Genomic DNA, 72,089 nt, shown 5'->3' with positions numbered 1-72,089 from the left:
TTTTTGAATTTTTAGGGTTATAAATGGACTTGGACTAATAAGACTATCCAAAATAAAATTATGAAAACCGTTATTTTGGGTGAAATAGTAAATGCTTTAATTTCATTGGGAATTTTTTTTTTGAAACTAGCTATTATTTTAACGACATCAAAAAAATTAGTCCTAGAATTACCCTTGATTCAATGAGATATATCTTATAGAAATCATGGCTCATCATCTAAAATATCTAAAACAACTTGGATCTATTCTATTCTACTAGGTCTATCTTGGGTCATTACAAATAGCAATGATAATTTTAGTAAGAATATAAAATAATAACAATAATATGAAACTATAAATATAATTTATCGTTTCTCTCAAAAAATATAATTTATCGTTAGTCCGATTAAAGTATATTTTGAAGGTGAGAAAAACACAAGAAGGGGGGGTTGAATTGTGTTTTGGAAAATTCTTCGTTTCTCCTAAAAACTGAACACACTGATCAGAAGCTAAGTGAGACAGCTTCTGAAGTGATTATCAGAATCTATATGCAGCGGAAAAAACAGAGAGAGAGAAGAAGAAAGACACAAAGCAATTATACAGGTTCCTTCCACAAACCGGAAGTAGTCCTGTCCCCCTTGCACTTCCAAGGAGAGTTCACTATGAGTAATATCTGATTACAAATGCTCAAGCACACAAGCAATAGACTTCCAATGCTCAAGCACACAAGCAAGAGACTTCCTTTGCTCAAGAACACAATCAAGAGACTTCCTGCTCAAGCACAACTGCAAGAGACTTCCTAACTAAACAAAATTACACAGAAAATTGTTTAAGGTTGAACACTTGATATACAATCAGAGGTGCTCACAATACAAATCAGATACAGACTCAATGGACTTAAGAATTTCTAAGATAAGACTTTGAGACACAGAAATTCTAAGTGAATGCAGAACAATTTCAGCAGAGGTTTGGTACTTGTGAAAATCTTGTGAGTCTTTCGTTCAGCGTTCTTGCATTACAAAATCTCTAGGTCTTCACTCCTTTATATAGAGGTGTGAAAGAGACGTTGTGAAATTGCCAGCACACCAAAGAGTCGTTGTTGAAGCTTGATCTTTCACCAATGATATATTGCCTGATTTGGTTGTTGTCCTATGAAGAACAAATTTGAAATCCATTCCTTATCCAAAGGAACATCTATGCAGGCGAAACCGTATTCTGGAGCTGTTTTCTTGTCTTGTAGCGTGGACACAAAACAGAGTAGTGGAGAACGTGGTTGTACAATTCGTACAAAGTACAATGTCAACGCTTTCGTCCAAATTGCAAGCACAAGCCTTCAAACACCTTTGAAATGACCGTTGCAAAATTCCACTAATCCTTTGTTTGTGTTTTCGAATCCAATAGACAGCTTTTGCATTGATAATTCTTCAATTCTTGATTCTTTGCAAATCCAGTTGATATTCAGCTTCTGGTGAAATAGCTTCTGATGAGGCAGCTTCTGATGATGCAGCTTCTGATGATATGACTTCTGCAGCTTCTGATGATGCAGCTTCTGATGATATGACTTCTGGACTTCTTGTCTTCAGGAGCACTATTCTTACTTCAGAAGCGTCTTAACTTCAGGAGCACTATCCTTACTTCAGAAGCGACTAAACTTCAGGAGCGCTTTTTCTCTTTAGTAACAAGTTGCCTTCAGGAGCGTCCAAGCTTCAAATTTTTGTTGTTTCCTTTGCTCTTTATTTGCTCATTCAGAACCAATGATGATGTAACTTTATAATTATGGTCCTGTACACTTGAACAAATATTAGCTAGTCCAATTTACAATTTTTAATACCTTGTTATCATCAAAACTCTTTAAGGTTCATTGTTAAACACATTTTGTTCCAACAATCTCCCCCTTTTTGATGATGACAAACAAAAGTATTTAAAATTGATCAATTGTTGTTAATCTAATTAACAAGTTGACTTTGGGGTTCTGAGGTTTGTAAGCTCAGAGTCTGAGGTTTGTAAGCTCAAACTCCCCCTGAGTCTGATAGTCTTTAAGGTGAGGTTTGTAAGCTCCCCCTAAGTTCTATCCAGGTTAATTAAATTCATTTTTCGCACAATAAAATTATCAGAGCTTTAAAACAAATTGAATCAATGAATTAACTTATAGATAAGAAGAATGGTTCAATTAATTTTACTTGAATTTTGATACTCCTTCGTTCGTTCATAGCTTATACCAATAAGGTAAAAAATGATAGAAGTTTTTCAAAAAATTCAAATGCCATTAATGGGGCTCAGAGCCTTTAAATACTTGTCACATATACTACCCCTTTTGTCATTATCAAAAAAATGAGATAAAAATAAGCATAAAAGACAAAAAGATTTGAGAAAAACTCAAACAAGAGAGAGTATACTAAGAAATTAACTAAATAAATCAGAGCAAAATATATGAACATGAGTATCCAATTATCAGAAGCAGCTAAGCAGTCAGAATCATTTAAGCATTCAGAGGCAAGAAAAATAAAACAAGATGGTTTCAGATGCAAGGACTAAGAATTTAAAACAAACAACAAACAAAAATAACACATAGGTGTGCATCTAAGGGTTGGTTTGATGTTGTTTCTTCATCTTCTCCATTTCTTCAATTTTCTTCTGCAACAGTTCTTCAAGCTGTTGTTGCCTCTGGAGAAGAGCATGTTCCCTTTCATTAGCTTCTTGCTGCTGCTGTGCCATCTGTTTCTTCAGAAGCTTACACAACCTTGCTTCTCTGGTCAAGTAGTCCTTTTCTGAGAAGAAAGGCTGGTTTGCCAGGAGCAGTGTAGAACTTCTTACTCTGAGATTCTGCTTCAGATGCTCCATTAATTTCCTGACAGAAGCTTCCTTGCTTCTGATGCACTTAGCCTTTACATTTTCAATAAGCTCAGCTGCCCGGTTCTGAAGAGATGCCCAGGAGTCTTCATATGCACTTGTGAGATCAATTGTCCTTCTTTGATCCACCAGATTATGCATTTGACTCAGGATTGTGAGAAGCTCAGCATTAATATATCCAGATTCCAGGATGTTTGTGGGTGGTTGTTCAAGGGTTTCAAGATCAGAATCACTGATTTCCAGGTCTTGAACAGGGTTAGGAACTGGAATGGTAAAGTGTGTTTGTGTGTTTGAAGATGAAGGCAGGTCAGAAGCAGTGTGTGCGGTAGAGGTTGAGGCTTGGACATTGACTTGAGAGTTGTCAACATCCATGGGAGTTGGTTCTGGGGAGTGTTCAATTTCAGTTGGTGGTTGTTGTGGTGAAGTTGATGTTTGAGTGTTGAGTTGGGGGTCAATGGTAGCTATTGGTGATTGTGGGGGTGTTGTGGTTTTATGTGGTTCAGGTGTTTGTTGATGGGGGTTTTCTGAAACAACATTTTCAGAAGCAGCTGCTTCTGGAGTTGTTTCAGAGGCTTTTTCTGAGGTAAATTTGTCTAAAGGTAACTCACCTGAGTAGTGGAGAGCAAGACTGTCTAAGACAGAAGTGTCTTCTTCTTGCTCAGTTGCTTGTGGTGATGGGGGTGAAATGGGGGTAGAGGTGACTGGAATCTGACATACCTTGACTGAAGAGCCAGCTACTGAAGTGGTAGCACTAGGTGCTTTTAGAACCGCTTCTGAAGCTTTAACATCCACTTCCTTGACTTCTTCAGACTTCTTGAAAAATTCATCACAATTCTCCAGTCCTGAAGCCTTGAGCCTTTGATCCCTCTCCAGATTGTATTGAGCTTCTTTCCTTTTTATCTCAGCTAGCATCTGAACAGCTTGCCCATCAGCTTCTTTCTCCATATCAGGAGTTACTTCAACCATTGGAGTGAAGGTTAGTTCAGATGCCTTCTTCTTGTGCTCATTTGCCTTTATCCCATCAAGAACATTATTTAGATGCTCTTCTGTGATGATGGACTCTGATCTGCCCTTTCTTCTTTTCATGGGAATAGAAGCAGCCCCAATTTTCTTCTTCTCCATTCTATCTGCTAACTTATCAGCAGCGTATTCCTTAGCCATCCTTTTCATGGCTGGAGTCACTTCAAACATGGAATTTTTCATCTCAAGTGGAGCTTTCTTCTTCTTCAGCTTGGGCTCAGCTTCTTCTTTCTCTAACTCGTCCAGAGCTTCATCCAACTTCTCTTTATGGTAGACAGTTTCGGTTTTTCCTCTCTTTCTCTTAGCAACCTTCTGTTGCTTGCCCTTATCAGCAGCAGCTCCAGATGCAGTAGCACTCTTAACTTTCTTAACTTTAACAGGAGCAGCTTCATCCTGAGTGCTTGCATCTTCCTCCAGGACGTACTCAGCTACTGATTTAGCCAAGATTCCAGGATTGCTTTCCTTAAAAATTGAAGGAAAGTCCCTGATAATCTCAGATTCTTCTGTGGTCATCTCCAACCACTTCTCATCTTTAGGGGCTGTCTTGAATATGTGCATAGAATGCAATGTCTTACTACTGATAGTCTTCTCTGCAGTAGAAACTTCGAAGCATTTATCAGAAGCATCCCTTGTCCTTCTCAATAAATCCAGCACTCTCCCTTGATAAAAGATTTCAGAGAGCAATCTTCCATAGGGCACTTGTTTCCTTCCTTTGACTGTGCCTTCATTAATAGCCCAGCAGAGATGATCCAATACATATCTTGGGAAGTTTATCTTTTCCAGATTGGTCATGAAGTAAATTGCTAGCTTCTGTTGGTTGTTGGGTTGATCAGACCCACCTGCTCTTTGAAAGAAGCAATCGTTACTGAATTTCACCAACATTCTGTTGTGAATCTCCATTTCAGAAGGCTTAGCATCTTTGTTACCACCCAGAAGAGTGTTGTAGTAGTTTTGCAGCAGGACATCATCCTTCTTAACTATTTCTTGAAACCTTCCTTCTGCATTCATTCTACAAGCTTTAGCAATTATCTCCTCTGTGATGATTACGGGAATACCCATCACTTCAGACCTTATCTCAAGGCTACTGAAGGAAGTGGGATTCAACTCAATCTCCTTCTTTCCTTTCTTCGACCCAGCTTGTTTACCTGCTACCTTCACAGGCTTTCCATTGACGATTTCAGCCCTTAACCAGAAATCTTTGACCAAGTTCGCATATGTTGGCCCATTTAGCATCTTGAAGTATCCGGACAGTTTCTGAGTTTCTACATAACCTTCCATGTCCACTTCGTACTTCTTGAGTGAAGTGAAGTCCACTGGCGATTCTACTTGAACTATTAAGGATTCCCATGGAATATCCATAGTTTTCTCTTTGTAGACGGACCCAGATTCTGGTACGCTTTGCATGTTTGATGTAGATTCTGAAACTTTTGAGCTTGATGATGCCATTTGATGATTGACGAAGATTTGAAGAAGATGAAGATTTTAGGGTTCTAAGGTTGAGAGAATGCGCTTACTTCGCAAGAGGTTTGAGAGCAAATGTGTTTGTTGTGAGTGAGTAGTGTGTGAATTGACAAAGTGTTAAAAGTAAAACGATTGCAATTCAAAAGAGACAAACAAACATAACATTAATGACAAAATTGGGGGCGCGTGAAAAGTACTTTCAAAGCTATTAAATCATCATTGCCCTTTTTAGTTATACACCAACACATACAGGCCACGTAAGAAGTTCACAGAGTAACTACCAAGTTAGTGGGCCAGAAGTTACTTTTTAAAAGGTAACTTCCAACGTTTCCACTAATTCAACTATTCAGAAGCAACAAATCCAGCTTCTGGACTTCAGATGCTGACGTCATCATCAGAAGCGAGTTTTCCTCAGAACCTCAATAAAGAGCTTCTGATGGACTACCACTTCTGAACTAACTTTAGAACCTAAAATCCTATTCAGGAGCAAGCAAACATTTAATCAGACACGTAGTGCATGTTCAAATTTTTCTTTATAAAATCAAATCTTTCAACAGTTAAAGGCTTAGTAAATATATCAGCCCATTGATTCTCAGTATCAATGAATTGTATATCTAAAATTCCTTTTTGAACATAATCTCTGATAAAATGGTGTTTGATTTCAATGTACTTGGCTCTTGAATGCAAAATTGGATTTTTAGACAAACAAATAGCAGCAGTATTATCACAATAAATGGGAATACTGTTAGCGGTTATCTGATAATCTTCCAACTGATGTTTCATCCAAAGTAGTTGTGTACAACAACTTGCAGCTGAAATGTATTCTGCTTCTGCTGTAGACATAGCAATAGTTGTTTGTCTTTTGCTAGCCCAGGATATAAGATTATCACCCAGAAATTGACAATTGCCACTGGTTGACTTTCTTTCAATCCTATCACCAGCATAATCAGCGTCACAGAATCCAAGATTAGTTGTTCCTTTCAAATACCTGAAGATTCTCTTGACAGCAGTCATATGAGATTCTCTAGGATCTGATTGGAATCTTGCACACAAGCATACACTGAATAAAATATCTGGCCTAGATGCAGTGAGGTATAACAAAGAACCAATCATACCTCTATACAGCTTCTGATCTACTTTAGCTCCTTCATCTTCTTTGCTTAAGTTGCACGTAGGGTGCATTGGAGTGTTCATCACTTTACAATCTTCAAGTTTGAACTTCTTCAGAAGCTCCTTTGTGTACTTTGATTGATGAACATAGACTCCATCTTTGCATTGATTGATTTGAATGCTAAGGAAGAACTTCAGCTCTCCCATCATGCTCATTTCAAATTCATCCTGCATTAACTCAGAAAATTCCTTGCAAAGAGATGCATTAGTAGAACCAAATATTATATCATCAACATATATTTGCACAACAAAAATATCTTTCCCAAGGGTCCTTCTGAAGAGTGTAGTATCAACCTGTCCTCTTTTAAAATCATTTTTGATTAAGAAATTACTTAGTCTATCATACCAAGCTCTGGGAGCTTGTTTCAAGCCATATAGTGATTTCTTCAGTTTAAAAACATGGTCAGGATATTTAATATCCTCAAATCCAGGAGGTTGCTTGACATACACTTCTTCTTCTATGACACCATTTAGAAATGCACTCTTGACATCCATCTGATATAATATTATGCCATGATTAACTGCATAGGAAAGAAGTAACCTGATTGCTTCCAATCTTGCAACTGGAGCAAACATTTTAGTGTAATCAACGCCTTCTTGTTGACTATACCCTTGTGCAACAAGTCTGGCTTTGTTTCTTGTTACTTCACCTTGCTCATTCAGCTTGTTTCTGAATACCCATTTTGTTCCAATAATGTTCTTGTGCTGAGGTTTGGGTACCAGATCCCACACATCATTTCTTTGAAATTGATTCAACTCTTCTTGCATAGCTAGGATCCATCCATCATCTGACAGTGCTTCATCAACTGTTGTAGGTTCAATCATTGAGATTAGTCCAATCATTGACTCTTCTTGTCTGAAATGTGATCTTGTTCTTCTTGGACTATCTTTGTTTCCAATGATTAGCTCCTCAGGATGTGAAGACTTGTGTTTGAATGTGTTTCTGGGAGGATCTTCTTGATGTGAGCCATCTTGTGCTTCATCAGAAGCAGCTTCATCTTGCGCTTCTGATGTGGGTTCAGCTTCTGGACTATCTTCAGACTCAGCTATCTGATCAGGTTCTGGAGTAACTTCAGGAACCTGTATCTCTGCAAAACTTTCATCTTGCTTTGAAGTTTTATCTTCAAGCTCCTTGTCATCAAATTTAACGTGCATAGATTCTTCAACACAGAGTGTTTCTGAATTATACACTCTGTATGCCTTTGACCTTTCAGAGTAACCTAAAAAGATTCCTCTTTGGGCCTTGGCATTAAATTTCTTTAGGTAGAGCTTGTTGTTCAGAATGTAACATGTACATCCAAATTGATGAGAGTAAGAGATATTGGGTTTTCTTCCTTTAAAGAGTTCATATGCTGTCTTCTCCAAAATAGGTCTAATATAGATCATGTTTTGAACATAGCATGTTGTATTCACTGCTTCTGCCCAAAAATGTTTTGGTAAATTGTTTTCATGAATCATGGTTCTGGCCATTTCTTGTAAAGTTCTATTCTTTCTCTCTACAACCCCATTTTGTTGTGGTGTTCTAGGAGAAGAGAATTCATGGAAAATTCCATGTTTTTCACAAAAAGCTTCAAATGGCTCATTTTCAAATTCTCCACCATGATCACTTCTGATTTTCAAAATTTTTGATTCTTTTTCAGATTGAATTTGAGTGCAGAAGCTACTGAATACATCACACGCAACATCTTTACTCTTTATGAATTTCACCCAAGTCCATCTGCTGTAATCATCAACAATGACTAATCCATATCTACTTCCATATAAGGATGCAGTACTCACTGGTCCAAATAAATCAATATGGAGTAATTCTAAAGGTCTTGAGGTTGAAACAATGTCTTTGGTTTTAAAAGATGATTTCACAATTTTCCCTCTCTGACATGCACCACAGAGTGGATCTGAATGATAGTCAATGTCTGGTAGCCCTTTCACAAGTTGTAACTTACTAAGCTTAGAGATTAACCTCCAGTTAGCATGTCCCAACCTTCTGTGCCACATCCATTTCTTATCATTCACTGATAGAAGGCAGATCACCTTCTGATCAGCCAGTTCTGAAAAATTGATTTTATAGACATTGTCAACCCTCTTTCCCTTGAATACAATGGATTTGTCTTCCTTGTTGATTACTGTACAGTTGGTTTTCTCAAAAAGCACATCATAACCATTATCACAAAATTGACTAATGCTCAAAAGGTTATGTTCAAGACCATCTACCAACCATACATTTTTAATTGAGGTAGAGGAATTACCAATAGTTCCTGTACCTATGATCTTGCCTGACTGGTTGCCTCCAAATTTCACATTTCCTCCCTCTTTCATTATTAGGCTGAGGAACATGGACTTGTCTCCTGTCATGTGTCTTGAGCAACCGCTGTCTAGGTACCATGATCTTTGCTTTGGCACTGCTTTTAGACATACCTGCATCATTGACATTTTTAGATTTAGGTACCCATTGTTCTATGGGTCCTGGAAGGTTAGTACTTAAGGCTTTACTCTTCACTTCTTGTACCTTGTGATGTGAGTTGGGTTGCTTCTGATTAACCATCACCTTAGGTTTTGGTACTTCAGAAGCAGTAACTGTCTTCTTCTGAAACTTAGACTTCAGAACCCCAGATTTTGGTTTCACCAGACTCTGAGGAATAGGTTCTGATCTTTTCAGGATCCTAACCTTTGAAGTCTTGGAATCAGATTTGATCATAGCCTTTGACTTAGAGTTCTTTGGCTTTGAAGTAATCTTAGCCTTAGAACTAGAAGCTTCAGGTTCTGATTGAACAACAGTTTCCAACTCAGCCCCTTCTGGTACAAAGAATGTTTTCAGACCTTCCTTGATGCATTCACAACAAGACTTTAGATTGGTTTTCTCAAGTTTCACCTCTGGAAAACCAATTCCTCTGCCATTGTTCTTGTAAATGCTATAAATCATAGAAGCTACTCTGCTTCTGTCAATGCCAGATATAATGAAATCTTCAAGAGCAATTTCATGATTACTTAAAGGTTTTGCATTACACTTTTCTTGTAGCTTCTGACATAAGAACCTGAGCTGATCTTCATATGTTTTACACATGAAGTCAAAGCCCCTAAGTCCCTGTTCAGAAGCTTTCAGATCCAATAGAGTTGATTTTTGCTGTTGTACCAAATCAGCATATTTTTCTTTTAAATCCTTCAACTCATTGGTTCTTACTTCAAAATGTGTAAGAAGTTCTTTAAGTGACTCAACAAGTTCATCTCTGGGAATTTTGGAATATACCTCATTTTCATCTTCTGAATCTGAATCTAATCCAGCTTCTGAAGTTGCTGTTGCTACCAACCCAACAGCTACCTTTGCATCTTCATCAGCTTCCTCTTTATCAGATCCAGATTCACTACCCAAATCATCCCAGGTTGCCATTAAACTCTGCTTAATCTGCTTCTTGTATTTGCTTGGTTTGAACGTTGATTTCTTTGACTTGTCCTTTGATTTCTCTTTCTGAAGATCAGGGCATTCAGCAATGAAGTGTCCAGGCTTCTTACAGTTGAAGCATCCCTTCTGATCTTCTTTCCTTGAGCTTCTGAAGTTACCCTTTCTGGCTTGAAACTTTCTGTTCTTCTTGGCCAGATACTGAAGTCTGCTTGAGAGCATAGCCATCTCAGCAGGATCTGGTTCAGAATCTGAACTTGATTGATCTTCCTCTTCAGATTCAACCACTTTGAGCGCCTTTGATGACTTGCCTTTAGATGGAAGAGCTATTGATTTGCTCTTCTTAGTAGACTCATGTTCATTAAGACTTAGCTCATGAACTTTGAGAGAACTAACAAGATCTTCGACACTTAAAGTGTTTAAATCTTTAGCTTCCTCAATGGCAGTTACCTTGGGTCTCCATCTGGCAGGTAAGCTTCTGAGAATCTTGCTTACATGATCAGAAGCAACATAGCTCTTCTTCAGAATTTGTAGCCCAGAGACTAAGGTTTGAAACCTTGAGTACATCTCCTCAATAGTTTCATCATCCTTCATCTTGAATAACTCGTACTGATGTACAAGCATAAGAGCTTTAGCTTCTTTGACCTTCTTGCTCCCTTCGTAGTTAGAACAGAGTGAAGCAAACATAGCTTTAGCAGTGGATTTGTCACTCATCTTCATGTACTCTGTTTTGGGTATAGCAGTGACAAGAGCTCCTCTGATAATATGATGCTTCTTGTAGAGTTTCCTCAGTTCTGGAGTATGTTTCTTTCTATCCACAGCAGCTCCTTCTTCATCAAGGACTAAATCACCAACACCATCTTCCAGAATATCCCATAATTCTTCATCTAGTCTCATGATGTAACTGTAAAAATTGGTCTTCCACCAAGAGAACTCTTCAGCATCTCCATTGAACTTTGGAACTTTTCCAACACTGGTTTTCTTACTATCACTATAATCATGTGAGACATTTTTATAGCTAGTATCACCAGAACCATTAGGAGGAGGAGTAGTCATGTTTTTCTCAGATCTTTGACTGTTGCACGGTTAAGTGTTACACAACAGACCAAGGCTCTAGATACCAATTGAAGGTGAGAAAAACACAAGAAGGGGGGGTTGAATTGTGTTTTGGAAAATTCTTCGTTTCTCCTAAAAACTGAACACACTGATCAGAAGCTAAGTGAGACAGCTTCTGAAGTGATTATCAGAATCTATATGCAGCGGAAAAAACAGAGAGAGAGAAGAAGAAAGACACAAAGCAATTATACAGGTTCCTTCCACAAACCGGAAGTAGTCCTGTCCCCCTTGCACTTCCAAGGAGAGTTCACTATGAGTAATATCTGATTACAAATGCTCAAGCACACAAGCAAGAGACTTCCAATGCTCAAGCACACAAGCAAGAGACTTCCTTTGCTCAAGAACACAATCAAGAGACTTCCTGCTCAAGCACAACTGCAAGAGACTTCCTAACTAAACAAAATTACACAGAAAATTGTTTAAGGTTGAACACTTGATATACAATCAGAGGTGCTCACAATACAAATCAGATACAGACTCAATGGACTTAAGAATTTCTAAGATAAGACTTTGAGACACAGAAATTCTAAGTGAATGCAGAACAATTTCAGCAGAGGTTTGGTACTTGTGAAAATCTTGTGAGTCTTTCGTTCAGCGTTCTTGCATTACCAAATCTCTAGGTCTTCACTCCTTTATATAGAGGTGTGAAAGAGACGTTGTGAAATTGCCAGCACACCAAAGAATCGTTGTTGAAGCTTGATCTTTCACCAATGATATATTGCCTGATTTGGTTGTTGTCCTATGAAGAACAAATTTGAAATCCATTCCTTATCCAAAGGAACATCTATGCAGGCGAAACCGTATTCTGGAGCTGTTTTCTTGTCTTGTAGCGTGGACACAAAACAGAGTAGTGGAGAACGTGGTTGTACAATTCGTACAAAGTACAATGTCAACGCTTTCGTCCAAATTGCAAGCACAAGCCTTCAAACACCTTTGAAATGACCGTTGCAAAATTCCACTAATCCTTTGTTTGTGTTTTCGAATCCAATAGACAGCTTTTGCATTGATAATTCTTCAATTCTTGATTCTTTGCAAATCCAGTTGATATTCAGCTTCTGGTGAAATAGCTTCTGATGAGGCAGCTTCTGATGATGCAGCTTCTGATGATATGACTTCTGCAGCTTCTGATGATGCAGCTTCTGATGATATGACTTCTGGACTTCTTGTCTTCAGGAGCACTATTCTTACTTCAGAAGCGTCTTAACTTCAGGAGCACTATCCTTACTTCAGAAGCGACTAAACTTCAGGAGCGCTTTTTCTCTTTAGTAACAAGTTGCCTTCAGGAGCGTCCAAGCTTCAAATTTTTGTTGTTTCCTTTGCTCTTTATTTGCTCATTCAGAACCAATGATGATGTAACTTTATAATTATGGTCCTGTACACTTGAACAAATATTAGCTAGTCCAATTTACAATTTTTAATACCTTGTTATCATCAAAACTCTTTAAGGTTCATTGTTAAACACATTTTGTTCCAACATATTTGACATTAGTTTTCTATATTAGTTTATCCAATTTAATCATAAAAATATATTTTTAGAAAAATTGTAAAAATAATTGTTAATAAAAAAATGTATCTCATAAGCATACCATAGTTGATAGCTAAAAAGACATTATTTATAAGGTCTAGGGTTGGAAATGAATGGAGTCAAATCAAATTCATTTGATATCGGCTCGACTAGATAAGCATTAGTTCGACTTGAAAGTCGACTTGAGTTTGAAACAAATCATTTTTTAAGCTCAAGTTCGTATCGATTAAAGTTCACTGGGAGCTCGATTTAGCTTGTTAGGTTCAATTTGTTTGCTCGAAACAATTCATAACCAAACGAGCCGAACTATGTATAATTCAAGTTCAACTCATTTAGTTAACAAACTTAATCTTTAGCTCAAATTGATCTCATTTGCTTCATGAACCAAGTTCAACGAATCAAATGTCGAATCAAGTATCAAATTTTGTTCGAGTTGACTCGGTTCATTGCTATCCTTGTACTCGGATGATTTTTTTTTTTAATAAAGAATGAATGTTGTTATGAAACATCTTTTTCGGTCGTAATAAACAAATATAAAGCACCTAGACTTTGTACAGTGTTGTGTTGACTTGACTCCACTTCACGTCTTTGCCTGCTAATAACAACACCCTTCCTTCTTTCTTTTTAATGCGTTCATTCTCATTGAGATTCATCTATCTTTGTATAATCAAAATTTCATCCATTCTCTTTAATTAATCATATCATCTCAATCATTTCATTTCGCAACAACTTCAATATGACACAATCTAAACTGTATGTGGTGATGATGACTAGAACCATGCATTACCTTCTTTCTATTTTATCTTTTTATTTATCTCATATATAAATGAAACTACCTTATGATTATTATTGCTGATAAGTGAATATTATTGATGATAACACTTTTTCTTGCAGATTTAGCAGTGGAATTGAGCTTGCATCTTTTGTAACAAGTTCCACCATCCTTTGCAAATCATGGAAGACTATTTCATCTGATAATTATGAAAATGGTGTTGGACTTTCTTGGAAACTTGATAAAGAACATGGTTCTGATTTTACCATTCTAGCTTTTAAGGCCACATCAGATGATTCTTCCAATGTTCAGGCTGATTTGATTTCTTCTTCTGAACTTAAGGAGGATAATTTTCTTGAGTTTGAGTTTCTGTGTTCGAAGAAAATTCCAATATTCTCTTTTAACAGGACTTCACTTTCACTCTTTCGCCAAAATTATCTGAAGCTTGATGGGTTGAAATCCGAGGTATATTTAATATCTTCTTTTTCTGATTGTAATTGAATTTTGAACTGAATTAGAAAATCTAGAGATTTATTTGAGTTTAGGGTCTGTTGGTATTGGCTTATTTGAGTTTATCTACTTACATATAAATCACCTGTGAGAATGTTTGGGGAAACTTTTGAAACCAGCTTATGAGCTATGACATGTTCTTAAGCTCTTTTCAACTTAATTTCATCAGCTCTCCGAGACAGCTTATGAAAACAACTTATAGCTTCATTTTATCTTTTGTTATAGAAATTGCTTATATGTAACCTGCAAAATAAGTTGTTTATCCAAACAGGGTATGGTATCAGACTCTGTCCACCAACTAAGGCCATGTTTGGATAAACAACGTATTTTGTGGTAAAAGAAGTGTTACTATAAACTCTTTATAGTAATTTTTTTTTAAGGTATCTAGACCGTACTTTACAATAATTCTTGCATCCCTGTATTGTACCGTACTCATATCATACTATGTATCTAGACTTTTGTTTCTAGCCATATTTCCTTTCGCCTGCAATCCCTTATGTAACAATCTTGATGCAGATTAATAGTTCCAATTCACAGTCTCCGTTGATCGTAACTGGACATGGTCTTGGAGGATCAATTGCTTCTCTCTTTGTTATATCACTATTACATAGCAATGGTTCAAAAAAGAATCGGCCACTATGCATCACATTTGGTTCACCCCTTGTTGGTGACACGAGCTTGCAACAGGCCATATCACGTAGCTCTGTTTGGAATTCTTGCTTCATACACGTTGTGTCACAGAAAGACCCAATTCCGAGGCTCTTCATTACAAATCCAACCAGTACCTACATGCCTTTTGGAACATTTATCATGTGTTCTTGGAAACTAGATATAAAGAACATGGTTCAGATTTTACCATTCTAGCTTTTAAGGCCACTTCAGATGATTCTTCCAATGTTCAGGCTGATTTGATTTCTTCTTCTGAACTTAAGGAGGATAATTTTCTTCACTTTGAGTTTCTGTGTTCAAAGAAAATTCCAATTTTCTCTTTTAACAGGACTGCACTTTCACTCTTTCGTGATAATCAACAGGAGCTTGATAGGTTGAAATCTGAGGTATATTTAATATCTTGTCCTTTTTGATTATTTTTCTGATTGTGATTGAATTTTAAACTGAATTAGAAAACCTTTCTATTTGGCTGGAGAAACTAGAGATTTATTTGAGTTTAGAGGCTGTTTGTATTGGCTTATTTCAGTTTATCTACTTACGTAAGCACTTATGAGAATGTTTGGGGAAAATTTGGAAGCCTGCTTATGAGTTATGACATGTTCTCAAGTTGTTTTCAACTTAGTTTCATCAGCTCTCCAAGATAAATTATGGAAACAACTTATAGCTTTATTTTATCTTTTGTTATAAAAATAACTTATTAAGTAACTTGAAAAATAAATTGTTTATCCAAACAGGGTATGGTTTCAGACTCTGTCCACCAACTAAAACCATTTTTGGACAAACAATGTATTTTGTGGTAAAAGGAATGTTACTCTTTATAAACTCTTTTTGGGCCTTATCTCTTTCTGATGCGAGCGAAACAACGACCTTGAAGGTTTGGGATGTAACATGGACTAGTTTCTGTTGTTTTGTTCACATGATTTGTAAACCAATGATTTGACGATCCACATAATAGATTATTAGAGGTTTATTTTTTTATTTTTTAAATCTCGCTTGTGAAAAATGGTTTGAAATATTTATATGCCTTATATTTTAAGAATGGTGTTTGATAAAGTGATGGAAAGGGGTTTTCCTGAATTAAACTTATGAGAATAGTGGACTAACTTTCATTTAAAAATATTGTAGAACATCTTATTGTTAGCTATGAATTCTGGATACATAGAAAATGGAAAGGGCTTGTAATCACTCACAATGCTGGGGCCATTTATACTTTAATTGCTTTGTGTGTCCTCCGTTGCTGAATTACTGTTGTATTTGAAACATTTGTTTCATTGTTCTGGTTGGCGCTTTTTATGCATTTCCGCGTTCATATCTAACTCTTTTGTCCATCTGCAGAGTTGCTCTGAATTGTGTGCATCTGCTTCATTGCTTTGGTTTCTGAGTTCACGTGTTTTTATTTTGCTTCCCTAACTTCCTTTCTTGCTCTAGTCTTCTGCACATCTCTTTATAAATATTTCGCAATATGTAATACATGTTTATATTTATTATAATTTTTTATAACGTATCTAGGCCTTACTTTACCATGATTATTTGAAAAATTCTTGCATCTCTGTATTGTACCCTACTCATATCGTACCATGTATCTACTTCTCTTTCTAGCCATATTTCCTTTTGCCTGCAATTCCTTATGTAACAATCTTCATGCAGGTTAATAGTTCCAATCCACAGACTCCGTTGATTGTTACTGGACATGGTCTCGGAGGATCAATTGCTTCTCTCTTTGTCATATCACTATTACATAACATTGGTTCAGGAAAGAATCGTGCACTCTGCATCACATTCGGTTCACCGCTTGTTGGTGACAAGAGATTGCAACAAGCCATATCACGTAGTTCTATTTGGAATTCTTGCTTCATACACATTGTGTCACACAAAGACCCGCTTCCAAGGCTCTTCATTACAGACCGATCCAGTAATTACATGCCTTTTGGAACATTTATCATGTGTTCTGATGCAAGTTCTTTTGAAAACCCGGATGCTATCTTGGAAATTCTCATGGTGTTGGCCTCAGTGCATGATAAAAATCAAGAACTCGAATCTGTTGATTATGGAAATATAGTAAAAAATCTTTATTATAAAGCAACATACATAGATTTTTCGGCTCAAGCTGAAAACTTGACTAATCCAGATTCACTAGCAACCGGTATTAGTTTGCAGTTGGTGGCACTAGGATTGAAACCACATATGCAGGTAGGTGAATATTTTCTATTTCTTCTTGACTAACTAGAATCATAATCATCTAACACTGAATAGGTGTGACTCTCAGTTGACAACACACAGAACAACCCTTTGGATAAGGGTGAGAAACTTTGAGGGTGTGTTTGGTTGCGAGAAGAAAGTGAGAAGAGAGAAATAGGTGAGAGAGAGTATGTGAAGAGAGAAATAGATGAGAAATAGAGTAGATTTGATGGGTTGTTTGATATAAGAGAAAGAAGAGAGAAATAGAAGAGAAAGAGATGGGCTTCAAAAACATTGCGATGAGAGAGAATCTAGAGAGAGAGAGTGTGGGGAAAAATGGGAAAAGTGGGGCAACAAGGGTGACACAACGAGTGAGCGGAGGGGATGGCAAGCCAAACGGCGGTCCGTCGAACTCTAAGAGGAGTGGGTATCAGAAGCATTTGGATGCAACATCTATCCCCTTCTTCTTTACCGATTTTCCAGACAAGATGCTGGTCTCTGAAATGCATACTCTGTTCGGAAATTATGGAAGAATAGGGGAGGTGTATGTGCCTTTGAAGCGTGACAGAAGGGGTCGTCGTTTTGGATTTGTGAAGTTCAAAGAAGTGTGGGATATGGAGCTGCTGGAGGCGAGTTTGGAGGAAGTTTGGTGGGGGGACTGTAAACTGACGGTGAACAGAGCTAAGTTTGGGAGGGAGGATAAACGGTCAGAGAGGAGGGACAAGGAAGAGGTGAAGGGTAGAGGAGAAGGTGGGAGAGGAGAAGTGTCGAAGGTTGTGAATGGTGTTTCCTTCAAGAATGTGGTGCAAGGGGATCAGCAAGTGAAGGTGAAGCGAGGCCCAGTTATGGTGGTGGAACCAAGTTCAGAGATGCTTGAGGCACTGGAAAGTTGTTACGTGGGTTATCTCAAGGTCCATAGGGAAGCTTCAACTTTGCAGCATTTTTTGAGGATGGAAGGGATGGAAGGCATTAGTGTGATGCAGATGGGTTGGAAGACGGTGCTCTTGGAATCAGTTGTTCCGGGTGAGATTGACAGAGCAAGAGGACAAAACTCCCAATGGTGGTCGGCAGTTTTTAAGGAGGTGAAAATTTGGAAACCCAACTTGGTGACTAAGAGCAGAAGTGTCTGGTTGAGTTTCTTTGGCCTCCCTCTACATGTTTGGGAGGAAGAGGTGTTCAAGAAGTTAGGTGATATTTTTGGTGACTTCATTGACTTTGATGAAGAAACTATTGGAAGAAGAAGGTTTGATAGAGCTAGGATTTTGGTGGCAACGGATAGAATGAGTTTAATCCATGAGACATGCTGGATTAAGGTAATGGGAGCAGAATTCGAATTAGCTGTCTTGGAGGAGAGAGGTACAGTATCGGAACAAATGCAAGAAGGTGGTAAAGAGTGGGAGGCGGTGTCCTCCGGCGGCGAAGATGACCATGAGGTGGTGGGTTCGGTTTTTGGGGATTCAACAGAAGCTGATGACGTAAGCATTAGGGGACAAGATGTGGGGCCTAATGTGAGTGTTAATTTTTTAAATAATCAAATAGTTAGTGCACAAGTGGGTGGCATGGGAAAGAAGCACGCGTTGGAGATGGGAGTTTCTTTTGAGAAACATTCGGTGGAAGAGAATGTGAAATTGGATGGTGGGACCCAGGGTAATAATTTGGAAAGTGGTGGGTCAGTAGACAAGGGCCTCCAAAGTGAACATGGGTCAAAATGTTTATTGGGTTCGCAGGAAAACCAGGAAACCGGTTCACGCTCTATTTTTTTGGACCGGTGCTCTAAAAACTCGGATTCGACATCTTTTGTTGCGGAGACGCAGGAAGCTCACCCCTTTTTTGCGATCAGCAGGGTTAATACACATACCAGATTCCATTATGATGATTCAGGAAGCTCAGAATGCAATGATTCCTTGGAGGAGGAGGGAGATAAACTGGAAACTTGTATTCGAGATAAACTGAAACGGAGGTCGGGCAGGAAACAAACAAGGTCTGATTCAGTTTTGTTGGGAGCTGATGTGAAGGTTAACAAGAATGGTTCTGTCAAAGTTATTAGAAGCAGAGAAAGAAGAATTAAAGAAGGAGCCAGAATGATGGTTTCTGAAGGTGATGGTAGAGAAGAAGTGGTGTGGGAGCAGACAGAGGTGAATTCAATGTATAGGCCAGAGTCGATGCAGAAGAAGACAGCGACGGTCTCTGGACTGAAACAGATTATGGAGGAACAGAGGTTAGAAAGGGAAGTGTTACAACAAATGTCAGCAGAGAGAGACCCGGTAAAAGAGTTTGAAGCTTCCAAACTCTTTAGTATTCAGGGAGAAGCAGGTTTTAATTTTAAAGTTGTAGACGGTGTGACTGGAAGGCTAGTTAGGTCTGAGGATAACGACTACAAGAATAAATTGAAACGGGTGATGGCAAATGGTGATCAATGATTGTTGCCACTTTTAATGTGCGTGGTCTAGGGGGTCGTATGAAAAAGAATAAAATTAAAGAATTATTACGGCAACATAAGATTGATTTTTTGGCGATACAAGAAACAAAAATGGAAGTTATTTCAAATTCTGTTTGTGCAAATTTGTCGGGTAGTGATGATTTTGATTGGGCTTTTCTCCCCTCGGAAGGTAATAGTGGTGGAATTCTTTCAATTTGGAAGAAATCTCTCTCTAAACTTTACTATACATTCACGGGGGAAGGTTTTGTTGGGGTGTGTTTAGAGTGGGGAGTTCTTAAGCATAAGTGTGTTGTGGTAAATGTGTATTCCAAGTGTGATTTGGCAGCAAAGAGGCGTTTATGGGATAGATTAGTGCTAGCGCGACAAAATTTGGGGAAAGGAGCTTGGTGTATCTTGGGAGATTTCAACGCGGTGGGTGATAGAAATGAAAGAAGGGGAGTGCGTTTAGAAGGTTCCTTTACCAACAATCTCGAAATCTCTTTATATAATGATTTTAAGAGGGAGGTGGATTTGATGGATCAAAATGTGTTGGGGAGACGCTTCACCTGGTACCATGCAAATGGGGTGGCGATGAGTAGAATTGATCGAGTTTTGATTTCAGACGAGTGGAACAGGTGGTGGGGGGATTCTGCTTTGTGGGTGCTCCCAAGGGATGTGTCTGATCATTGCCCTTTGGTGTTAAAGGTCGGTGGTTGGGATTGGGGGCCTAGACCGTTTCGTTTCAACAACTATTGGTTGGAAAATGGGAAGTTTAAGCCTTTGGTGGAGGAGGTGTGGAGGGATCAAAATTTAAATGGTTGGATGAGTTTCATTTTGAAAGAAAAATTGAAAATCCTTAAAGGTCGGTTGAAGGTGTGGAATAAGGAGGAGTATGGGGGTATGGATGAGAAAATTTCAAAGTTGGTGGAGGAGATTGCGGAGTTGGATGCTAGGGGAGAGGAGGGGGTGTTGAGTGATTTGGAGGTTATTCTTCGAAAAGAGAAGTTTGGTAATCTTTGGAGGTTATTAAGGGCAAAGGACTCGATGATGGTGCAAAGATCGAGATCAAGATGGCTTAAGGAAGGTGATACAAATTCTAAGTTCTTTCATAATTGTGTTAAAGGTAGAGTTAACCGGAATCATATTGCGGCACTTAAAGTGGAAGAAGGATGGGTCCAATCACCTAGTGAGGTTAGAAGGGTTGTGGTAGAGTATTTTACACATCAAGTGAAGAAAGAAAGGTGGGAGAGACCAAAGTTGGATGGGGTTCCGTTTGACCAAGTTTCCACGACTGAAAATGAGAATTTAATTGCTTTGTTTACAGGAGAAGAAATTGAAGGGGTTGTGAAGGCTAGTGATGGTAATAAAAGTCCGGGACCGGATGGTTTTAATTTTGCTTTTATTAAAGAGTTTTGGTACTTGATAAAGGATGAGGTGCGGATTATGTTTGATCAATTCCATGCGAACGAGGTGGTTCCTAGAGGTTTATTAGCTTACTTTGTCGCTTTGATCCCAAAAGTTTCTTCCCCGATGAGGCTGAAGGATTTCCGACCTATCTCTTTACTGGGTAGTCTTTATAAGTTATTAGCAAAGGTGTTGGCCAAAAGATTAGCAGGGGTAATGGATTCAATCATTTCTTCGTCTCAGACAGCATTTATTAAAGGAAGACATTTGGTTGATGGTGTGTTAGTCATTAATGAAGTGGTGGATTGGGCTAAAAAATCAAATCAAGATGCTCTAATTTTAAAGGTTGATTTTGAAAAGGCCTACGATTCGGTGGATTGGAGTTTTTTGGAGTATATGATGGAGAGAGTGGGTTTAGGGCGGAAGTGGATTGCTTGGATGAAAGGTTGTGTGTTTGGTGGTAGTATGTCGGTGCTTGTGAATGGTAGTCCAACGGTGGAAATTAATATTGAAAGAGGCTTAAAACAAGGGGATCCATTAGCCCCTTTTTTATTTTTGCTGGTGGCTGAAGGTTTTAGTGGTCTCATGAGGAATGTGGTTAGAAATAATATGTTTCAAGGTCTCCGTATTAGTGCGGATGGTTTAGTTTTATCGCACCTACAATATGCGGATGACACAATTTGTATGGGAAAGGCTACGGTGGATAATCTGTGGGTTTTAAAAGCGCTTTTGAGGGGCTTTGAAATGGCTTCCGGGCTTAAGGTAAATTTCACTAAAAGTTGTTTGATTGGTATTAATGTGGATCGTGACTTTATGGAAATGGCATGCAACTTCTTGAATTGTAGCGAAAGTAACCTTCCTTTCAAGTACTTGGGCCTTCCGGTGGGTGCAAATCCTTCGTCCCTTTCGACCTGGGAGCCTTTGTTGGATCATGTTACGGCAAGGTTGAATTCTTGGGAGAATAGATATATTAGTTTCGGAGGGAGGATCGTTCTCTTGAATGCGGTAATTAATGCTATTCCTATCTTTTATCTTTCTTTTATGAAATTGCCCGATAAGGTGTGGAGAAAATTGGTTAGAATACAAAGAGAATTCCTTTGGGGAGGAGTTGGTGGGGGGCGGAAAATTAATTGGGTGAAGTGGAGGACGGTGTGTCAACCAAAGAGATTGGGAGGGCTTGGTGTGAGAGACATTAGAGTGGTGAATTTAAGTTTGTTGGCAAAGTGGAGGTGGCGTTTGTTGATGGAGGAGAATGTTCTTTGGAAAGAGGTGTTAGGGGAGAAATATGGTGAGAACGTTAGGAATTTGGTTGGAAGGGGAATAGCTACTCCACATAGGTGTTCTTCGGCTTGGTGGAAGGATATTTTAAAGATTGAAGGAAGAGGAGGGATCAATTGGTTTAATGAGGAGGTGGTAAAAAAGGTGGGTAATGGGCGGAAAACAAGGTTTTGGCATGATAATTGGCGGGGTGGTGTTTGTTTTAAGGATAAATATCCTCGCCTTTTCGCAATGTCAAATCAAAAGGAGGATATGGTCGCGGAGGTTTATGTGAATGGTGAGACCGGTAGGGAGTGGAGGTTGGTGTGGCGGCGTAATTTCTTTGTTTGGGAAGAACAACTTTTGAATGACTTGTTGGCGGATTTGGAAGGGCACAATTGGGCTCAATTTGAGGATACTTGGTTTTGGAAGTTAGAAGAAAAAGGGAGTTTCTCGGTTAAGTCTATGTATGTGAAGCTGGAAGGTATTTTCATTTTGGAGAATATTTGGAGTATGGAAGAGAATTTGGTGTTTAATCAAGTTTGGAAGAGTGCTGCACCTTCCAAGGCAGTGGCGCTATCTTGGAAGACTTTGTTAGATCGCATTCCAACTAGGAGTAACCTAAGTAGAAGACATGCTATTCCTAGAGAGGTATCGGTGAGGTGTGCTTTATGTGATGGTGCGTTGGAAACTTCAAATCATCTCTTTTTACACTGTCCGTTAGTGAGAGCAATGTGGTTAAGTCTGTTTGGTTGGCTTGATATCTTATTTATAATGCCCCCGAATTTGTTTATTCATTGGTCTTGTTGGAATGAAGGAGCAAGTAATAAGAAGATTTTGAGGGGACTTAGAGTTATTTGGCAGGCTGCAATATGGTCGATTTGGAAAGCTAGAAATGATAAAATTTTCAATGACAAGGCTTGTGAGGTGATGAATTTGGTGGATGAGATCAAGGTGTTGTCTTGGCGTTGGAGTCTTACTAGATTAAAGCTACCTGTGTGTCTTTACTATGAGTGGTGTTGGAACCCAAGAGAATGCCTTCTTCGATAATAGGGTGGTGCTTGCGGTTTTTGGACTATTTTGTTGTTGTTTTTTTTTTTTTTTTTGGCTATGTATGTCTCAGCCAATCTGCTCGGTTTCCTCTTCAGGTTTACTGTTGCAGTTTTTTGTCAGCTAGGCTCCTAATTTTCTTTTCTGGATCCAGTCTGTAAATTGCACCTTTAGGTTGCGTGTGGGGTGCTGTTTGTGTGTGTATGCTGCGGCTGTGTGGTGTTTGGAGCAGCAGCAGGTTTTTGGAGCAGCAGAATTTTGGCCAGGATGTGGTTCGGCTGGGTTAGGAGTTTTTTTGTGTCTGCTGCTGGTCCAGTGTATGGGGGGCAGTTTCGGTTGGAACTGTATTTCAGTCCTGAAGTGTTTTATATGCAGATTTTTTGGGGGGTCCAACTGCTTAAGAGTTTAGGAGCAGTTTTATTTTCTATAGGGTGGTTTTTAAGGGGTTTTTGTTCGAGCCGGATTCGTTGAGGCAACCGATTTCCCCTTGTATGTTTTTTTCCCACCCAAGCTTATTAGTGCATCTTGCACGGGCTTGTTGGTTAATAATATTTGCCGATTCAAAAAAAAAAGAAGAGAAAGAGATGTTATTGTTTTTTGAAAAGACAAAAATATCCTTGAATAAAAAAACAACATATAATTTATGTTTAATAAATTTGTTTTTGTAAAAATTAACTTAGTTTATGTAACCAAAAAAATAATTAACTTAGTTTATTAGTTTGATATAATTAATTTGTTTTAATTGATTAATTTACTAATATATTTTAATTCAATTTTTAACAAACTAAGTTAATTCAATTAAAGTTAACTTTGTTAAATAATTTCGAAACCCAATTTTTGAGTTTTCACTCGTTGTCGGTTAGTAGCTACCGAACCAAATTTTTTTTAATTTTTTTTGAGGGAAAAATAATACATGCGGTATGATATGTCGCAAAGAGTACTGCTAAATAGTACGGATTCTTGCCGCACGAAATTTGACGAATGCACACAACTACAGTTTTTCTTAAATACTAATAATATTAATATAACAGTCCCACTTTCCACAATAAACGGCTGGTTGGTTCATATTAATTTTTAATAAAAAATAATAATATAATACTCTAATTTATTGGAATACATGAGTTGGTTGGAGTGAAAACCAATCCGTAAACTAATTCGTGGATTTCCGTTTTGTATATTTCCGTACCATTAAGCATTACTGATGTCGCAAATCAATATTATATATATATAAAGTAAGGTTTTTTATGCCACATGTCACTTCCACATTCATTCTCAATATTTTTATTATTTTTTCTATTTTATTTAACATAAATATCTCAACAAACTTTTGATCTTATGCATTCAATATTTTTTATCTCAACAAACTACACATCAATCAATCAATCAATAGTCTATTCTCTAATTATAAAACTTAATGTCTACCAAAAATACAATCTTACCCCTTCTTAATTTTTTGACACGTCATCAAAATTATATCATTTTGTGTCTTTTGCTTCAACTTCCCCCTATTTTTTCTCTTTTAAAAACAAATTAAACAAACTCATTCGATAAAACACTAATTAAATCTTTGTTAAGGAAAAAACAAACTTAATCTTAATCCCAATCAAAACAAATTTTCGTATAATTCAACTTTTAAATATCTAAAGAGTCAAAAAAATTACAATCTTCTATTCTTTATTTTCTAATCTCTCTAATCATGAAACTTAATGTCTACCAAAAATATAATCTTATCCCTTCTTAATCTTTTGACACATCATCAAAATTATATCCTTTTGTGTGTTTTGTTTCAACTTCCCCCTATTTTTTCTCTTTTAAAAACAAATTAAAACAAATTCATTTAATAAAACACATTAAGTTAATCTACAAACAAACTTAATCTTAATCCCAATCAAAACAAATTTTCTTATAATTCAACTTTTAAATATCTAAAGAGTAAAAAAAAAAAAAACAAATACAATCTATTATCTTTCTTTAATTATGGAAGTTAATGATCACTAAAAACACAACTTTGCCAAATCTTAATATTTTGACACCTCAACTTAATTTATCTTTTTATGTCTTTGGTAACAAAAGAACATATTTGGCTGAGAGAGAACATAAATTTCAAAAGATTGATGTGATTTTGCAACAAAAAGTTTCTTTTATAATGATGTATCTTTTTTTTTTGTAGTGGCCGAGGTTTGAACCCCAGACCTTGCATATATTATGCACTATCCCTACCAATTGAGTTAAAATGATTATTATTTTTTAAAATGATTTTACTACCATAAACAAACAAAATAGATTATGATATTTTTATAAAAATTTTAAAAAATCACTAAATTATTGAATGTCAATATTATTTTTATTTTAATTCGTAACAAATAAGCTCTACGGGGTTTGCTATAACTTCAAAAAAAACTTTAAACAAGAAGATAATTTTGTAACACAAAATCCATTTTATATAGTTGTATCCAAACCATTTTTTTCTTTTAAAGAAGTGATTGTTATTACAATAAACAAACACAAAACTAATTATGCTTTTTCAAAAATAATCTCTAAATGATTGAATATCAAAATATATATATTAATTTTATTCAATATCAAAATATATTTTTATTTTATTAAAAGTGAACCATATATTCAATTTACATTTATTAAAAATAAGTTTTGTGCTTGTACTTTAAAAATTTTATGATGTTCATGTGCTTTTATCTGATACTGAGTCTATTTCATGCAACATAACTAACTTCCTATGATTTTTTAGTTTTTAGGATGCAATAGAACTACCTTTCTATGAGTTTTTCTTTTGTAGGTAATCCAATAAAAAATAACAATTACTTACATATTCAGTCTAAGAAAAAAATTCATACATATATATTTTAATAAAAAACATTAATAAATACATTTCACTTATCAATAAAATAACAAAATATGATTAAGACAGTTATCTTCGATACTAACAAAACACTGAAAAATATTTTCATTAAGAAAATAAAAAAAAACATTCAATTATATCTGATTGATGATCACAAAATAACAAAACTTCATTCTAAAAAAAAAAAGTAACATAACTTCAAGAAAGTTACAGAATATTTATTACAAGGCATATATCTATTTTTCAAAATATTAGACATTTTCAAGATTTTTTTTTTCTAAAAATAATTTGCCTTTGTTTTTTATTTATTTTTTTCTTAGTCAAATGAAAAATTATATTAAATAAAAAGAAATAGATAAAGAGTCTGAGGGAATTAGACCTGACTCAGGTACAACCCAAAACGGGGATACAACATAATAAATCAGACCAAGTGGATCGACTCAAATCTAACCTAACAAAAATTCACTAATCACGTGTGCAACCTAGCAAACCCAAATACGGGCGCGAAACCAAGTTACAAAAAAATAAATGAAAAGTGAACCTCTGCGAAAAACAATTAATGGATTAACTGCCAACACAGTAAATAATACATTTGTACAATTTATACACGGGACTCATAATGACATCTTTATCAATAACAAAATATTTAATATTTTAAATATTTTTACATATAATTAAACTAACCTCCCTTAAGATATTCTTAAATAACATAAACACCAGCTCTATTTTTTAACTAAATACTAATCTCCCTTTTTTTTTTATTAAACTGACAAGCACTTCTCTTATAATATAACATGGTTTAAACTTTGTTAATTCCATTTATTTTGAGCGATTAACTTCTTCATACAAGTATGAAACTCATTTAATTTTTGACCATTTTTCTTTCCATTTTTAATGTAGGTAATTTTTCCCAACTTAATGTTCCTGGGTGAAGGTGATTTAATTTTTAAATTCTAATGTAATAAAAGAGATATATCGAAGATTATTTCCTTTTCATTGATCAACCACAATGTCCATCCACCAAAAAATTTCTCATTTCTATATTCTCTTTTAATCTCTTCTGTAATTGTCGAAGTTATATTCTATTTAGTGGTAAAAACAAATGTTATTGTTTCTCCATTGCGAGAAAAACACTTCATTTAACTTATTTGTGAAAAGAGAAAGCTGATACAAACAAACCAAAATGACAGATTAAATTGTATATTTACAAAGTTATTGAAATGGATAAAATGAAGGGAGATTCATGTGTTTGGAAAATAGAAGGGGTGTATGTGTTATTTAAGAAAATCTCAAAGGAAGTCAAAATAATTTTCCCTTTTATCACTAATGTTGGCTTTATCATTAGCGTTTTCATATCTTCTCAATTCATATAACATTGCAATGTGCTTTGATGCACAACCCCCGCTTCGAATTAGCCCGTGCTTAGCACGGGTTAGTTGCTAGTATATATATAAAGTAAGGTTTTTTATGCCACATGTCACTTCTACATTCATTCTCAATATTTTTTCTATTTTATTTAACATAAATATCTCAACAAACTTTTGATCTTATGCACTCAGTATTTTTTATCTCAACAAACTACACATCAATCAATCAATCAATCAATAGTATATATATAAAGTAAGGTTTTTTATGCCACATGTCACTTCCATATTCATTCTCAATATTTTTATTATTTTTTCTATTTTATTTAACATAAATATCTCAACAAACTTTTGATCTTATGCACTCAGTATTTTTTATCTCAACAAACTACACATCAATCAATCAATCAATAGTATATATATAAAGTAATGTTTTTTATGCCACATGTCACTTCCACATTCATTCTCAATATTTTTATTATTTTTTCTATTTTATTTAACATAAATATCTCAACAAACTTTTGATCTTATGCACTCAATATTTTTTATCTCTACAAACTACACATCAATCAATCAATTCAATAGTATATATATAAAATAAGATTTTTTATGCCACATGTCACTTCCACATTCATTCTCAATATTTTTATTATTTTTTCTATTTTATTTAACATAAATATCTCAACAAACTTTTGATCTTATGCACTCAATATTTTTTATCTCAACAAACTACACATCAATCAATCAATCAATAGTATATATATAAAGTAAGGTTTTTTATGCCACATGTCACTTCCACATTCATTCTCAATATTTTTATTATTTTTTTATTTTTAAAAACCAATATTTTATTTAACAAAAATCGGGTTTTTGGGCTACTTGATCGGATTGCTCCGAAACATCCCCAGAAAATCAGAAAAAATTCAAGGACCATGACTCCCTTAGAAGGGACTTCTTACGGGACTCCGCCCCTCAAAATCCAAAATTCCATCGTTTAGACCCATTTTTCATTTTTATTAATTTTTCATATTCTCAGAAAAATCTGAAAAAATTTCCATTAGTTTTATTTGATTTTTAGAATTTTTTGGTACTATTTTTATGATTTTATTTGACGGGTTTTTAGCATTTTTTACTTAGTTTTTTTTGTTGTTTTTAAAAGGAAAACTCAAAACTGTTGAAATGTGAGAGAGTCTGATGGCTGATTATACATAAGAATTGACCGGATTATAAAATCCAAAATAGTAAACATGAATCCGAATTTTAAAATCTGGAATGCACAAGGGCATTTTTAGAAATTTTACAGGGCGCGGGAGAAGGCAATAGGGTGGGAAAGTAATAGTCCATGTTTAAAGGACCCAAAACTATTACCACTTGGACTAATTCATTATTGATTTTGTTACACTTTTTATTCTTGCATTGAACATTCATCTCATCATTTATATTTATTTTTAATTTTTTTTGAAATATTTATATTTATTTTTATGATATTATTATAATTGTAAATTTAAATAAATTCAATCTAATATACTGACACGTGTATTCGTGCACACAAACTTATAAAACTTATTTAATATCTAACCCGGGCAACGCCGGGTCTCTAAACTAGTTTTTATATAAAAGAATAGTATTTTTGTTTTTTTGAAAGAGAAAGAATAGTATGTTGTGTAACGGCATTAGGACATCAATGTGAATCTCTTAAAAAATGTGAAAATTTGTGGTGGGTAAAAGTGTAAATGTGCTCTCTCCACTTCACCTCTCTCATGTTTCTTCTCACAATTGAGGAGAAGTAAAAAGGTGGTAGGGCCCACATGTTTTTATTCTCTCTTCACTAATTCTTTGCTATCCAAACAAGAGAAGTGTGATACTTCTCTTCTATTTCTCTCTTCACTGACTCTCTCTTCTCTAATTCTCTCCAACCAAACAGAGTGTAAATGTGACCAAGTTCTGGACCGAGGATTAGTTCCATCGGCCCATGAGGTCTCACTAGAGAGCTAAATGTTCTAATTACAATGAAATACAAAAAAACTAAAAATAAATAATAGAGGATAAGACTCTCTAATTGAGCTTAATTTTCATTATGTGTAATTACACTACTACATGTTAACACGAAATTTTCATGACCTTATTTCTAAAATTTAATTGTCGGCAGCAACAGGAGAACATTGATATCAATAATCTGGAGAAAAAGTTAAAAGAACTAGAAGGAAAATTCATCCTGAAGAAGAAGACTTTATTTGATCCATCAAAGAAATTGAATGACATGAAGGTACTTATGGCCCAACTTGAATGGTACAAAAAGAAAACTAAGACTCCACAAATAGGGTACTATGACAGCTACAGAAACATGAACGCACAAATTGACCACGATGTTGTTGAGTTCCATAAAAAGCTCACCATTTACTGGGAAAATATATTTGAAGAAGCTGAGATGAAGCCTCAAAAAGAAGGTGCAGCTTTTCGTACCCGTTGGTTATACGGCGGAACTACTTACAGAAGAATGGTTGAACCTCTAGCCATTGCTAAACACTATAACGAAGGTGGTAAAGACCATGTTAAATACGAAAGGTCCAAACAATTCAAACAGTTGGAGGAGTGGTGTAACACCCATACTAGACGTATCTAGAAAGTCTAGCACGTGCGTTGAATTTAGTACTGGATACATTAAAATTTACAACATAACTTGTCTAAATTAACATAAATACATCCTTGAGATCCATAATCTTCATGCTTCGGGTACGAACGAGCTCTTGTTGAAAAATCCATCCGGCTACTACCTTGAAATCCAACCTGATATCTGAAACAAATAAGGATTGGGATGAGACATAATGTCTCAGTGAGTTCCACCTAATCCTAGGCTATAGGTAACCTCAGGGGAAACCTACGGTCACCACGTGTCTACATTACAACCTGACGGTTGATTATACGTGTGTGGGGACTTGCTTTCTTAGACGGTCGTGCATACTAGGGCCGTCATAATATTCTTAACGTGTTATAGGCTTCTCTTCTATACGTGTCATGGCGGTTAGGGGGAAAATCTAAAACCGCAATGCCAAGATACGCTCTACGCATCAAGGCTCTCATATACTTCTATCATGACACGATCCTAAACCGGACGATTAGGGAAACCTAAGATCGTCATCGGCATATCTTTCTATACTTGCTTCTACTTGCTTAATATGTTGTATCTACAACATATCATTTCTTATCACATAAGTGATTCTTGCTAACTTACTTCTTCTTGACTATCTATGCCCAGTCTCTACTTGTTCTTGACGATCTACGTCAAGGCTCTATGACATAACTTAAACATGTATAATAAATATGCAAGTTAGCTTCATTGATTATGTTAGCGTGTAACAAACAACTTATCTGAGTTCATTTTACGGATTAATTCCGAGTGGAGTAACCCCGGAAGTTCATCCCTTACTACCGGTGAAAATGCTTTGCAATAGCGCACCGGACTCCCTTAGTGAACGTGCGGACTTCCTTACGGCTACCCCGTTCTCCTTGGAGAACCTTTTATATCCAACCTTGGATGGAATATAAAAGACACGACACCTTAACTTAGTGAAATGCGGCTCCCTTTCGGCTTAACCATTCCCCTTGGGGAACCCCTTGAACCCAACCTTGGAAGGAATTCAAGAGACACAACACTCTTATTATAATCTTAGTCTTATGCATGTATGAAGGATAAACCTATTCATACTATCTCTTATACCTCGAATCTTTAAACGATCCCACTAGAGGTAAACTATATGCTTGCTTAACTTACTTTGTGAATGGATATGAAGTCGATTCACGTCTTGCCATACTCGTATGGCTCTTGCTTCTTATGCGAAGATAATACTCTTATTACCTTGCATCTTATCAAGCATATTACTAATGCATAGCCTTCTATTCCTTACTAACTATTCTATTTCTCGATACTATACCGAGGCTCTAGTTCTTCCCTTTCCTTAAGATTTATCTTGCTACCCGATCATCTCGTACTATAACTCTCATACGCCATGTTCATTTACATATTGCAAATACTTGTTAAATGCTCAAAAAACATTTTTAAAAATCATGCCTTGGAGTCATGTATTGAGGGGTTTAATACTGCAAAGAATGCTCGAAGAAACTGGACCGAAACACGTTAAAAAGGGGCTGAAACGAGCAAACCGGGTACTTTGACCCTTAGCTCGCCATGGCGAGCTCCCTCACTCGCCGTTGCGAGTTCATCTACTCGCCGTGGCGAGTTGGTGGCGAGTGACCCACCAGGGAGGATGTTCTGCTCGCCTTGACAAGCTGTTTGCTCGCCGTGGCGAGTTGTGACAGTCCAGACCTGCATAAATGGTGTTTTTGCTCCAGAAACCTCAATACAAAACATCCCAAGTCATATTATGGTACTAGAAGTCATATGGAACTTGTAAAACAAGCTTAGAACAAGTATTTACATGTATTGTGAACATGACATAAAAAGGGGTAATCAATTCTATATATAAACCCTAAACATATATGTTCTCATGCAAGCATAAACACACAATCCCAAAGGGTGGGAAACTAACTAAGGAACTCACCTAATCAATTCTTGAAGCATCACCGAGTCCCTAGCTCAAGCATGCCAAAAACCCTAGCTCTTGGTCTCTTTTGCTTTCTTTGTTCAAACCACTCTAACCTTGTTGTTTCCTTGCAATTCCAAGCTTCATGATCTCTTATTGATCATCAATCCTCAAGTTATATTCCATCTCAAAGCTTCCCTTTACCAAACCCTAATTCCACATGAACTTCTCTTGAGGAGGAAAATAATGAAATCAATCCATTTCTTGATCATGGTAAGGCCATATCACACACTAGCTCAAGCTTCCTCTTTAATAACCACAAACCCTAGCCTTAAATCTCTTCTAAAGAGGTGAAGAATTAGGAACAAACTTAATCCAAGTGACATAATCTATTAAAGGATGATGGAAGAACTAAACTTGATAAAGAATCCATGAGGAAGGAGATTTGATGAGTTGGTGAGGTGAGGAGAGAAGAGAGGGCCGATGGAAAGGAAGAGAGGGAGAAGAAAATATTTTCTCCAACCAAGAGAGAGAAAAGAACAAGGGAAATGAGATATTTTTGGGGTTATCCCAAATAAATATCCCCTTCTTGGGAAATTACCAAACTGCCCTTGCCTTTAGCGTGTTAAATCCGTCTCTGACACTTAATCTGTAATAAGCTGATATTACGTAATAAATTATCTCCATTAAACTTTCTTCTCAAAATATATTTTTTGGGACGATCGACTGATGCAGTTCTGATACTAACAGGCGGGATGTTACATTCTACCCCCCTTAAAAAAATTTCGTCCTCGAAATTTAGAAATCACCTATTAATCCTCATAACAAAATCTGTCCAACCCCACTTTAAAGGCCTCGAAGTATACTTTCTTCATTAAAACACGTAACTTAACTTCTTTCTTTATCCGTATTAAAAAGGAATGAAAAAAAAAATCTTCTCAGAGTCTTTTAAGAAAACTTGCAATTTCATTGCACCCGAACTCATGGGTAACTCAATAACTTGTCTTAGAGAAATATAAACAATTCCACCGATTCATCGGACAATCTACTAATCAGTCTAGTGGTTCACTTGCTCTTAAATTCTTGCCAAATCCATTTGCACAGGTACTTGAACACTCTTGGCGAAAACTACGTGCATCCCGAATACAAATGGCGTCACACGAACGTTGCCGTCCCTCCATGAAATCCCATCTCCATAATACTTGCATACTTCCCAATACTACTTCTTGTTAATTAATAACGATACCCCATTTAGTACTTTACTTCATGAAATTTCTAAACTTTGGTACTTAGGTTCTTGGAACGAACATTTACTTAAATAAAGAAAATCTCATTTTGAAACCGAGTTTGCAATGGTACCTCAGAACCACAGGACGAGTCTTTAAATTTATTAAAAAGGTTTTACAACTCGCCCCTAACTTGTCTATATCAAGTTGGTCCTGAAATCCATACGTCTTAAGTGAACTTGCTCACTTATGGCGTACCTCATTGGTTTCATCCATGTTTAATATTATATTTTTAAAACAATTCTGTTCCCGAGTTCCTTAATACCAATCTGAACTTTAAGTAAATTACAATCATATCTTGTTACTATTCTAGCAAGTATCATTATCATTCAACAAGTTTGGTACAGGAGGGTATGTACTTCATCATGTAATTCTCTTGAACCTTATTCCAATACTATAACATATGCTCTTCTACAAATTCAACATCATCAATTAGATAACCCGACTACTTCATCTGTGGTAACTCTAGTCTTCTTTGTCTCATTTAAGTGAAGATACATTTCTTATTCTTTTACCTTAATCATCACTGACCATATAATCATTAATACTTACTTGTTGCCTCGAGAATTCCTTGTTCGACTCATAGTACTTCTTATTAAAACTTATAGTACTCTTCCAAACATTCTTCGTAAAGATTCTTACAACCAAAGTTTCATGTTCCATGGTCACCGTTAACCACTTTACCAATTAATTTCCGTGGCGCTACTCTGATTTCCACCGGTTGGCTTTGACTAGTTCTTTAATCCGTTGAGACGAGTGATCTTCACACTCCTTTTATCATTGAATAATATCTTCGTGAACTTTTCTCCACTTTCTATATTGCAACCAACTCTGCTTTCTTGCTCTATCCTTGGCTTGTAAGATTAATCTCAAGATGACCTTTTCTCTTGGCATACACATGCCTCACTCAACTTATTCTTGGGTAATCTGAATTCATGGTGTACATCTTTGGTATTACATACTTACTATTTCCATAATTCATCCTTCCGACTTCCCAGGGTAGACTCATCTTGCACTCTTACGTACCTTCCTTATGCATCTAACATTACAACTTGACATTCTCTCACGCCATGTTTTGCTCAATATTACCATTGCTTGCTCGTTAGTTTTTTTTTTTTAAGAAAATTTCATAAACTAGCACACGGGCCATTGACGTTGATGATTTCCTATTGGTTGTATATAAAAACTATACTGAACCTAGGCCCCAGCCGTTACTCTAAATTCACAGAACGGATTGACAACACAACCGTGCTATCAAATCTTAGTTCTAGTGATTTTAGTCCACTCTACACGAGTCGTAACAACCGGTACCTACCAAATTTCTTTTTGAATTTCCAAAAGTATCAACTTCAATCACCCATATGCATATGCCTTTCTAAAATCTTGTAAACTTATAATTCATCATCCTAACGAGCCTTTGCAAGTTAATTAAGCAAAACGTAGGTGCGAGGAATACTCATAACTCCACAGAACCAAGAACCTTGTGATTTCTTATAGCTCCGCACCACTTTAATTCGTACTTCATGTCTTCAATTCCGTGACATCCAGTCTAAATACCAGAACCGCTAGACTCTTGATCTGTACTCCTTCTCGACCCTTGACACATTAACTTCCAAAGTTACCTTGAATCGAATCAATTCCGTTGATAGTTGCTCATGCCTTCTTCCTTTGAAAATCTTAGGGTGTGATATGCATTCATCACTTGTTGTCATAAAGGTTTTCATTACTTAAAATATTATTGCGAAAATAACTCTCCAATAGTTACTGCAAACCCTTGAGACGAACTGACCGTTTCCGGAAAAACAGAAACCTCGCCCCAGGTTCGCTATTGGTGAGCTTCTTCAATTCAACATTCTTTTCAAAAACTACTTTGCATAAAATCCTTATTTCTCAAGTAACTCAATGCATATCATTCATTTCCATCATCGTAAAATGTTCTTTAATATGTGCACAGCAACCATCAACCTATATCGATACAATTCTCGGCACGTTGGAAATTAACGCCTTAGCTCTGACAATCATAAACTTTCGCTTATATCCTTATCTTCATCCACTACGAGTAACTTTCCTAGTTACGTCGACGCTTATTGCACCTTCCGTAAACTAGAACCTTGTCCACCCTGATCTTACTGAAACTTCAGATCATACATAAACATTTCCAAACTCTTACTTACGGGTATGCGAAGTATCTTCCACATCTTTCCCAACACTTTCGGAACGTTCCTTTTTAACTTACCTTACATTCCCGGAGGATCCATACATTACCACTTAGTTCACCGACCACTTTCTGGCACGACAACCTCTTACTAACACTCATCCCGAGTTCTTACCTTTCGGTGCAACTTCATCTCATACTTCGTTCCTCCAAGGTCCTATTCAGCTCGCAGGCATCCGTCCTAATCGTCAAATGCTAAATTGAGTTGATCAGGCTCAACTAACAATGACAACTAGAACTTTTACCCGGAACCCAATGGTCCCACTACGTTAGTTGTAATTTAATGACCCAAGGCACGGTCTGAATCGACCTGCTCTGATACCAAATGTAACACCCATACTAGACGTATCTAGAAAGTCTAGCACGTGCGTTGAATTTAGTACTGGATACATTAAAATTTACAACATAACTTGTCTAAATTAACATAAATACATCCTTGAGATCCATAATCTTCATGCTTCGGGTACGAACGAGCTCTTGTTGAAAAATCCATCCGGCTACTACCTTGAAATCCAACCTGATATCTGAAACAAATAAGGATTGGGATGAGACATAATGTCTCAGTGAGTTCCACCTAATCCTAGGCTATAGGTAACATCAGGGGAAACCTACGGTCACCACGTGTCTACATTACAACCTGACGGTTGATTATACGTGTGTGGGGACTTGCTTTCTTAGACGGTCGTGCATACTAGGGCCGTCATAATATTTTTAACGTGTTATAGGCTTCTCTTCTATACGTGTCATGGCGGTTAGGGGGAAAATCTAAAACCGCAATGCCAAGATACGCTCTACGCATCAAGGCTCTCATATACTTCTATCATGACACGATCCTAAACCGGACGATTAGGGAAACCTAAGATCGTCATCGGCATATCTTTCTATACTTGCTTCTACTTGCTTAATATGTTGTATCTACAACATATCATTTCTTATCACATAAGTGATTCTTGCTAACTTACTTCTTCTTGACTATCTATGCCCAGTCTCTACTTGTTCTTGACGATCTACGTCAAGGCTCTATGACATAACTTAAACATGTATAATAAATATGCAAGTTAGCTTCATTGATTATGTTAGCGTGTAACAAACAACTTATCTGAGTTCATTTTACGGATTAATTCCGAGTGGAGTAACCCCGGAAGTTCATCCCTTACTACCGGTGAAAATGCTTTGCAATAGCGCACCGGACTCCCTTAGTGAACGTGCGGACTTCCTTACGGCTACCCCATTCTCCTTGGAGAACCTTTTATATCCAACCTTGGATGGAATATAAAAGACAAGACACCTTAACTTAGTGAAATGCGGCTCCCTTTCGGCTTAACCATTCCCCTTGGGGAACCCCTTGAACCCAACCTTGGAAGGAATTCAAGAGACACAACACTCTTATTATAATCTTAGTCTTATGCATGTATGAAGGATAAACCTATTCATACTATCTCTTATACCTCGAATCTTTAAACGATCCCACTAGAGGTAAACTATATGCTTGCTTAACTTACTTTGTGAATGGATATGAAGTCGATTCACGTCTTGCCATACTCGTATGACTCTTGCTTCTTATGCGAAGATAATACTCTTATTACCTTGCATCTTATCTAGCATATTACTAATGCATAGCATTCTATTCCTTACTAACTATTCTATTTCTCGATACTATACCGAGGCTCTAGTTCTTCCCTTTCCTTAAGATTTATCTTGCTACCCGATCATCTCGTACTATAACTCTCATACGCCATGTTCATTTACATATTGCAAATACTTGTTAAATGCTCGAAAAACATTTTTAAAAACCATGCCTTGGAGTCATGTATTGAGGGGTTTAATACTGCAAAGAATGCTCGAAGAAACTGGACCGAAACACGTTAAAAAGGGGCTGAAACGAGCAAACCGGGTACTTTGACCCTTAGCTCGCCATGGCGAGCTCCCTCACTCGCCGTTGCGAGTTCATCTACTCGCCGTGGCGAGTTGGTGGCGAGTGACCCACCAGGGAGGATGTTCTGCTCGCCTTGACAAGCTGTTTGCTCGCCGTGGCGAGTTGTGACAGTCCAGACCTGCATAAATGGTGTTTTTGCTCCAGAAACCTCAATACAAAACATCCCAAGTCATATTATGGTACTAGAAGTCATATGGAACTTGTAAAACAAGCTTAGAACAAGTATTTACATGTATTGTGAACATGACATAAAAAGGGGTAATCAATTATATATATAAACCCTAAACATATATGTTCTCATGCAAACATAAACACACAATCCCAAAGGGTGGGAAACTAACTAAGGAACTCACCTTATCAATTCTTGAAGCATCACCGAGTCCCTAGCTCAAGCATGCCAAAAACCCTAGCTCTTGGTCTCTTTTGCTTTCTTTGTTCAAACCACTCTAACCTTGTTGTTTCCTTGCAATTCCAAGCTTCATGATCTCTTATTGATCATCAATCCTCAAGTTATATTCCATCTCAAAGCTTCCCTTTACCAAACCCTAATTCCACATGAACTTCTCTTGAGGAGGAAAATAATGAAATCAATCCATTTCTTGATCATGGTAAGGCCATATCACACACTAGCTCAAGCTTCCTCTTTAATAACCACAAACCCTAGCCTTAAATTTCTTCTAAAGAGGTGAAGAATTAGGAACAAACTTAATCCAAGTGACATAATCTATTAAAGGATGATGGAAGAACTAAACTTGATAAAGAATCCATGAGGAAGGAGATTTGATGAGTTGGTGAGGTGAGGAGAGAAGAGAGGGCCGATGGAAAGGAAGAGAGGGAGAAGAAAATATTTTCTCCAACCAAGAGAGAGAAAAGAACAAGGGAAATGAGATATTTTTGGGGTTATCCCAAATAAATATCCCCTTCTTGGGAAATTACCAAACTGCCCTTGCCTTTAGCGTGTTAAATCCGTCTCTGACACTTAATCCGTAATAAGCTGATATTACGTAATAAATTATCTCCATTAAACTTTCTTCTCAAAATATATTTTCTGGGACGATCGACTGATGCAGTTCTGATACTAACAGGTGGGATGTTACAAGTGGTTATTGGAAGATTCAAAAAATGGCACAAATGATACAAACAGTACGCGTAGAAAGAATGTGGAAGCTATTTTGACTATAGATTCTTGCTTTTGGGCACATGTTGAAGAGGCTCTACTTTTATGCAGAGAGTTGAAGGCTGTCAAAGAGAAAGACAGTGCACTAAAGAAACTGTTTGAAATTGAGGTGTATGTTTATGGGTTGCTCAAGGATTATGCAGTGTCCCCTGAGATATTTCTGGCTCGAAGCAGCTACATTCGTTGGTGGAATGAGTATAAAGAAATTAAGGGATCTTCATACAATTCAGCACTCGCAAACTTCATGAACGATGATACAAAGATTAAGCAGTATGCTATAGGAGCTTATGATTTACCCTGATATGTATTCACTATGTAATAAATAGCGTGTGTATATGTAATGAAATTGTGTATTTGGGAGGAGTGGCAGCAAAACCTCCAAATAATTATGATTCTGTAATATTGTAATTGTACGGTTTGTGGAACCTTATTGGTAAATTTGCTTCAAGGTTGGGATGTTAAACATGAATATGCATTATAAATTAAAGATGCAAGCTATCTATCAAAAAGAGAAAGTATCAAAAGATAAATGAAAAATGTGAGAGGGTTGTCAATGCAATTGAGAAGTCTTGTGGTTGATCATCAACGACCGATGAGGTTTTAGTAATTGTGAAGTTGTGATACTCCTTAATTTCTTACTATAACAACATATATATAGTCCAATTTTATTTGTGGCTTGGTACCATCTTTGAAAGATGACATAATTTTATTGAATGCATTCGAAATTGTAAGCTTAACCCCTATAGCTATTTCTAACCCTAATATTTTCCCCTCATTTTTCCCTCCACTTTTCTGAGCCATTATATCTTGCACATTTAGGCGCCATTCAATTTTAGCCATTGATCATCTTACTTAATTAATGTCAGCCGAATTTTGTTATCAAGTTTGCTATAATTTTGGCCAGCCGAATCCTTATATTTTAACCTAACACATTTCATTCATATCCTCCTTTTTTTTTTGAATCAAATATTTTCTACACGTTTAGGATTGCAATTATTTAACATAACAAATTCCATCTAAAAAAATGCATCGCACCAATTTTATTCCTATCCTCTTGCCTTTTTTTTTATGAAGAAAATATCTTAATTACTAAAGCTTAACCCTTCAAGCTATTGTTGCTCTAATATTTTCCCTCCATTTTTCCCTCCACTTTTCTGAGCCATTGGATCTTGCACATTTAGGCGCCATTCAATTTTAGCCATTGATCATCTTAATTAATGCCAGCCGAATTTTGTTATCAAGTTTGCTATAATTTTGGCCAGCCGAATCCTTATTTAACCTAACAAATTTCATTCATATCCCCCTTTTTTTTTTTGAATCAAATATTTTCTACACTTTTAGGTTTGCAATTATTTAACATAACAAATTCCATCTAAAAAAATGCATTGCACCAATTTCATGCCCACCAATTTCATGCCTTTTTTATCCTCATTTATCCTTATTTATTAATTTTATTAGGTCAGCAGCAACTTAACCTAATAATTTCCCTCTAAAATTCTGCATTAGATTAGCAGCAATTTAACCTAACAAATTCCATCTAAAATGCAGCGCACCAATTTAAGCTAACAAATTCCTTCTAAAATGCAGCAACCCCTAATATTTTTCTTCGCTGATAAGCTTTTTATTCATATCTTGTTGTGTCATCGTTTGTATATATCTATTGTTTCTGTGGACTTTTTTTTTGACAAGTTGTTGTACACTTATTAATGATATTTTTTTTGTTACAATTATTAATGATATATTTGTACTATATTTATAAACAATAGAGGATTTTAGGCTGACTTTTGTTATTCAAACTATACCTTAAACAATTTTGTTTGTTACATTTGAAATTCATAAATATTTATGCTTATAATTTTAATCTATATAAACTTTTTTATATAAAATATCGTTCATAATCTATATGTGTTAGCGTAATAAAAAAACGAAAAGACGGCTATGTGAATGCCCGTCTTTCCACACGTTGACATAATGTAAATCAATATTTTTCTAAATTAAAAATAAATCAAATTATTACGTGGTATATCCCGTGAAAATAAAACTATCACATACCTCCCTAAAAATCCAATCAACCTTAACAAATCTTTTTCATTTTTATAAAGGAACGAATATCGTAATATATATATATATATATATATATATATATATATAAATGTTAGATATTCTCCAATCAACCTTAATTAACCCTAATCCCGCCCTTTTTGGCGGGTCTAAATATATTTTTTAAAAATTGTTTTGCAAGGAATTGAACCAACTACCCATAACAACACCTTAGAGCTTTTATCACTAGACCACTAACATTTTTATTGAAATATAGTTGCTTCTAAAATGGATATGTAATCTTAAAGGCCTTTTTTTTAAGCCACTAACACTCATTTTTATTGTGTTTATTTTCATGTTTGATTAATTTCACATAATTTAATTTATGACTTTTATTCCATGTTCATTTTTGTTGATGCAAACTAATGTTATAATTTTCTTTTTTGAGATTTTGCATGTCGATCACTCTCAAACATCACTGGAAAAAACTATATTGAATTATAATTACTTTTTGATTGGGATGGCTCCGCTAGGGTTTTCTTCGGCGCCGTTTTCATTTGAATCCGTCAATTGGAATTGAAGTTTGGTTGGTGTTGATTCTTTATCATCATCAATTAGTGCTATATTCCAATTGTTTTCAACTCCACTTTACCGAAGATCCTTTGAATCCAATCGGTTATCGGTGCATTTTGTCATTTTGCACATTCCAATTGGTGTTGTGAGCGCCGCTTGCTAACTTTCAAATTCTCTTCATCAGAATTTCATTACGGCACTTGTTCATTTGGGCTGATTCAATCCTCTTGTGGAATTTATTCACAACGTGAGGAATTTCCCCAATCGATTGCGGTTCTGATCAGTTCTTAACCTAGACACGGCCATGCCGTTTGACTGGCAGGCCGAGTTGGCTCCCTTGGCCGCAACAGCACTTTCTCCACGCCTGATATCGCCGCAAGTGACTGCACCTCCTGTGCAACAAGCTTCTGCACCTTCCTTTGCTCAAGTGCTGACCTCTTCTGCTTCATCTCTACCGGACGAAGTCCCGCTGCCACAACCCTTAATCAAAGGTGAACAACTTAGCATTCGCATCTCACAACCCATCTATGAAAAAGGGGTAGATTACTGTAAGAGAAATCTCCGTGGGAGGCTGATTCTAAACAAGGGAGACAAGCCTTATACCTCCATTGAGATTCATCAGCGATTACAGAAACATTGGAACACGGCTGCACCATGGTCTCTGCTCTCTTTGGGGAGGGGCTATTATGAGTTCTTTTTTGCTTCTGAAGCTGACATGCGCTCCGTGTGGGCGAAGGGTACAACTATTTTGAAACCTGGTATTTTGCGATTTTTTGAGTGGAGGAAAGACTTCAATATGCACAAACAGAAAAATACGCACGCCCAAGTTTGGATCCGTTTGATTGAACTCCCTCAAGAATATTGGATGGACAGAACACTACGGGAGATTGCAAGTGCGATTGGCACTCCGTTGACGATTGATAATGCAACATCAAAGAGACTATACGGCCACTATGCTCGAATTTTGGTTGACATGGATTGCTCAAAGAAGTTATTCTATGAAATACTGGTTGAGCGGGAGGGTTTCTCTTTTCCCGTCGAAGTTGTTTACGAATGGATGCCGGATTTTTGCACGCATTGCCACAACCTTGGTCATCATGTGACCAACTGCCGGTGGTTATACCCAAAGAAGGATGCGAAAGAGCCTGTTGCCCCAAAGAAGGATGCGAAAGAGACTGTTGCAAAGACTGATAAAGGGAAGACAAAGGCTCCGGTGCCAAAGGAAGCTTGGGTCCCTATGCAAACAAATCCTTCAGGAGTTGGTTCTTCTAATGCTTTTGCGGCTTTGGCGGTGACAAATACTGAAGAGACAGAACCAGTTAAGGATTTTGCAGACAATACTTTTAGTCTTCCTTTGCAACATGTTGTGGATCATGTTCCTCAAAGAACATTGCCTCAGTTGACTGAACCCGTGTTGACATTGGCATTAAATGATGATGAGCTTCGTGCTGAAGGTGAAAGGATCCTCTCGGGGTCTGCAGATATTTCCCCGGTAGTATCTGAGATTCCTTTGATTTCTAATGCAGAGCAGGCGTTAATAAATGATGATGTTACGGATGCAAATCTGCCAGAGCAAGGTACAAGAAATAGCAAGGCCGTCGACATGGATGGAGAGGGTTCAGACTTTGAAAATTCAGAGGAGAATATTCCGGTTATTGATGTTGATGATACTAACACAGTTAGGGATGGAGTTTCTGCCACTTTTGAGAGAGAAGCGGGCATGACACACACCAATCCTCGGATTCAGAAGGACCATATCACAGATGAGGCAGAGGTCAATTTATCGGTTCCGGTCCCACCCGTACAGCAACATGTTAGCAAGAACATACAAGATGGTCTTGATTTATGGGCTAGAATCCGTGAATATGATCAACGAATGGCTGATGAAGGATTCACCCAAGTTCTTACCAAGGCGCAGAAGCAAGCTCGTAAAAAGCATGTCCTTGGCACGTCCTATCAAACCCGCGCAAAGGGTCCTCTTCCATCTTCCAAATGATTCTGTTATATTGGAATGTCCGTATCAGCTGTGCGGACAAATTGATGAGTATGAGTCATGGGATTCAAAGTTCTATTTGGTTAGAATCTCTTCCGGCTGACATCTGGATTTCTTAGTAAAAGAATTGGTTTGTTTAACTACAGATTGTCTTAGTCTGTAGTAGTTTTTTTCAGCATTTTTTTTTTTTTTTGTTTTTCTTCTGAGGGTTTTGGCCTAGTCCCCCCTCTTCTTGTATATTTTTTTTCCTTTTTTTAATAAATTTTTAGAGTTTGGCGGCATAGGACGGAGGTTTCCTAAATGCCAACCTAGTTGGTATGTCGGTGTTTCCTCCCGATGTCGGCCATTACTCCTTGCTTAGCAAAAAAAAAAAAACTCTCAAACATCACTTAATTAGTTACCAAAAAAAACATCACTTAATTTCATTGTTTCTATTACTTTGAATGTAACTCTAAAATTAATAATATAGTCACTTTGATGCTTATATAAGAAACTCTACAAAACCCGTACATCGTACGGGTTAGAGTCCAGTATCATTAATTTGATTTTACATACACTTAAAAAGTAACCAATAAAGTACTTAGTATTTATTGAAAATTATGCATTCATTTTTTTTTTGATAAGCCAAGAGCAAAGTGACATAGAAAAGAATAGTGTCCAACTTAGTTGGTACCCTACTCTAATCTATTGCCCATTACTCATATATATTATTAAAAAAAGGAAAAATTACAAAATAAAACTGGGGGGACATAAGACCTGACCCAGTCGACAACCCTAACGGGCAAAATAAAAAAAAAATCCACAAAGTGGATTCAACCCTAAACAGTTGTAACAATTAAGCACGGGTCTAAAGTTTGACAAGTGAATCGATCGTCAACACAAAATCGAATCACTTGCCATCAACTCCCTGCAACAACGACTGAGAGCATTGACGACTCTTTCGAGTCCAAACAGTCCCATGTGAAAAATGCTTGAAAGTGGGGGGTGAGTTCGACCGCCAACACGGTAATTAACGAATCCACGCGCACCAACTAAATTGCAGATTAAAAGCAAACAAACTATCGCGCACCAGTGCACAAATTTGTGATGTTTGCAAGCACGGAACATAGACTTTGAAGGTGGTGAGGTAACCTGACCGCCAACACGGATAACAAGTTTACTCACCGGAAACCCACTGCAACAAAAACAACGAGCATTCATGGCTATTTCGAGCCTAACAGTCCATTGTCAAATTAATATTGACTCGGACAAGACGGCGACAGTGTTGTGAATCCGTTGAGAAACAGAACCACCAACCAAACACAATCCATGACTACACCTTCGAAGGGTCTGAGAGAACAACGTGGAGGCAGAGATCTGAGATCTGATGTATCCTGCCCGAAAGGGTCTGAGAGAACGACGGTGAACAAAAAGAACACCGTTGCAGCCATCGACGGCGACGGCAACCATAAAACAGCAGAACGACGAGATCTGCTTCGGAACAGCAAGCATGTCGTGACAGAGGACGCCGACGACTGCTTGTGACGATGGTGGCGTCGCGGCAAAAGAGGAGCCGATCGCACCACCGTGAGAGTTAGGCTACATCTCGACGGAAAGTATGGGTAATGAAGGAGAAGTGGAAAGAAACGGTGGTGGTTTGTGGAAGGTCGGCGAGGATTGGGAGAGGAAGAGAAAACGATGGGCTCAATCAAAGAATAATTATGCATTCATCATAGTGATACTCCTTCCGTTTCACAATACATGTCGATTTTGAAGAATAATTTTGTTTCATTTTATTTGTCACTTTCAAGTTTCAATGCAACATTAATTATTGCTTTATCAATATTCTTACCTATTTATTGTAGAGAAATAATAGAATGAAATAATAAATGGGTAAAGATATTATAGAAAAAACACATAATTTCATCAAAAATAACAAAATTTATTTGATTTCTTGATATATGTGATTTCTTAAAAAAAACGACGAGTATTTTGAAACGAAGGGAAGATAATCCTTCTTTTTGTATTGGTCATGCGTCTATGTTGTGAGAGTCTTTGGTTTAACTTTCACTTTTTCTAATCCTTGTTTTGTTAAGTCTACAGCAATTTAACCTAATATTTTCCCGCTCATTTGCTGTATTAGGTTAGCAGTAATTTAACCTAACAAATTCCATCTAAAAACATGCATCACACCAATTTCATTTCTATCCTCTTGCCTTTTTTATTTTTTTTACAATATTTTGTACACTTATTTAATACTAAAAAAAATGCATCGCACCAATTTCATGCCTTTTTCTTTTTTTTTTTTTTGACAATATTTAGTACACTTTTTTTTAAGGAAATATTTTGTACACTTATTTAATACTAAAAAAATGCATCGCACCAGTTTCATGCCTTTTTTTTTTACAATATTTTGTACACTTTTTTTAAGGAAATATTTTGTACACTTATTTAATACTAAAAAAATGCATCGCATCAATCCTTATTTATTAATTTTATTATGTCTGCAGCAACTTAACCTAATAATTTCCCTCTCAAATGTTGCATTAGGTTAGCAGAAATCTTACTTACTAAAGCTTAACCCCTAAAGCTATCCCTAACCCTAATATTTTCCCCCCATTTTTCCCTCCACTTTTCTGAGCCATTGGATCTTGCACATTTAGGCGCCATTGAATTTTAGCTGTTGATCATATTTCATATTTATCTCTTCTATTTTCCGAAACAACTATTTCATATTTATCTCTTCTATTTTCTTAAACAACTATTTCATATTTATCTCTTTTATTTTCCGAAACAAATATTTCATATTTATCTCTACTTCCGAAACAAATCTTACTTACTAAAGCTTAACCCATAAAGCTATCCCTAACCCTAATATTTTCCCCCCATTTTTCCCTCCACTTTTCTGAGCCATTGGATCTTGCACATTTAGGCGCCATTCAATTTTAGCCATTGATCATATTTCATATTTATCTCTTCTATTTTCCAAAACAACTATTTCATATTTATCTCTTCTATTTTCCGAAACAACTATTTCATATTTATCTCTTCTATTTTCCGAAACAACTATTTCATATTTATCTCTACTTCTGAAACAAATCTTACTTACTAAAGCTTAACCCCTAAAGCTATCCCTAACCCTAATATTTTCCCCCCATTTTTCCCTTCACTTTTCTGAGCCATTGGATCTTGCACATTTAGGCGCCATTCAATTTTAGCCATTGATCATATTTCATATTTATTTTTTCTATTTTCCGAAACAACTATTTCATATTTATCTCTTCTATTTTCCGAAACAACTATTTCATATTTATCTCTTCTATTTTCCGAAACAACTATTTCATATTTATCTCTTCTATTTTGCAAAACAACTATTTCATATTTATCTCTTCTATTTTCCGAAACAACTATTTCATATTTTGAGTAACTAAATCCCGCGCATTCACAGGTTAAATTAAAAGTACAGATTGACAAAACCAAGTTAGTATGCTTGCCTTTCCTTAGTATGTGTTTAAGCGAAGGAACATTTTATAATGTTTTAAACAAGTATGTAAAAAATCATTAAAAAATTTAAAATTTCAACCATAATTTAACAAATTTTCATTTAATAGGGACTAAAACTACGTGCTAAATTTTTTTATAGGAACCAAAATCTATCAAAAAAATTTATGAGGATTAAAAACGAAATTTGATATATATATATATATATATATATATATATATATATATATATATGGACTAAAAACTTAATTAATTCTTCGTTTTATTTTGTATCAAATTATTCCGGCCCGTGAGACCCGTGTGATGCACGGGTCGGCGTTCTAGTTTAACCTAACAAATTCTATCTAAAATGCAGCGCACCAATTTAACCTAACAAATTTCCTCTATAATATAGTAATCCCTAATATTTCTCCCCACTGATTAACTTTTCATTCCTATCATGTTAAGTCATCGTTTGTATATATTTATTGTTTCTTTAGACTTTTTTTTTGACAAGTTGTTGTACACTTAGTTAATACGTTTCCAAACAGAATACCCTAATTTCCATGCAAACTCGGCTACCCTAATTTCCATGCAAACTTGGCTCTATATAGCAAACTCTAAACCATGGCCGAGGTTTGACCCCGTACCTTGCATATTTATGTATTGTCTATACCAACTGAGCTAAGCTCACGATGACAGTCATAACTGAGTTTAAGTCTCCGAATTGGTCCCCAAAGATACAGAGAAAGAGAGAAAAATAATATGATTATTCCACGAAAGATACCCGCGAAGGAAATTATTGGATTAGTATAAATACAAGAGGGACCTATATACTTGAATTTTAAAATGAATGGCTCGTACGGGTATACTTAAACACAAAAGATAAGATAGGATTTGTGTGTTCTATTTTCGTATACTGCTACATTTGAGATTCACAAGTTCACATGCCCATTTGATCTTTAGTCTGTCTGGATTTTAACCTCAAAATTCTATATTAAATAAAAAAAAATTCTCTTAAAATTCCCTACCTTTCTTTGATCTTATAAAATCATGAAGACCAAAACTTATAGTTTTAAGTAAATTAATTGACAGCACAATAATGCATCGCACCAGTTTCATGTCTTTTTTTTTTTTTACAATATTTTGTACACTTTTGTTTTAAGGAAATATTTTGTACACTTATTTAATAGTAAAAAATGCATCGCACCAATCCTTATTTATTAATTTTATTAGGTCTGCAGCAACTTAACCTAATAATTTCCATCTCAAATGTTGTATTAGGTTAGCAGCGATTTACCCTAACAAATTCCATCTAAAATGTAGCGCACCAATTTAACCTAACAAATTTCCTCTATAACGTAGTAATCCCTAATATTTCTCCCCACTGATTAGCTTTTCATTCCTATCCTGTTGAGTCATCGTTTGTATATATTTATTGTTTCCTTAGACTTTTTTTTTGACAAGATGTTGTACACTTATTTAATACATTTACAAACAGAATACCCTAATTTCCTTGCAAATTCGGCAACCTTAATTTTCATGCAAAAATTGGCTATATATAGCAAACTCTAAACCATGTTTCTCTAAAAAAAAACCCTAAACCGTTGTATATTACCCAGTTATTCATCTCACCATATATATATATATATATATATATATATATATATATATATATTTATTTATTTATTTTTAAGATATTATATAAATAAATTCAATTAATATAAATACACGTGTATTCGTTCATACAAACTAATTTAATACCTAACCCGAGCAACGCCGGGTCTCTAAACTAGTTTGAATGAAAGTGAAGTCAGTTTCTTGAATTATGTCCGACAGTTTTGTGAGTTACAAAAACATTATATGAGATATTTTCACCTAAATACTCGAATAAAAATTTTACTGTGCGCTAATATGCTCTATTATTTTTTTTAGAGCAAATTATATCCTAACTGATTAGATCGAATATTACTTTTTACGAGTGTGAGTTGTAATCATTTTATCTATCTATAAAAATAAAAAATAAAAAAAATGTGTTAAATATGTTTTTGGTCCCTATAATATACCAACTTTTTGTCTTAGTTCCTCTAAAATTTTCCTTCAACTTTTAGTCCTCCAAAAATTTTCCATCTTCACTTTTGGTCCCTCTTTTAAAGTAAACTCATATGTAGAATTCATATTTTTGAATAAAATTTTGCAGAAAAATTAATTTTTGTTTGGTGGTGGTCGAAGTTTGAACCTCAAACCTTGCATATTTTATGTATTGTCCATATCAACTGAGATAAGCTCACGAGGACTGCATAAAAATTAATAATATGATAAGAATCTCTCCCAAAAAAATTTAGAATTTTTTAACAAAACTTGAATTTAATATGAATTTTTATATATTTTATGGCTAAAAATTCATATTAAATTTATGTTTCGTTAAAAAATTCTAATTTTTTTTTGGAAAATATTTTTACAATATTCTACACATTTCTGTACAATTTCATTAAAAAAAATATTAAAATTAACTTAAAAATAGGAACCAAAAGTAGTGATTGAAAATTTCATAGGGACTAAAAGTCGAAGGAAAATTTTAGAGGGACTAAAACGAAAAGTTGACATATTTATAGGGACTAAAAACATATTTAACTCTTTTATATTAAAAACAACATATTTTACACTTTTAAATTATGGGTCTCGTTAACGAGTGCCCCCGGGGTACTCTTTAAGAATTCCAAATTTAGTAATTACTCCCTGCGGTCCTTATTATAAGAAACAATTGACTTTTTTAGTTCATAGATTAATTAATGTATCTTGTTATAAATATAGACTAGATACATCACTTACACAATGAACCTAAAAAGTCAAATGTTTCTTATAATAAGGACCGGAGGGAGTATTATATATGATAAGATTAAATAATCGCAAACCTAAAAGTGTAGAAAATATTTGATTCAAAAAAAAAAAGGAGGATATGAATGAAATTTGTTAGGTTAAAAAATAAGGATTCGGCTGGCCAAAATTATAGCAAACTTGATAACAAAATTCGGCTAGCATTAAGTAAGATGATCAATGGCTAAAATTGAATGACGCCTAAATGTGCAAGATCCAGTGGCTCAGAAAAGTGGAGGGAAAAATGGAGGGAAAATATTAGGGCAACAATAGCTTGAAGGGTTAAGCTTTAGTAATTAATAAGATATTTGCTTCATAAAAAAAAAAGGCAAGAGGATAGGAATAAAATTGGTGCGATGCATTTTTTTTAGATGGAATTTGTTATGTTAAATAATTGCAAACCTAAAAGTGTAGAAAATATTTGATTAAAAAAAAAAGGAGGATATGAATGAAATGTGTTAGGTTAAAAAATAAGGATTCTGCTGGCCAAAATTATAGCAAACTTGATAACAAAATTCGGCTGACATTAATTAAGTAAGATGATCAATGACTAAAATTGAATGACGCCTAAATGTGCAAGATCCAAAGGCTCAGAAAAGTGGAGGAAAAAATGGGAGGAAAATATTAGGGTTAGAAATAGCTATAGGGGTTAAGCTTTATTATATAAGATTAATAAATAAGGATTAACATGACATTATTGTGCTGTCAATTAATTTACTTAAAACTATAAGTTTTGGTCTTCATGATTTTATAAGATCAAAGAAAGGTAGGGAATTTTAAGAGAATTTATTTTTATTTTTATTTAATATAGAATTTTGAGGTTAAAATCCAGACAGACTAAAGATCAAATGGGCATGTGAACCTGTGAATCTCAAATGTAGCAGTATACGAAAATAGAACACACAAATCCTATCTTATCTTTTGTGTTTAGGTATACCCGTACGAGCCATTTTTTTTAAAATTCAAGTATATAGACCCCTCTTGTATTTATAATAATCCAATAATTTCCTGTCGCGCGTTATCGCGGGTATCTTTCGTGGAATAATCATATTATTTTTCTGTCTCTTTGGGGACCAATTCGGAGACTTAAACTCAGTTACGGTTGTCCTCGTGAGTTTAGCTCAGTTGGTATGGACAATGCATAAAATATGCAAGGTCCGGGGTTCAAACCTCGGCCATGGTTTAGAGTTTGCTATATATAGCCAAGTTTGCATGGAAATTAGGGTAGCCGAGTTTGCATTGAAATTAGGGTATTCTGTTTGTAAACGTATTAAATAAGTGTACAACAACTTGTCAAAAAAAAAGTCTAAAGAAACAATAAATATATACAAACGATGACTCAACAGGATATGAATGAACACCTAATTAGTGGTGAGAAATATTAGGGATTACTACATTATAGAGGAAATTTGTTAGGTTAAATTGGTGCGCTGCATTTTAGATGGAATTTGTTAGGTTAAATTTCTGCTAACCTAATGCAGCATTTGAGAGGGAAATTATTAGGTTAAGTTGCTGTAGACCTAATAAAATTAATAAATAAGGATTGGTGCGATGCATTTTTTAGTATTAAATAAGTGTACAAAATATTTCCTTAAAAAAAAGTGTACAAAATATTGTAAAAAAAAACATGAAACTGGTGCGATGCATTTTTTTAGTATTAAATAAGTGTACAAAATATTTCCTTAAAAAAAGTGTACCAAATATTGTCAAAAAAAAAAAAAGGCATGAAATTGGTGCGATGCATTTTTTTTAGTATTAAATAAATGTATAAAATACTGTAAAAAAAAATAAAAAAGGAAAGAGGATAGGAATAAAATTGGTGTGATGCATGTTTTTAGATGAAATTTGTTAGGTTAAATTACTGCTAACTTAATCAGCAAATGAGCGGGAAAATATTAAGTTAGATTGCTGCAGACTTAACAAAATTAATAAATAAGGATTAACATGACATTATTGTGCTGTCAATTAATTTACTTAAAACTATAAGTTTTGGTCTTCATGATTTTATAAGATCAAAGAAAGGTAGGGAGTTTTAAGAGATTTTTTTTTATTTAATATAGAATTTTGAGGTTAAAATCCAGACAGACTAAAGATCAAATGGGCATGTGAACTTGTGAATCTCAAATGTAGCAGTATACGAAAATAGAACACACAAATCATATCTTATCTTTTGTGTTTAAGTATACACGTACGAGCCATTCATTTTAAAATTCAAAAGTATATAGGTCCCTCTTGTATTTATAATAATCCAATAATTTCCTGCGCGCGTTATCGCGGGTATCTTTCGTGGAATAATCATATTATTTCTCTCTCTCTCTCTCTGTATCTTTGGGGACCAATTCGGAAACTTAAACTCAGTTATGACTGTCATCGTGGGCTTAGCTCAGTTGGTATGGACAATGCATACAATATGCAAGGTCCGGGGTTCAAACCTCGGCCATGGTTTAGAGTTTGCTATATAGAGCCAAGTTTGCATGGAAATTAAGGTAGCCGAGTTTGCATGAAAATTAGGGTATTCTGTTTGGAAACGTATTAAATAAGTGTACAACAACTTGTCAAAAAAAGTATAAGAAACAATAAATATATACAAACGATGACTCAACATGATAGGAATGAAAAGCTAATCAGTGGGGAGAAATATTAGGGATTACTACATTATAGAGGAAATTTGTTAGGTTAAATTGGTGCGCTGCATTTTAGATGGAATTTGTTAGGTTAAATTTCTGCTAACCAAATGCAACATTTGAGAGGGAAATTATTAGGTTAAGTTGCTGCACACATAATAAAATTAATAAATAAGGATTGATGCGATGCATTTTTTTAGTATTAAATAAGTGTACAAAATATTTCCTCAAAAAAAAGTGTACAAAATATTGTAAAAAAAAAAAAAAGGCATGAAACTGGTGCGATGCATTTTTTTAGTATTAAATAAGTGTACAAAATATTTCCTTAAAAAAAGTGTACTAAATATTGTCAAAAAAAAAAAAAAAGACATGAAATTGGTGCGATGCATTTTTTTTAGTATTAAATAAATGTACAAAATATCTATCTATATATAAAAGTTAACCCATGCCAACATTTTAGCCCTAATTAAACCTAAGCCCTAATCTATAAAATTCCAACATTTTAGCACTAATTAAACCTAAGCCCTAATCTATAAAATTCCTGTTTTACCCTAAACAAAACAAATCCCTCCTATATTTTTTGAACAAAACAACTCGCTTTCAAATAATCTTTTTCCTTAAATTGTTCACGACATTCTGCTTCCTTTCCAATCAAAATCGTTCTGTGTATCACCACCATCATCCATGGCGGCACCAACTTTGGTCGTTTTGTCTCTGCCGCAACCGTCTTTGATTCCGACCCATGGTACTCAATCTATTAACTTTTTTTGGTTAATTAGGTGTAATTTCTTTGTTTTATTTGAAATTGTATGATTTTTTTTTTTAATTTTACAATAAAAAATACGGGCTTGGTTCAGTTTCATGGGTAAAAGATGATGTTGAAGAAATTTGTTTCAGATATTAACAAGTCTGGGTTTGGTTCTGTTTCATTTATATTAATGGTAATTATTATAATTTTTTATGGGTAATAGATGATGATGTTGAAATGTATGGGTTTTGTTTCCGTAATATAACCTAATCGATCTTTGGATTAAAAAAAAATCTGCAAATGATGCAGCAGAGGCATATGAGTAATGACCTGCATAAGATATGAATTTGTTTTCTTCTTAATTACATCAGCAACAACGACGACAAGTTTCTAAAGTCGTCGGCGGCCGCCGGTAAGTGAAGGTCGTTGTTCTTTTTCTTATCTCACAGATACATACGACACTATTTTTATTTTCAACTCTGTTGAAATCACAGCGAGTCACCGTAATTTAGAAAGAAAGAAAATATATAAGGTGTAGCTTTTAGAATAACTATATATTTGAACCATTGTATGCATTTCAACAATTAACTTATGTCTATTTTAATGTTGTATCTGTCAATTTTTTTTTTTTGTGTGAATGTGGATTGCAGGATAGTGAGAGGACGGATGAGGTGATTTGGAAAGAACAAAACTGGAAACAAAGTTGCCTTCTTCCCTCTTAGTTGATTAGAAAAATAAAAGGGTGGGTATTAGAAAGTTTGATTAATATTATTTTTAGTAGCTATAATTTGCTATTTCAAAACCATAAACAAGTTTTAATTGTTAAAACTAAACATTAATGTTGTCATTGATGCTGTTTTAATTTTTTTTTTCTCTTCAAAATATACTTCTATGTTTCCACTTTATACTTCTGTATAGATATGGAAAGCAAGTAAGTTTGCATTTGACAACATTATCAACTATCCCTAAAGTGATTTATATTGATGCAAGTGAGCTAGGATTCTTACATGCATCTTTGAACCACCATAATCTTTTTTGCTGGAAGTATGGTTATCATTGGTAGACCATATAACTGTCACTAATAGAGTGATAGTACCTTTGCCAAAGACTTGGTTTGTTTCTATGCAGATCTAAAGAAGCGTATATAGGGAAAAATCTGTCACTAAGTGGATTTTCAACCATCATCAATAATCTTTTTAGTTTTATTTGACTTGACACCTCCACTTAAGATATTTATATCTCTTTTTATGTTTCATATGTAGTTTTGTGTGTATGTAAGGTACTAACTCCATTACTTCACTATTGTCTTTTTAATAAGTATTACAGTTTTATGTCTATATTGATTATGATATATAAAATTCATATCATTTTACCACATGTTTCTGTTAATCTTACAATAGTTTTTCTTAGATTTAACTATATATATCTTATAGGTATATAGATACAATTAATTCATATACATTTGAACCGATACTATTAATTATATAAGATATAATGAGGATGTAAAGGTATGACATTGTTTTGATTTATAAGAGAATAGTCTTATTTCCTTATAATGATCATTTGTTCTTTTCAAAGAAGTATAAGTGATATTTTGCAATGTTCAATTGTTAATGTGGAATCTGAAATACTGTATTTTATATTATTTTTTGCATTTGTACTTATCAATGACCTCTTAGTATAGCTTGCATAGGATCATTGACCTCTTTGATTAACTTGATCGAAGCTTGCACAAATAAATTGATAATAATGTGCTATCTGACCTGCAAGCAAAGTAATGGGACTTCCAAACATTGTCCAGCTATCTTGAATTAAGTTTAGCTCAAGCATTGTTCCAAACATTGTCCTGCTATCTTGAATTAAATATAGTTGAAACATGAATTTTATGAGTTATTCATATATGTTAATAAGATTGGACATCAACAGGTTGCTTAAAGCCATCGAGAAATTTATCAGGATTAGGGTTAAGACTACTGTTTTTTTTTAAAAAGAGAGAGAAACAAATTGTAGCATCTGGTATCTTGGAAAATGATTTGCTGGTTGTATCGTTTTAAGGCTATATTCACTTCTTCTTTTACATGTTTGATTGAATGCCTCATTGGATTTTGATTTTACTTTTACAACTTATTTCTTTTTGGGTTACAAAAAGAATTCTTTTGTTCAATGAATTCTTTTCTTTTATTTAGGTTCTCAATTCAACTTTCAGCACTACTATTCGATAGATTGAGAAGAGATAAAATATGGACCTTGAATTTATTTTCTTGATCTGGGTAACTTTTTTTAGATATACCATGTTCTGGATTTTCCCTTTGAAAGAATTGATATGGATCTAAGCAGAGTTTATTGGATGCAGATTCTTCCTACAATGTTTTGTGTTTTATTGTTTCTCTGAAGTCAACAGGGAGAAGTAGCTTTGTAGAATTGATGCAATAACTGATACTTTTTAGCAGAAACTGTCGTAGAGATGCTGGTTGTTGAGTATCTGCATTTGAGTTTATTATTCTTATGCTCCATCGCTAGCAGAGGCAAAGGAAAAAGAATTGATGAGTTTTACCTAAAATACGACTCCACAGTAATGTTTTGTTTGCCATAAAATTGCTTATACACTGTGTATTTTTAACTTATACTTTGGGTGTTGGTTTTTACTTAAATGTTGCTTAAGGTACACATGTAGTCTGTAGCTTTATTAGAATTCAACAACTTTAAGATAAAGCTTTCATCACATTTCAAGTTACATGTGATTATTTTTTATACAAAATAATCTGCTTGCAGCCTACCACATACAACTCTTTAGAAAATAATTTATTGTTATTAGAGATTAAGAGTTAAGGTAAAAATAAGATGGTTCCTCTTAATAATTAATTTGATTCCCACTGATCAGAAAGGATGGTTTTATAATATCAATAAATTTGATATCCAGTGACATGTAAGTACCTAAAATCACAGTACTATTATAATTGCTTTGATTTTTTTTTTAAAGAAATTTTGCCTCCTATTATAATATAACCTTGGGAGTGAATTTTTCTATATGGAACCAGTGAGTGGCTAAATAACAAGAATTGTGCAATTATGATATAACCTTGCTCATCCATTATTTTTTATGATGTTTGTTTAATTATATTATTTTGCTAATATTCGACAACTTTCTAAAAAGTCGACAACTTTCTAAAAAGTTTTGATTAAGAATTTGTTTTTCTTTATTACAGCTTCTCTTATTCTTTTAGTGCTTCTTCATTTTTGCCTTTTCTATTTTAGAGGAAATAGAAAACTAATAGTCTCATTTTGCTTTATTTCAGGCTGCATAAGTCAGTGACAACATGTTTCAACCCGGCCATCTGTTAAAGAGGTCTCTGTTCAGCCCCAATTTGAATATATCCTTGCATTAACGAGTGTACCTTAGGTAATATACGCGTTGGTGATATTCGCTGTGATTTCAACATGAAAATGGTGTATGTGCACAAGTACGTTAAATGAATATTCCTCATTATTTTAAGACAGAAAACACAAATGTTTGAGTTTAACTCTAAAATCTAATATTCAAGGGTGTGGTTGTTATTAGTATTACTGAGTATGACATTTTTTATGGTTGAGAAATGTGTATTTAACCACTCAATGTACGATTCTTGAATTATGGATGAGATTGTTCATTGAATTTGTCTAATTTTTCCATTCTTTTCTTCCTTAAGTACTAATCTCTACTGCACGTATTATTCTTATATCAAATACGTTGAGGTAGCTACTGGGTTTTTGTTTTTGAATGCTGATGAATTTCACACTTTTCTGTTTCGGCTGCAGGTATCTTTGAGTTTTTTGGGTGTTGGCTGCCTTTCATGTTGTTTTATGCAGCTTTGTGTTGTTCACTACAGGTTTTCCGGCAGTCTGTGCAGCTACCATTTTGTTTTGCATGGTTGCAGTTCATGTTCTCTTCATCAATTATTGATGAGGCTGCTTTATGGTCCTGCTGCAGATTTGTTTGGCATTGGTTTTTTAGTTGACAATATGGTGTTATTTTTAGGTGTTAGCATGTTTTGGTTTTTGAATTCAAATGATGCTGGATGTGAATTTGTAGTTTTTTGGTGGTTATCATGTGGGTCTGTATTTTTTGTACCTATCAACTATATATGGGTAACTTTTGCCAATTCTAGGCTCACTGATTTGACAGTGCACAACATTTTTGCAGTCTATTCTTTTTTGTTTCTAAAATAAACTTATTCAAGTTGCTTCAAGTTGAGCCCTAAAGCTTATAGTCAATAAAGGTCCGCTTGGGCTAGATTACTCACTCAAAATATAGAAGAAAATCTTCATCGGTTAGGATTTGAGATTTCAAACTTGATTTTGAATTATTTGCCCACTTAGACAAGCAGGTGATTTGAAATGCATTTAGTATCACATTGCGTTATCCTTTATATTCCAAGTATGTATTAATTAGCAGCTTTCTAATCTAAAGCATGTTAAGACATACACTCATGTAATCCCTTATATTCCAAGTATGTACTAACTTTCGGACTCATATACGCTCATTTCAAACAAAACATACTAACATGGAAAAGCTTATTTATACTAAACAAATTAACTTACATATGTACAACATGAGTTCTTTTAACATACCTTATACCTTATGATATATCGCACCTATATTTTTTAATAAAAAGTGCATGTAATGTTTTGAACTATATATGGCCCGTGCGGCAGCACGGGTGAAAAGTCTAGTTGTAAAAAATAAAAAATGCAAGAGGATGGAAATGAAATTGGTGTGATGCATGTTTTTAGATGGAATTTGTTAGATTAAATTACTGCTAACCTAATCAGCAAATGAGCGCGAAAATATTAGGTTAAATTGCTGCAGACTTAACAAAATTAATAAATAAGGATTAACATGACATTATTGTGCTGTCAATTAATTTACTTAAAACTATAAGTTTTGGTCTTCATGATTTTATAAGATCAAAGAAAGGTAGGGAATTTTAAGAGATTTTTTTTTATTTAATATAGAATTTTGAGGTTAAAATCCAGACAGACTAAAGATCAAATGGGCATGTGAACTTGTGAATCTCAAATGTAGAAGTATACGAAAATAGAACACACAAATCCTATCTTATCTTTTGTGTTTAGGTATACCCGTACGAGCCATTCATTTTAAAATTCAAGTATATAGGTCCCTCTTGTATTTATAATAATCCAATAATTTCCTGTCGCGCGTTATCGCGGGTATCTTTCGTGGAATAATCATATTATTTTTCTCTCTCTGTATCTTTGGGGACCAATTCGGAGACTTAAACTCAGTTATGACTGTCCTCGTGAGCTTAGCTCAGTTGGTATGGACAATGCATAAAATATGCAAAGTCCGGGGTTCAAACCCCGGCCATTACTAAAAAAACTCAGTTATGGCTTAGTAAGCGAGGAGACTAAACTGTTTAATCATCTTATATTATATAAAAGATAATATTTGTGCAAAATCATAATTTTTGAAACAATCTTTTTTTCCATTAGTTAAAATAATAGAGAGAGAAAAATGAAGAGAGAGAGAGAGTAATACCACAATCAGAGCATGAAAAAGAAAGTTATCACAAAATAATTATACAATTATCACTTCTCTATTTAAATGGTGGGATTATTTGATCTTTCTATGATGAGATTATTGAATTTTCTTAGATCTAATGCGGTTATGGGTAAGATGAATTTTTCATTATTTTGACTTAAATGAACGTTATGTTAGAGTGTGTTTTTGGTCGATATGATGAATACAATGTGCATCTAGAGGGGATGAATCCCTCTCCAAAAAAGAAATCAAAAGCATGGTTTTGTAAGAGTTTAGCGAATGCAAGTTTGAGTGGAGGTAAATCTATATAGGTGAGAGAGATAAGGACAAGTTTGACTCAAAATAAAACTAAAAATACGTGTTTGATTCATAGTAACATAATTCGCTCCCTGAGATGGGAACCGCGAATTGGTTCGCGCGTATCGGTTCGCGGTACTTTCGCGAACTGGTTCGTCCAAATTCGTCAGAGAATTCGCAGAAAACAACGAACCAACAAGTTGGAAGAGAGAACCCGTACAAAAATCTCATAGTTTTCAGTTTCCAGTTTCCAGTTTTGAATCTCAATTTAGGGTAAGGAAAAGAGGGCAATTTATTCTCAGATTCCACCATTCTTTGATTAATTGTAACTTGAATATGTGGAGGTTGGAACAAATGGGCAAGATAAGAAAAAAGAACTGTAAAAGATATGAACAAAGAAAGATGAACTGGTAAAGAAGATGAAGGGTTAAGAAAGAGATGGGGAAGGGACTTGTTTAGTTTTTCTTCCCAAGAGATTAGGTTCAATTAATTAAAATCTTTTACTATTCCCATAAAACTGAGAACACGTGCAAACCTCTTTTACAGGCTGTCTCTTGCTATTCACAATAAAAAAAATTACAACGCTACACGCTAATATTTATGTGTTCTCTCTCTTTTTTTTTATGTATATTTATTTATTTATGTGTTCTCTAATTTTTAACAATGATATCAATATTTTATTTTATCATATTCTTTTATTTTTTAAACTAAATAACATTTTAATTCATAATATATGATTATTATATTTAACGTACCGAATAGTGTACCGACAGGGGCGGATCTCTTTGGAGACCCCCAGGTGCCACTGCACCCCCCAGTTTTAATATAAATTTCATACTATCCATGATATTTCAATTGATATGTTGGTGTTGCAGTGGTTATGCGGTCGCTTAGTCAATAAAAGGTCGCGTGTTCGACCCTCTGGCACCCTCTTTTTTATAATTCTTTGCGAATTTTCCTTATTTTACTCAAAAAAAACGTCCTGATGGGTCTCGAACACAGCATCCCCATGTAGCAATCAAGAAATATTACCACCACACCAATTTACATTGCTGCATATATTTTGAAAATGTTTAATATATATTCTTCAAATATTTGGCACCCCCGGAAAAAAAACTCAAGATCCGCCACTGTGTACCGACTATGTATACCCCCTACGTACCAAATTCTTTGAAAGTTGCGTACCGCATACCCGAATTCGTACCACGTACCGGAACGAACCACGAACCGTGTGACTATGGTTTGATTCGAATTAGACTTTTAATGATTCGAATCAGTAGTGCAAATGTGATAAGGGGATGAATATCTTTTATTTCTTCTTGAATAACTAGAATCATAATCATCTAATACTGAATAGGTGTGGCTCTCCATTGAGAACAGACACCGAGCTTGTAAGTGGAATGGTTAAGGTTCAATCCTCACAGAACAACCCTTTTGATAAGGGTGAAGAACTTTAAACATAACTAAGTTCTGGAATGAGGATTAGAGAACTAAATGTTCTTATTACGATGAATTATATAAAAAGAGAGGCTAAATTTGGCTAGTTAAGTTTTATTTTTATTATGTGTAATTGCACTACTACCTTTAAACTCCAATTTTTCATGACCTTATTTCTAACATTTAATTGTCCTGCAGAAGACGATATCATTTGATCCATCCAAGAAATTGAATGACATGAAGGTACATATGGCCCGACTTGAATGGTACAAAAAGAAAACTAAGAATGAAAATGCAGGGTACTATGACAGCTACAAAAACATGAACCAACCAATTGACCATGATGCTGTTGGGTTCCATAAAAAACTCACTATTTACTGGGAAAAGATGGTTGAAGAAGCTGAGATGAAGCCACAAAGAGAAGGTGCAGCTTTTCGTACCCGTTGGTTATATGGAGGGACTACTTACAGAAGAATGGTTGAACCACTAGCTATTGCCAAATACTATAGTGAAGGTGGTAAAGACTATGTTAATAACAAACGGTCCGAACATTTCAAACAGTTGGAGGAGTGGTTATTGGAAGATTCACAAAATCGCACAAGTGATATAGTAAATAGTACACATAGCAAGAATGTGGAAGCTATTTTGACTATAGATTCTTGCTTTTGGGCGCATGTGGAAGAGGCTCTTCTTTTATGCGGAGAGTTGAAGGCTGTCAAAGAGAAAGGCGAGGCACTAAAGAAATTGTTTGAAGTTGAGATATATGTTTATGGGTTGCTCAAGGATTATGCAGTGTCTCCTGAGATATTTCTGGCGCAAAGCAGCTATATTCGTTGGTGGAATGAGTATAAAGAAATTAAGGGATCTTCATACACTTCAGCACTCGCGAACTTCATGAACGATGATACAAAGATTAAGCAGTATGCTATAGGAGCTTATGATTTCCCCTGAAGTGTAATTAATATGTAATAAAGAGCGTGTGTATCATATGTTATTTTTTTTTTTTTCCGTTAAAACAAACTTCTGAATTTGGGTGGAGTGGCAGCTACCCCTCCAAATATTTCTGATTTTGTAATATTGCGTGGTTGGGATTGTTAAGTCTTGTGGATATTCAGTTGGTTATTGGTTGGTTATAATTATATGTTTCTGCATGGTTGTAGATACTGTTTCTATCTGTTAGGTTAGTTAGCATTGTGTTTGTTGCATCAAACTGTGTACCTTACTAATTAGGAGCATATACCTTATAAGTAGTGTAGAAGTGAGTATTGACTTTAATCATTTTGTAGAGCTAATAGGGCATAAGGACTATGTCTGATTGAGCCATCCTTGATCTATCCTTGAAAAATTCTCAGAAATTATCTGATCCTAACCTCAGAAATTCCTACTCTTAAAGAGCGAGTTTGCGAGTTACATTTTGGAAGAGAAGACTTTGAAACGCTAAATCTATATTAATATATATTTGATATTTTTAAATAAACTGAGAACAATATGATTCATAGGGGTGGGCATGGTTGGGTTAACCTAAAAAACCGAACCGAACCAAAATTTTGAAATGGTTCGGGAAAACCGAACCGAACCGTTTCAGGTTTGGAGCTTACCGAACTGAACCAAAGTTATGGTTTGGTTAACCATTTGCTTACCTATTAACCATACCGAACCGAACCAAAACAAATATTTTTTATCCAATGAATAAAACCACTTTTATTATAAAAAATAACAAATTAAAATTAAAAGTTAGAATAGTTTATTTCTTCCAAAACAGCTTATTCAAAACAGTTTATTTTATGCAAAATAGCTTATTTAAAAAAAAAAACAAGGAATGAAGTTGAGAAAAGGGCAACAGTGTTGGATGTGGTTTTGTTGCTTGAACAAATCTGGTAGAGATAAGTAGGATTTTGTGCTTTTGTAGTTGAGCTAAGAGAAAGGTAATGAAGAGGAACAGAAATAGAAGGTTGAAGGAATTCAAAGACATGGTGTAATTGATGGTTCTGTTGATTGTGTTAATGAATGAAATGTTGCATATGTTAATGTTTGTGAAATCGAAATTTGTTTTAAGATTATTTATTAACTGGACATCATTTTTTTTTTTTGAAAGAATTAACTGGACATCATTTGTTGCAAGTTAAAAATGAAGTTTCAAGTCAAGTAAAGTCAACCTTGTTTTGTCGTTGTTATGATGCATTTTAGTCCTTGTCATTCTGTTTTCTCTGAAATTAATCATCTAGGAAAAGTCTTTGTTTATTTATTGTTGGACGTGTTTATTACTCTATGTTGAAATTGTGTAAGACGTCGTAGAATGGAAAAAGGAAAGGTCAAGAGAGTGATGTAAGAAACTGAGGACATGGAAAATAAAGGATTGTGAAGGGACCACAATTCCCATGAGAATGGGTTATAGACTGTTATCATGGTTGCTTACTTGGTTTAGCTTTATAAAAGCTTCATTTTATAAGGGAGATAGAAATCTCACGTTGATAGAAAAATTGAGGTTGAACATTTTATAAATGAGAGAATCGGGCTTAATTTGGTGTATGTTTCAGTTCTTTTGCTTAATGTTGGCCACCGGGCTCCCTTAATGAAAAAGAGCTTATTTTTAGTTCTTTTGCTTAATGTTAGAGGCCATCGGGCTCCCTTAATGAAAAAGAGCTTATTCAAAAAAACTTATTTTATTAAAAATAGCTTGTTACGATCTCTTTTTAAAAACAAGTTAATCAAAACAACTTATTTTATGCAAAACAATTTATTCAAAACATCTTATTTTATGCAAAAACAACTTATTTTAAAAAATAGCTTATTTTATGCAAAACACTTTATTTTAAAAAACAACTTATTCAAACAGCTTATTTTATGAAAACAACTTATTTTAAAAAAATAGCTTATTTTAAAACAGTTTATTCAAAACAACTTATTTTATTTAAAACAACTTATTTTATTCAAAACATGTTTTGAATAAGTTGTTTTTTTTGAAAATAAGCTGTTTTGAATAAGCTGTTTTTAAAATAAGGTGTTTTTCATAAAATAAGTTGTTTTTTTAAAATAAGTTGTTTTTCAAATAAGCTGTTTTGAATCAGCTGTTTTTTTTTAAAATAAGTTGTTTTTTTTAAATAAGCTGTTTTGAATAAGCTGTTTTTTAAAATAAGGTGTTTTGCATAAAATAAGCTTTTTTGAATAAGTTGTTTTTTAAAATAAGCTATTTTGCAGAAAATTAGCTATTTTGAAAGCTGTTTTTTCAAATAAGCTGTTTTGAATAAGTTGTTTTTTAAAAATAAGTTGTTTTCATAAAATAAGCTGTTTTGAATAATTTGTTTTTTAAAATAAGGTGTTTTGCATAAAATAAGCTGTTTTGAATAAGTTGTTTTTTTTTAAAATAAGCTATTTTGCATAAAATAAGCTGTTTTGAATAAGCTGTTTTGAATAAGCTGTTTTGATTAAGCTGTTTTTTTAAAATAAGTTGTTTTCATAAAATAAGCTATTTTTAAAAATAAGGTGTTTTGCATAAAATAAGCTTTTTAAAATAAGCTATTTTAAATAAGTTTTTTTGGAAAGATCCAACAAAGAGTTCAAGTGGTTTCCTTAAAAAAAAAACAGTTCAAGTGGTTTGGTTCGGTTCAAACGGTTCGGTTCGGTTCAAGATGGTTCGGTTATGGGTCAAGAACTGTTAATAAATTAACGTTTCAGTTCGTGAACCATTATAATGGTTCGGTTATTTTTGGTTCGGTTCGCGCGGTTCGGTTCGGTTCATGGTTCTTTTTACGCACCCCTTAATATGATACAACCACCTAGATTTTTTTATATAAAAAAAAGACCACCTAGATTTATTAAATCTACAAGAAAGTATATAAAATAAAATTAAAACAAAGTAGACTAATACAGTGTGTTGACTTGACTCCACTTTTGGTGTTCCCTTAATACCCTTCTTTGCAATGCCTTCAACTATTTAAAGACCACTTTCCTAATTAACCATATAATCTCAATCATTTTCCAAGAACTTCAGCATGACACAGTCTATACTGTAAGTGATGATGATAAGTAGAATAGAATCATGCACTACTTTTTCATTTGTTTATATGAAAACTTGAACTTATAAATGAAACTAACTTGTGACTATTACTGATTCTTTTTCATGCAGATTTAGCAGTGGAATTGAGCTTGCATCTTTAGTAACAAGTTCTAGTATCCTTTGTAAATCCTGGACTGCTATCTCATCTAATAATGAAGACATCGTTTGGAACGATGGTATTAATCTTTCTTGGAAAGTTGATGAAAAATCTAGTTCAGATTTTACAATTATAGCGTTTAAGGCCACTTCTTCCGATGTTCAAGCTGATTTTGTTTCTTCAGCTAAACTTAAGCGAGATAATTTTCTTGACTTTGAGTTTCTGTGTTCAGAGAGAATTCCAAATTTCTCTCTTAACGGGACTGCTGTTTCACTCTTTCGTGAAAATCATCACCAACTTGAGAAGTTGAAAACCGAGGTACATCTCATCCTTGGCCTTTTTGATTATGTATCTAATTCATCCGTGGCATTCTTTATAAACTCTTTTCAGGCCTTGTTTAACCTTCAAACTTGTTTTGATCCTAACCTATATAATTTAATAGAAAAATGAAAGAAAAAAAAAACAAAAAATTAAAGGACAATGACCTTGAAAAGAAGTTCCCTTTTCTTTGTATGTTGCTGTTTTCATTTTGCATATCTAACTCCTTCTAGCATAAACAATGACCTTAAGTGACAACTTGGATTGGTAGATTGGGAAGTAAGTAACATGGTTTAGTTCCTCTTGTTTTGTTCACATTATTTGTAAACCAATGATCGATTAAGCAATTCACGTATCAGACTATCATATGTGTTTAGAAGTGATTTTTCAAACCACTTGAGGAGTATGGGTGAGTTTAAAAGTAATATGAAATATTTGTATGCCTTATATTTAAACAATGTTTTTTTTTTTGTTGTAAACTTACTAGGATGGTTAAATAAATTTAATTTTAAAAATAGTGCACATCTTATTGTTAGCTATGAAATCTAGATACTTCTTGTTTTATGCAATTCTATTTTCTTATTTTGCCACCCAGGTTCTTCTGTCCGTCTACAGAATTTCTCTAGTTGAGGATTTTGGTAGCTCTTTCTCACTATTTGTTCTGTTTCTGTTCTTGCTCCTGAATTTTTATGCATGTGCTCCATTCTTTGGTTTGCATTGTTTCCGAGTTCATGTTTTCTTATTTTGCTGCCCTGACCTTCTTGCTCTAGTCCTCTGCACATCTCTTAACAAGTATTTGACATTATGTAATACATGTTCATATTTATTATATAGGCTATATTTTACCATGATTATTTAAGAAAGAGCAATGATAGGTAGACAGCCTTAATGTATACACTCCTTTGTACCAGTCGAAAAATTTCAGTTAATCAAATATATGGTCTATGTGACCCCTTGCGTGACCAATATTTTTCCAGAATTGATTTGGTTAACTAAGTGGAAAAATAGTGGTCACGCGCATTTTAGTTGAGTGACCACATTTTTCAGCTTCTAAATAGTGGTCACGCAGACCATATATTTGGGTAACTGAAATTTTCGAGAGTAGTACAAAGAGGTGTACACATTAAGGGTGTTTACCAATCTTTATTCTTTAAGAAATTCTTGCATCGCGGTATTATACCGTACTCATATCTAGGCTTCTCTTTCTAGGCATATTAACTTTTCCCTGCGATCCGTTATGTTACAATCTTAATGCAGATTAATAATTTCACCAATGAATCAACTCAGTTGATTTTTACTGGGCATGGTCTCGGAGGATCAATTGCTTCTCTCTTTGTTATATCACTATTACATAACGTTGCTTTAGGAAAGGATCGTCCACTCTGCATCACATTTGGTTCACCATTTATTGGTGATACGAGTTTGCAACAAGCCATATCACGCAGTTCTATTTGGAATTCCTGCTTCATACACGTTGTGTCACACAGAGACCCACTTCCAAGGCTCTTCGTTACAAATGGAACCAGCACCTACAGGCCTTTTGGAACATTTATAATGTGTTCTGATGCAACTTCTTTTGAGAACCCGGAGTCTATCTTGGAAATTCTCATGGCATTGGCCTCAATCCATGATAAAAATGAAGAACTCGAGTCTGTTGATTACGGAAATATAGTAAAAAATCTCTATCTTAAAGCAGCACGCAGAGATTTTTCCACTCAGGCTGAAAACATGACTAATCCAGATTCACTAGCAACTGGTATTAGTTTGCAGTTGCAGGCACTAGGATTGACCCCACATATGCAGGTAGGTGAACATATTCTATTTCTACTTGAACAGATTGAATTATATAACACTCAATAGGTGTGGCCATCAGTTGACAACATAGTGCACACACTAAACTTGTGACTGGAAGGATTAAGGTTTGATCCCCACAGAGCAACCCTTTATATGTGACTAAGTTCCAGACTGACAATTAGTTCCATAACCGGCACACAACGTTGAAGCTTGTAGGGATAATATGGGTGTCACTAGAGTGCTAAATGTTATGATTACAGACTTACAGTGAAATAAATAAAAATTCTAAATTTGTCTAATTGAGGTTTATCTAGACTCACTATGTGTAATTACACTACTACATTTTTTTTTGAGCAAATTACACTACTAGATGTAAACTATAACTTTTCATGACCTCATTTCTGAAATTGACTTGGCAGCAGGAACAGAACAATGAAATCAATACTCTGGACACAAAGTTAAAAGAACTAGAAAAAGGATTCATCCTACAGAAGGGGATGTTATCTGATCCAGCCGGGTTATTGAATGAAATGAAGGTACATATGGCCCAACTTGAATTGTACAAAAAGAATACTAAGAATCAACAAATAGGGTACTATGACAGCTACAAAAATATGAAATCACCTGTCGACCGTAAAGTTGTTCAATTCCATGAAGAGCTCACCAATTACTGGGAGAAAATGGTTGAAGAAGTTCAGATGAAACCTCAAAAAGAAGGTGCAGCTTTTCGTACCCGTTGGTTAGATGGTGGGACTACTTACAGGAAAATGGTTGAACCTCTAGCTATTGCTGATCATTATAGAGAAGGTGGTAAAGACTATGTTAATAATAAAAGGTCTAAACACTTCAAACAGTTAGAGGAATGGTTGATGGGAACCAATCCAACAAGTGATACAAACAATACACGTGGAAAGAATGTGGAGGCTATTTTGACTACAGATTCTTGCTTTTGGGCACATGTTGAAGAGGCTCTACTTTTATGCAGAGAGTTAAAGGTTGTCGAAGAGAAAGAAGAGACACTAAAGAAATTATTTGAATTTGAGGTGTATGTTTGTAAGTTGCTCAAGGATTATGAAGTGTCGCCAGATATTTTTCTAGCGCAAAGCAGCTATATTCGTTGGTGGAACGAGTATAAAGCAATTAAGGGATCATCGTACACTTCAGCACTCGCGAACTTCATGAATGATGATACCAAGATTAAGCAATATGCTATAGGAGCTTATGATTTCCCCTGAAGTGTATTAACTATGTAATAATAAAGAGTGTGTGTGTATCATATGTTTTATTTCCTTAAAATGAAATTCTGTATTTGGGAGAAGTGGCAGCTACCCCTCCAAATACTTATATTTATGTAATATTGCAAGGTTTGTAGAAACTAATTGGTAAATGATGATTTTCTTCAAGGTTTGGATGTTAAACATAAATATGCACTGTAAAAGATAACTGAAAAAAGTAAGAAGGTTACCAATGCAATTGAGAAGTCTTGTGGTTGATTATCAGAGACCAACAAGATTTTAGTACTAGTGGTACTCCTCAATTTCTTTCTATAAAAACATTTATACTTCAAGCGAAACAATCGCAATAGACAGGGTCCGGTTGTATTTGTGTCTTTGAACCATCTTTGGACGATGATTCTTTCACGGACGAAGGTAAAGTGCGATGACATTCAGGAAAAATACCGATGATTTGGTAATTCGTTGAGATGTTTCTCTTTTAACGAACCAAGTTCAACATCTTAGTATTGGCTGAAAGGTTATTTCTTAACAAAAATGATTGGAACTGTGCATGAAAGTGGTAGTCAGACACAGAGACGGATCCAGAAATTTCTATAAGTGGGGTCAAGTTAAATATTATAAATACTAATAAAAAAAATATAAATGCATAAATGACTTTGAATATAAAAAAAGTTAAACTAAAAATTCTTGCAAAATAAAACTCCTAGAATACAATATTATTGCGCCACCCAGAAGAATTAAATCAAGTAATTTCTTCTTTCTTTTACTTTTCGTCAACTTTAAACTAAAAATATCTACAGATATTATCCAAAATAAGAGATTAGCGAAATTATATCATTGTATATCCAAAACTTGAAAACATTTTAATATCTAAGGATTGTAATTGTTCTCTACATGTTTTCATATTTTGAAAGTGTTGTATGGTTTTTTTTCGTTTTCAAACATATTACTCTCTACGAGTGTGACTAAACAATCATTCAAAAATTCATCCCTCTTACGGTTGCACATTTGATTCTTCACAAAATTCATACTTGAAAAAAACTCCAATCAACTAATGCAAGACAAAAAATAATGCTAAATTTAGAAGTAAACACATCATTGCATAAGCAATGTTTTTTAGTTTCAACTATCATTCTAGTAATATCACTAATTTCATGCAAATTCTATTGTTCACTAAATTGTTCCCATAAACTCCAAAAAAAAAAAAATTTGAAGGATAAAATTAAGCCAAATTAACAGTTTTTTATGTAATGTGGGATCATTAATAAACTTCATGTGGGGTCAATGTATAAAAATACTCATTATTGTTGATAAAAAGATAAAAATTGCACATTATTAATTTAAAAAAAAAATGAAGTAAGTGGGGTCAAGAGCCCCCATTTCTTACTACTTGGATCCGTGCCTGGTCAGACACCTCAACTCGGTTGGCATCCCTAAATACCCCAAATCAAGTATAAGCATACTCATAATAAAATATTACTAACAGAAAAAGAAAGACAAGAACAAAAAAAGAGCTATTGGGCTCGATTCCTAAAAAAATACATCTCTTAAAAACAAGGGTCTTGCTAACTTGTGGTCTAATGACACAAGATAAGATAATAAATGTAGAAATTTAATCTTGAAAATTGTGCATTCATAATCTTAAAACTTAAAAACTTATCTTTTTAATGTAACATTTATTTTTTAATTCTATTTTTAGATCTTTATCTTGTGGCCTTAGGGCACAAGTTAGCATTTTCCAATTTATTTCAAGAAGAATATAAAAAGCCATGTTATATTCCAAATTATTACGTTTTACTTTTCTTATCTGTCCGTTTCCCATGGGTGAATTAAACAAGACGTTACAATCCCAAGGTTGATTAAGTGAAGGGTGTTATTTAAAGACCACTTTCCTAACCGTGCATGATCATATCATCTCATTCATTCATAACTTAACCTTTTGTTTCCCTAGGACCTTCTCAGTTTCGGCTCAGCTCACTCTCTTTGTAGCAATCATATCATATCATGGATGCTTTCGTGAAGAAGTTTTTTCCCAAGTACTCTGGCCCTGGGGCATCGTTCCCTGAGTGCGACAACCTGAAGTTCCACACCTTCCTTTCAGGTTACATGAAAGTGGATGACCAACATTCTGTTCAAACCACCCGTGTTAAGATCTCTCAGCCCATGACTGCAGCAGGCCAACTTGAAGGAACTTTTGAAGGGCTCTCTTCCTCTAACGACGGTATCAACAAGCACTTCCTCACCCCTGAGGGGATTCTCAACATGCAAATCGTTGCGGACTCTCTTAAACAGTCTACTGATGCCCGGGGGATGTACTGCTGGCAATGGGCCGACAACCATGTTGCGCTCATCTTCAATATGTTGAGGCTCACCTTCCTCCTCAAACTACAGGCCATGAATGGGGGATCGTTGAACACCAAGCTTGGCGTGTTGAATGACGAGACTGTTGAGGTTGATCTGGATAAAACATGGCCTGAGGAATATCAGGAGCGGGCTTGTATGAATACGTGGCCGTGTGGCAACAACAAGGATTTACATCCCAAGGCTGATAGACTCACGACAATGATTCCTAGCGATGGGAGGAACGCTTTGGACCTTCGCGGGCTAAACCAGCAAGAGTGCATTGTTGTTCTGATGATGCTTGGAGGGTGGGTGAGACGTAGTAGAGCTCACCTTGATTTTGATCTGGTGGTGCTCACCAAAGATGTCTACTACAGGGCAGACGCAGATATCTCTGCCTACTTTGAATGGGTCAAAGGTGTGCCTGCAACCCAATGGCCACCTTTACCTATTGTTGAAGTTGTATGGTCGGCGCTGAGGAAGTATGTTGCAAACAATCGCGTTTATCACCACTTCTCCACAACACTTTATTTACTTACTTTTTGTACGTATCAGTTCCTGCCACCAGTCCCTGAAGTGGCTATTTGGATGGGTTTTAAATGGAAGGTAAATCTGTCGGGCTTTGCTTCTATTCGAGATAGGTATGAACTGTTTCTCAAAGGAGAAGCGGCCATTGTGAGCCACAGGGCTATAGGAGAATGGGGTTTTTTCAACAAAAAAATGGAGAAGATCAATCTTGCCTGCTTGCTTGTGGCGCAAGCGTTTCAGACTGGGTGCGCAGTACGCGCACTCAGGAGGTCATTCGAGGTTGACCTGGCTGACCTGGACAAAACTATAGGAGACTTTTATCATTCGAACAAATTTTCCTCGGCTGCAGTAGCGGAGGCGACAAGTGGGGCTTTCCCGATTCCTGGGATATTAGGGGCCGAGTATACTGGGGGGCCAGTATTCGATGATGCTGGTACTTTTGAAGTGGAGCTGACAGAGCTCCCTGCTGGTGATGGCGAAAGTTTTCCAAGGATTTGGTGGATCTGGGGGAGGATCATGATGATTACGCCGAAAAGCAGGTGGAGATCGAATGGCTCAAGGCAAAAGCAGCCTGGCTTAGGAAAGACAAGGGGGCTGAGGCGGAGATCAGTGAAGAGATGACCGCTGCTGATGTGGGCAACTATCTCGTTGAGGAGGAAAACATCGAGAAAGCGGAGAAGAACTTTATAGTGTGCAAGTGGGTGCCACTGCCAGGGGTACCAGTTTTGGTTCTTCCGATTAATCCCTTCCCATATGCCACACCTTTCCAGCTGCAGGGAACTGTCAGTCCTAACCTGGGTGAGGTCACGCGTCAGGGATTCCGAGTGTCGTTGCCTGAAGGGTGGCTGGTGGCTGCAATGTACGCTCAGTTTGGCCAGAGGCTCAAGTATAATACAGGAGGGGGCTTATCTGGTTGCCTTACATACAGGAGCCCGACGGGGATGAACTTTACATGGCCGGTGTCAGACCCTAAGTTCCAGAACTTCGAGATAAGTTTTGTGGACACCGAGGAGGACTTTGATGCCAAGATAAGCCTGCCACCGCCAACCGGGGTGGCGTTCAAGGGGTACAAGTTGGTGTACTCGACAATGATTCACCGCAAAGGGCTCTCTGACACATATCATCGAAGGGTCAGAGACATCAAAGAATGTGGGACTCATTAACATTCACTTCCCAACAACTTCACTATGACACAATCCAAACTGTATGTGATGATAAGTGTAACAAGTTCCAGTATTTTAGCTTTTTATTTTATGACAAGTGTAACAACTTCACCCAACAACCATTTACGTATTCCTTTCTTTCTATTTTGAGTATTATTTCTGATAACACTTTTTCTTACAGATTTAGAAGTGGAATTGAGCTTGCATCTTTTGTCACAAGTTCTAAATCCTTTGTTAATCATGGACTGCTATATCATCTAATAATGAAGACATTGTTTCAAATGATGGGGTGGGTTTTTCTTGGAAAGTTGATGAAAAATCTAGCTCAGATTTTACAATTATAACGTTTAGACGATTCTTCCAATGCTTTTGAATTAGGAGCATTGGTTTCATTGTTTTAGTTTGCACATATAAAGCAATTCTGTTTTCTTAATTTTCCACCCAAGCTCTTCTGGCTTTCTATAGAGTTCCTCTGGTTGTGGAGTTGCATATATAGCTATTTCACATTATTTATTCTGTTTCTGATGTTCTTGCTACTGAATTTCGGAGTTCGCATGTTCTTATTTTGCTGCCTTAACCTCCTTTCTTTCTCTAGTTTTCTGCACATCTCTTAACAAGTCTTTGGCATTATGTAATTCATGTTCATATTTATTATTTTTGATAGCATATCTAGGCTGTATTGTATCATGACTATTTAAAAAATTCTTGCATCGCTGTCCCCGTGTTATACCGGACTCATATCATACTATGTATCTAGGCTTCTCTTTCCCTGCAATCCCGTATGTAACAATATTAATGCAGATTACTAGTTTGACCAATC

At 35.2% G+C, this 72,089-nt stretch overlaps 4 protein-coding genes across 4 annotated transcripts; all 4 read left to right on the top strand.

Annotated features, from left to right (window-relative positions):
• The first annotated feature begins 13,133 nt into the window (after positions 1 to 13,133).
• Positions 13,134 to 38,547, top strand: LOC146939295 (senescence-associated carboxylesterase 101-like). The gene is made up of 6 exons (XM_085753033.1): positions 13,134 to 13,268; positions 13,410 to 13,752; positions 16,114 to 16,656; positions 29,145 to 29,587; position 31,529; positions 38,074 to 38,547. The coding sequence occupies exons 1-6, from the start codon at positions 13,252 to 13,254 to the stop codon at positions 38,449 to 38,451; spliced, it is 1,725 nt and encodes a 574-aa protein (XP_085609159.1). The 5' UTR covers positions 13,134 to 13,251; the 3' UTR covers positions 38,452 to 38,547.
• Positions 38,548 to 40,794: 2,247 nt separating this feature from the next.
• Positions 40,795 to 42,896, top strand: LOC146939294 (uncharacterized). The gene has a single exon (XM_085753030.1). It carries the CDS (start codon positions 41,068 to 41,070, stop codon positions 42,757 to 42,759), a length of 1,692 nt encoding a protein of 563 aa, XP_085609156.1. The 5' UTR covers positions 40,795 to 41,067; the 3' UTR covers positions 42,760 to 42,896.
• Positions 42,897 to 59,877: 16,981 nt separating this feature from the next.
• LOC146939293 (senescence-associated carboxylesterase 101-like) lies at positions 59,878 to 60,860 on the top strand. Its single transcript, XM_085753032.1, has one exon. It carries the CDS (start codon positions 59,975 to 59,977, stop codon positions 60,686 to 60,688), a length of 714 nt encoding a protein of 237 aa, XP_085609158.1. The 5' UTR covers positions 59,878 to 59,974; the 3' UTR covers positions 60,689 to 60,860.
• Positions 60,861 to 63,664: 2,804 nt separating this feature from the next.
• LOC146939292 (senescence-associated carboxylesterase 101-like) lies at positions 63,665 to 67,427 on the top strand. Its single transcript, XM_085753031.1, has 4 exons — positions 63,665 to 63,746; positions 63,864 to 64,209; positions 65,467 to 66,012; positions 66,423 to 67,427. The coding sequence occupies exons 1-4, from the start codon at positions 63,730 to 63,732 to the stop codon at positions 67,236 to 67,238; spliced, it is 1,725 nt and encodes a 574-aa protein (XP_085609157.1). The 5' UTR covers positions 63,665 to 63,729; the 3' UTR covers positions 67,239 to 67,427.
• The last annotated feature ends 4,662 nt before the right edge of the window (positions 67,428 to 72,089 follow it).

Source organism: Medicago sativa, chromosome 3 (genome assembly GCF_051527215.1).
Source record: "Medicago sativa cultivar Bolivia chromosome 3, Bolivia_mono, whole genome shotgun sequence".
NCBI lineage: Eukaryota > Viridiplantae > Streptophyta > Magnoliopsida > Fabales > Fabaceae > Medicago > Medicago sativa.
This window is presented reverse-complemented; position numbering and strand designations above follow the sequence as displayed.

Excerpts from the sequence above, each read along its gene's own strand:
- LOC146939295 (XM_085753033.1), top strand. Across the intron at positions 13,753-16,113 it reads TTGATGGGTTGAAATCCGAG|GTTAATAGTTCCAATCCACA; the intron begins GTATATTTAATA and ends ATCTTCATGCAG. Across the intron at positions 16,657-29,144 it reads GATTGAAACCACATATGCAG|CAACAGGAGAACATTGATAT; the intron begins GTAGGTGAATAT and ends AATTGTCGGCAG.
- LOC146939294 (XM_085753030.1), top strand. The coding sequence starts at position 41,068 with ATGCCGTTTGACTGGCAGGCCGAGTTGGCTCCCTTGGCCGCAACAGCA.
- LOC146939293 (XM_085753032.1), top strand. The coding sequence starts at position 59,975 with ATGAAGGTACATATGGCCCGACTTGAATGGTACAAAAAGAAAACTAAG.
- LOC146939292 (XM_085753031.1), top strand. Across the intron at positions 64,210-65,466 it reads TTGAGAAGTTGAAAACCGAG|ATTAATAATTTCACCAATGA; the intron begins GTACATCTCATC and ends ATCTTAATGCAG. Across the intron at positions 66,013-66,422 it reads GATTGACCCCACATATGCAG|CAGGAACAGAACAATGAAAT; the intron begins GTAGGTGAACAT and ends TTGACTTGGCAG.